Source organism: Colletotrichum higginsianum, chromosome 4, assembly GCF_001672515.1.
Source record: "Colletotrichum higginsianum IMI 349063 chromosome 4, whole genome shotgun sequence".
NCBI classification, from domain to species: Eukaryota; Fungi; Ascomycota; class Sordariomycetes; order Glomerellales; family Glomerellaceae; genus Colletotrichum; species Colletotrichum higginsianum.
This window is the reverse complement of record NC_030957.1, coordinates 3,461,661-3,523,522: the sequence shown is the minus strand read 5'-3', so window position 1 is coordinate 3,523,522 and position 61,862 is coordinate 3,461,661. Positions and strand designations below refer to the sequence as shown.

General features: G+C 37.3%; 9 protein-coding genes across 9 annotated transcripts; 4 read left to right on the top strand and 5 right to left on the bottom strand.

Annotated features, from left to right (window-relative positions):
* Positions 1–33,867: 33,867 nt before the first annotated feature.
* On the bottom strand, positions 33,868–37,690 carry CH63R_06370 (MutS domain V; the record flags this gene model as incomplete). Its single annotated transcript, XM_018301345.1, has 4 exons — positions 33,868–34,542; positions 34,594–37,227; positions 37,290–37,331; positions 37,391–37,690. 4 exons carry the CDS (start codon positions 37,688–37,690, stop codon positions 33,868–33,870), a joined length of 3,651 nt encoding a protein of 1,216 aa, XP_018159195.1.
* A 2,380-nt stretch (positions 37,691–40,070) lies between these two features.
* Positions 40,071–40,263, top strand: CH63R_06369 (uncharacterized protein; the record flags this gene model as incomplete). Its single annotated transcript, XM_018301344.1, is given in 2 exon segments — positions 40,071–40,179; positions 40,184–40,263. Coding segments are annotated over 2 exon segments (189 nt in total).
* Positions 40,264–45,583: 5,320 nt separating this feature from the next.
* On the top strand, positions 45,584–47,382 carry CH63R_06368 (Major facilitator superfamily transporter; the record flags this gene model as incomplete). Its single annotated transcript, XM_018301343.1, has 6 exons — positions 45,584–46,059; positions 46,123–46,307; positions 46,384–46,559; positions 46,626–46,834; positions 46,893–47,062; positions 47,123–47,382. The coding sequence occupies 6 exons, from the start codon at positions 45,584–45,586 to the stop codon at positions 47,380–47,382; spliced, it is 1,476 nt and encodes a 491-aa protein (XP_018159193.1).
* Positions 47,383–49,291: 1,909 nt separating this feature from the next.
* CH63R_06367 (Beta-xylosidase) lies at positions 49,292–52,246 on the bottom strand (the record flags this gene model as incomplete). Its single annotated transcript, XM_018301342.1, has 7 exons — positions 49,292–49,579; positions 49,627–49,940; positions 49,992–50,634; positions 50,685–50,789; positions 50,854–51,332; positions 51,707–51,989; positions 52,079–52,246. 7 exons carry the CDS (start codon positions 52,244–52,246, stop codon positions 49,292–49,294), a joined length of 2,280 nt encoding a protein of 759 aa, XP_018159192.1.
* A 522-nt stretch (positions 52,247–52,768) lies between these two features.
* CH63R_06366 (uncharacterized protein) lies at positions 52,769–53,041 on the bottom strand (the record flags this gene model as incomplete). Its single annotated transcript, XM_018301341.1, has 1 exon — positions 52,769–53,041. One exon carries the CDS (start codon positions 53,039–53,041, stop codon positions 52,769–52,771), a length of 273 nt encoding a protein of 90 aa, XP_018159191.1.
* Positions 53,042–53,243: 202 nt separating this feature from the next.
* CH63R_06365 (uncharacterized protein) lies at positions 53,244–54,886 on the top strand (the record flags this gene model as incomplete). The annotated part of the gene is made up of 5 exons (XM_018301340.1): positions 53,244–53,295; positions 53,345–53,536; positions 53,592–53,896; positions 53,942–54,060; positions 54,121–54,886. The coding sequence occupies 5 exons, from the start codon at positions 53,244–53,246 to the stop codon at positions 54,884–54,886; spliced, it is 1,434 nt and encodes a 477-aa protein (XP_018159190.1).
* Positions 54,887–56,632: 1,746 nt separating this feature from the next.
* On the top strand, positions 56,633–57,760 carry CH63R_06364 (Short-chain dehydrogenase; the record flags this gene model as incomplete). The annotated part of the gene is made up of 3 exons (XM_018301339.1): positions 56,633–56,927; positions 57,021–57,402; positions 57,463–57,760. The coding sequence occupies 3 exons, from the start codon at positions 56,633–56,635 to the stop codon at positions 57,758–57,760; spliced, it is 975 nt and encodes a 324-aa protein (XP_018159189.1).
* A 160-nt stretch (positions 57,761–57,920) lies between these two features.
* CH63R_06363 (uncharacterized protein) lies at positions 57,921–58,654 on the bottom strand (the record flags this gene model as incomplete). Its single annotated transcript, XM_018301338.1, has 2 exons — positions 57,921–58,336; positions 58,402–58,654. The coding sequence occupies 2 exons, from the start codon at positions 58,652–58,654 to the stop codon at positions 57,921–57,923; spliced, it is 669 nt and encodes a 222-aa protein (XP_018159188.1).
* A 509-nt stretch (positions 58,655–59,163) lies between these two features.
* CH63R_06362 (Fungal cellulose binding domain-containing protein) lies at positions 59,164–60,847 on the bottom strand (the record flags this gene model as incomplete). The annotated part of the gene is made up of 7 exons (XM_018301337.1): positions 59,164–59,366; positions 59,441–59,530; positions 59,585–59,619; positions 59,696–60,055; positions 60,117–60,246; positions 60,295–60,615; positions 60,670–60,847. 7 exons carry the CDS (start codon positions 60,845–60,847, stop codon positions 59,164–59,166), a joined length of 1,317 nt encoding a protein of 438 aa, XP_018159187.1.
* Between the last annotated feature and the right edge of the window lie 1,015 nt (positions 60,848–61,862).

The following is a 61,862-nucleotide window of genomic DNA, read 5'->3' as shown; positions in this document are numbered from 1 at the left end:
AACTTTAGTTGTTTTATTAATAAATACACTATTATTGTATTCGAATATATTAAAGTTTAATACAGCTAGTTTTTTAGCTAAATATTTATACTATAATTTAAGACTTTACTTAAGCTTATATAGAGCCTTATTTAACTTAAGTACTCTAGAAGGGTAATTATTATTAATATAACCTTATAGTAATTTAATATAGATTTCTTTATCTATATTAGTATATATAAAGGCATTTTTGACGTTAAATTGCTTAATACTATAGTCTAAATTTAGAGCTATAATAAATAATAACCTATAGGTTTCTAGCCTACAAGTAGTACTAAAGGTATTTAAATAATTTATTCTTATTATTTAATTAAATCCCTATACTACTAACCTATCTTATTGTAGGAGGTCCTATTTAGCCCCTATAGCTAGTGCAATAGTAGCTAGTAGCTGCAGTATACTTACTAAAGCTATTAGTAAGTACTCTCTACTGCACTTATTTGCAGTGCAGCTACTATAGTAACTCTTAGCTTTAGTTAAGTACTTCTTAATATAAGAGTCTAATTCTAATACTCCTAGTCTGCAATAGTTATAAGCCTAGCTCTATATAAGACCCCTTCTTAAATATAGGAGTAAATAAGTATTTTTACTATTTACCTTTATATAATATAACTAGTTACTAATAATATTTATATTTACCTAAAATAATACACTAAATAATAGGTAGTACCTTACTATTAGAGTAAATTAGCCTATATAGTATATTAGCCTCTAAGTCTGCGCAAAGATAGCCTATATTTAGGAACTTATAAATTTAAATAGGAAAAATATCTCTAAAAATAATATATACTTACTAAAAGGACTAAACTCCTCTAAACTTATTACTAAATGTATAATTAAACTTAAAGCTAATTACTATAAGTATTTTATAAAGTAGTAGAAGGAGAATTTAAATACTACTAACTAATTTAAGCCTATAATAGCTAAGTAATAAATTAAACTAATTAGAGGTAATAAAGTTTAAGAAGCTTAATTATATAAAATTTAATAATATTAAAAATAATTATAAATACTTAATTAGAGACTATACTAGTTAAAGCTAAATAAGAATAATAGTTCTAGTAAGTTACTAATTTATTAAGATATTTATTTTCTATATAGTTAACTCTTAAGAGCTTATAAATGTACAAATATAGTAGCTTTAGGAAAATAAGACTATAGTTTAAATACTTATATATATACTATAGTAAAATCTAGTACTCTTAGTATTTATAATAGCCTCTATAGTCTATAAAGAGTATAATAATATTCTTTTAAGAGTAGCTTAAAGTAATATAGCTCTAATAGCTTAGTATGCAGACTAATACTAAATTTATAAATATACTTATACTTATAATATATTTAAAGTTTAAAGAGTCTTAGTAGTAAAGAGCTTCCTAAGGGCTATTAGAACTTATTTTACTCTAATATAGGCTACTTAGAATTTTAATAAACTTATTATAAATAAGAGTTTTAACTACTCTATTTTCTCCCTAAATAAATATAAAAGGATTTTTAGTATACTCTATTAGGAGGATGCACTCTTTAAGAGTAATAGTAGGGGCCCTAGCCTCTTTATAACTCTTAGAGAATACTTAAATACTCTAAATAATAGGAATACAATTATAAAAGAGTATTTATATAGGGCTAAGTACTATTAGACTCTATAGAAATATAGGAAAGTCTAGAAGGCCCTTATAGGGGAGTTAAAATTTATTAAGGAGCTTACTAATAAGGAGGCTGTATATATTAAGAATTAAATTATATTTTTAACTTTTAATTACTTCTATAGGAAATATAGGGAGCTTAATTAGCTTACTAGTAATACTAACTATAGCTAATTAAATAAATAAGACTATAGAGAATATAAATAAGGAAACTCCTTATAAATAAAGGACTCTACTAAGGAGTATTCTAGCTAAATTATTACTATAATAATTCTTAATTAGGCTATTAAGAGTATAAGCTTACTTAAATTCCTAATTATATTCTCTATACTTTTTAAATAACTCTATATATTATTAAATAGTATAGTATATAATAGCTATAGTAATTACTACCTTATTAATAATAAGGAACTCCTTATTAAAGGGTCTTTCAAGCTCTATACAAAAGGGGAATTTATAAAAGTAAATACTACTTATATTTATATTCTAAGTATAAGTATAAGAATTATTAGGAATACTCTTTATAGAGAGAAAGAATACAATATAGAGAATTTTGAACTAAAAGATATTATAATTATTAAAGATTTCTATATTAATATTATTTTAGAAACTTATTTTACTAAAAGTAGTATTTAGTATTACAATTTAAATACTACTCTATACTATAGTAAGTTCTTAAATAGTGTTATACTTACTTAACTACTTAGGAAGGAAAATCTTACCTTCCTTAAATATAAGCTTATTTCTTTTTACTCTCCTATTTACTTACTATTATAAGTAAACTCTATAAGCCTTATAATAATAATTTAATTTAATACTCTACTATATAGAAAGTTTAACTACTAAATAGCTTTAGTAATATAAGATAATAATATAAGTCTCTAGTACTTTTAAGCTAGCTACTTTAGTCTTAAAGCTCTTTAGTACTTAGTATATAGTACTTAGGGGGTAAAAATTAAAGACTCTTTAAGAGTCTAATATAAGTACTATATTATAATATATGTATAGAAAGTTATTTTAAAGACTCTCTTAAAGAATTAAGTAATAAGACTATACTATTAAATTTTCTAAAACTTATTTAACTTTTTAGCCTTATTTAAAGACTATTCTTAATTTCTTATTATTAAGAATAAGTACTCTAGTAGACTCTTTAGCTTTCCCCTAAAGAATAAGTCTATAGAGGAGGTCTTTAAAGTTATTTATACTTTTAAAATTTAAATATAATATTAATAGAGCTTAATAATTTATAAAATAAGAATAAATAATAAAAGAGTAATTATTAGTATTATAAGTAAGGCTACTTTTAAATAGTAAATTATAAATACTAGTATTAATTTTAAATTCCTACTAGTATATACTAAAGAGCCTATAGGAGATAGAGAGTATATAAAACTTAAAATTATACTATATAGTATAAAAATAAGGAATATAGTAGAGCTACTAGAAGGCTTATAGAATAAGTATATACTTACTAGTATTTTTATTTATAATATTAGTTTATATTAGAATATAATTTAGAAATTTCCTTACTAAATTAAAAAAGAACAATATTAGTAGTACTTTAAATAATAAGTACTTAAGTATACTTATAGAATAACTTATAATTTATACTTATACTAGGGAGGTATTTATACTTATAGCTATAGAGCTTACTTACTCTTAAAGAATAAAGAGAGAGAAGTAGAATAAAAATACTTTAAAGTATTCTTATATAAGTATATTACATACTTAGTTAAGTATATAGTTAATACTTACAATTTATATAGAATTTAAATTCCTATACTTAAATAAATTGTAATTATATATAATATTACTTTTAATAAAATAAAGTTCTACTTAAAGGAGGATAAAGTAGAGGCCCTACTTATTACTATAGTTAGCTCTATTATAGAGGATATTTAAGAGTCTATAAGTACAATAAGTACTATTCTAGAGCTACTTAGAGCTCTAATTACTAAGGAGAATAACCTCCTTAAGTGTACTAAATAGCTTAAATAACTTATAAAGACTTAATCCTTAATTTCTGTATTAAAAGATATTAAAGTACTTAGGATAACTCTTATAGAGAGTATAGGACTAGTAATCCCTAAGTTAACTCCTAATTCTAAAAGTATACTAGAGGCTATAAGAGGGGATACTATTACTATAGAGATTAAGAGTGAAGAAACTGCCCTATAGAATACAAATGTAGAAATTGTTAATTTAGAGACTATTTTAAATAGTAAAATTAGAATTAAGTACTTAAACTCTATTCTAATAGGGCTAAGTAGACTAGAGGTAATATTAGAAAGCCTAGTACTACTAGATTAAAAGTAGAGAGGGAAAGTAAAAGACTATATTTAGTCTATAAAGTAAAGTAAGTATAATTCAATACTAAAATAGTTTTTTACTACTCTATATAATTCTATTAAACTTATTTAGAGTAATAAAAGTAACTTTAAATAGTATTTTAATATAGACTTTATTTAGACTTACCTCCCTAATTAAGAAATAAACTAGAGGGATAATTTTGTATATTATATACTCTATAAAGTACTATATGCAGTAGTATAATATAATTAAGTTAGCTAGAAAGTAACTATAAAGGTAGTAGTATAAATAGTTAATAATCTCCTAAAAGCCCTAAGGAGCTAGAAAGATCTCCTTAAGCTCCCTACTGCCCTATAGGACCTCTTTATAGAGGTAGTACAGTAGGAAATTAAGAAACTAATAGAGAAGGATACTTAGAAGATTATTAATAAACTCCTAGTATATTTAAAGCTACTTTCTTTAAAGTAGATATTTACATACAGATTAGACTTTAAACAATTAATATACTTGTATAGTAAGTAGGCTAATATAGTAAGTAGGCTACTTTTCCTCCTTTCTACCTCTTTAACCTTTATACTAACTTTCCTCTATATATAACTATGCAAACTACCTTAATTGAAAGTTGCATTATTCTTACCCTCTAGACTATTAAAAAAAAACTTAAAAATATTTATATAAAAAGCAGCTTGAATCTTTAAGGTCCCTTAAACTACAGTCTAATACTAATATACTAGACGTATTATACAACTTAAAAGATAATTAAATTTAATAAAAATAACTATAACTAAAGAGGAGGTAATTCTTAAATAAGTTATTAATTTAATTAATTAAGGGTTCCCTCTATAATAAGAAAATATATAAGAAATAGCTAACTAACTCCTAAATGCGCACAATAGAATGCATATAGGACTCTAATAAGTAGAGAACTTTATATAATATATTTCTAAATTAAAAATGCAATTTTAATATTAAATTAACTATTAGAGGGCCTTAGTTAAGAATTCTATAATTATATAAAGTTAGTTTGTACTTATATAAAATATAATTATAAAGTATAAAATACTTAATAATAAAATTTATAATTTTAATAAGACTAAATTCCTACTAGGAATACTATTATACGTAAAGGTTATTATAATATTTAACTATAAGGGAAGGCCTTATATAAAGTAGCTTAGTAATTAGGAATAAGTTTCTATTATTTAGAGTATATATACAAATAGCTAAGTAATACTTCTATATATTATTATAAAGGGCAAATATTACCTCCTCTCTTAGTATACTAATAGCTAATTCCTAATTATATAGTATATTTATTTAAGTAAAAATAAATAAATAATAAATAATATTAGCTTAAATTAGCTAAAGTACTTTAATTAGTATATAAAGTCCTATATAAAGAGTTCTTATTACTTCTTAATTCTTAATAATTATAATAGTTATAAATTAACTAATTTTAATAAATACTATAAGGAATAAAGTATTATTACTCTTTATATACCTCCTTACTTATTATACAAACTCTAGCCTCTTAATATTATATACTTTAGCCTATTAAAGTACTTATATAATAAGGAAATTAGGAAGATAATATAAATATAAATTTTGCATATTACTAAGGATAACTTTTTTCCTACTTTTAAAATAGTATTCTTTACTTTAATAGGTAAAAATAATATATAAGTTAGTTTTAAATAAGTAGGCTTTATACTTTTTAATTCTAAAGTAATTCTTTCTTACTTAAATTTTAAGCTAAAAATACTAATACTATTAAACTTATAGCTAAGTAGCTAAGGCTCCTAGGATGTAAAGATACTAACTATAGTACTAGAGAGTATATAAAATACTTCCTCCCTTAAAAAGAAGATTTAAGTATATTAAAGTAGTTTATTAATACTAATATATAAAGTAATTAACTTCTAAATTAGAAGTATTAGTAAGTTAGCCTATAAACTTACTATTATTAAAGTTAAGAATTATAAGCTTTATATAGGAATAAAAGTACTAAGTAAGTACTAGAGAGTAAAAAAGATTTAATTACATTTTAGAGAGTTACTTAATACTACTAAAGTAGAGGTAATATAAGTAGAAAAGAGTAGTATTAGTACTAGAGGAGAAATTAACCCTTAGAAGGAGGGTTATATAGAAAGTACTAAATTATGCATAAGGTAATATAGTAATTATAGGAAGCCTAAATATAATATACAAACTTATAAAGTAGTTTAGAATAGTAATAAAGAAGAGGGTAATATATAGTTTTAATTAATTTTATATATTGTAGTTTAATTAATTTGTATAGAAAGTAGAAGAGTAGAGGAAAGTAGCCTACTTACTATACAAGTATATTAACTAGACTACTATAAAGTATAAATCTATATTTATAGTAACTTTTAAATTACTATAATATATAATATGTATATAGTTATACTTATAGTAAAAGTATTCTAACTTACTATTACTTTAGTAGTATAGTTTAACTTTAAGATATAGTAATATAATATTATAAATATATTCTTAAATACCTATATTAATTTATATAATAAATTAATTACTTATAAGCTCCTAAATAAGTTTAAGATTAATAGGAATTATATTAGACTATATAGAGCTCTCTATAGACTTTAGAATGCACTTTATCTCTAGTATAAGGAGTTTTCTAGTATACTAAGATGCCTAGGACTTACTCTAATTGCAGAAGATCCCTACTTATATTAGAATCTAAAATACTAAATTATTATTATTTTCTATATAAATAATATTCTAGTAATATTTTACAAAAATTATATAGCTTATATAGCTACTACAATTAATAGTATTAAGTTAGCTTATAAGTTAAAGAATTAAGAACCTATAGAGTACTATTTAGTTATCTATATAATATAAGATTAGGTAAGAAGGAAGATCTTCCTTACTTACAATAAGTATATTAAAATAATAGTAAAGAAATTCGACCTTATAGATAATATCTACTTAGCTATACTACTGCCTACTAGAATACTAATAGTATATAAAAGTAAAACTATAGCCTCTATAGTTAAGACTTTTTAGGAAAAAGTTAGCTCTATTCTATATATAAGTATTCTTATATATTTAGACTTAGTATTTACAGTTGTACTCCTCTTAAAATCCCTTATAAACTTAAATTCTAAATACTTTTAATTAATTAATTAAATAATTTAGTATCTCTATAGAACTTACTACTTTGCACTAAGCTTTAAAAACTAGAGAAGTAATAGAATACTATAGCTACTAGTAATAATTATAATTAGTAATGTATTCTATATAAATAATAAAGTAATATATAAATTATTATAAGGCTTTATTATAACTCTCTTTAGAGGACTAATTTAATAGAAAGCTTTAAAATAGCTAATAGTAATAACTTTAATAACTAAAGCTAAATTACTCTACTTATAGGAAATAGTAAAGGAAGTAATAGTACTATAAAGACTCTTTTAAGAGTTTACTTTTAACTCTAAGTAGCCCTATAAAGTCTTCTATAATAATAAATAAATAATTAGGCTAGTAGTAGTAACTAATAAGAGAATTACAACCTACTTTTATTATATAAATATTTAAAATATATAACTCTATTAAGAATATACTACTAGCTGCCTTAAAATTAAGTATATACTTATAAATAATATACTTATAAATAGTTTAATTAAGAACCTCTTATAAGAAAAGTTCCTAAACTTTAGAGTATATTTTAACTTAGTAGATATATAGGTAATAATTATAAAGAAACTTTAAAATAGTAAAGGAAGAAGACTTAATTTAGGACTATAGCTTAAAGTTGCAGTTTAGCCTACTTAAGTATACACTAAAACTATTCCTACTCTAAAGGGCCTATAAAAATAAAGACTCTTACTTTAAAGAGTATTATAAAAGATAATCCTAATTTAAAAGCCCCTCCTAAAAAGTATTTCTACTCTAGAGGGCTATATAAAGAAAAAACTAACTACTCTAAAGGAGTATATACTAGAATTAATTACTAGTACTAATATAGAATTATAATCTCCTTCTTAATAGAATTAAAAATTGTATAGCCCTCTATAATTAGAGAGGTAAAGTATACTAAAGTATTACTATTACCTCTTAATTATAAGGGACTAGAATTTAGAATTAGAGGAGGCAAAAGACTCTTAGGGATAATATTTAAAAAGTCCTTTTTCTCCTTATCCTCCTTACTCTCTATACTAGCCTTATTAAAGGCCTTATAAATATTACTATAAATGTAGTTTAGCTCCTAAAAGTAATTATTAATAATAATCTAATATATAAATATAATAGGAATTAATTTATAGAAATTAGAGTCTTATTCTAACTAGCTCTATTCTTACTTTATATAAGGAGAGCTAAGAGCTTTAGAGTAAACTCTATAGTCTTCTTAAGTACCTCTTAGTAAATATAACTACTAGTAGTATACTTAAAATACTTACTCTTAATATAAATAGCCTCCTCTATAGTAGTAGAATATATATAGTATACTTTAGTACTCTTACTTAAGACTGTAGAGTAGAAGTAAGTAGTATATAGGGAGGAATTTAGAACTCTAAGTTCCTCCTCCTTATTCTTATTTACTATAGTAGCCTTACTCTTACTTTTACCTTTAAGTATAAATATAAATAAAACTATACTAGTTTTCTTAAACTTAACTAGAGTCTTAGCCCCCTTCTTAAGTATAATTTATAAGTCTACTATTTTCTTTACTTTAATTATAATAAGTAAATTAGTAAGGGAAATTTAAAAGTACTATAGTATGTAGAATAATTTACTAAGAGTAGTATTAATAGTAGTCTTAATAGTAGTAGTAATTTTAGCCTTACGCATAATTTTAGCCTTAGTAGCTACTTTTGCAGCTATTTTAGCTTTAGCCTTATACTTAGCTTTATACTTATATACTTCTTTTACCTCCTTAGTAAGGTACTCCTCCTTATTAGAGGCAGTTACTAAGGAGGAAGAGTAAGAAAAAGCCCCCTTAGAGGTCTTCTTAGTCTTATTCTCCCTAGTAAGCTTATTCTCCTCTTACTTAGTATAGAGAGTAGTAGTAGTAGCTTTAGTAGTAGTATAAGTAGTAGTAGCCTTAATAGTAGTAGTCTTTCTCTTTAAGAGTACTATTATATATATATATATATACTTATATATATATATATATACTTATATATATATATATATACTTATATATATATATATATATTTATATACTATTATATTAAATTATTAGTATTAAAAACTAATTGCATATAGTTTTATTTATTTAAATAACTTATAAAATAACTCTTATAATAGCTAAAGAAGGAAGGAAAAATAAAAATAAGTTAGGTAGCTTAGAGGAGTATTTTAACCTATATAGGTGCCTCTAAGCTAATAGCCTACTGCCTCTTAACTTTTAAATAAAAACTACCTACCTTAATATAATATACTAAATAATAATAATAATGCAAATAATACTATTATATATATAGAATTAATTAAACTAAGAGTGCAACTACTAAAGGTAATTAAATAGTAATATTTATAATTTATTTCCTTTATATATAAGTATAAAGCCCCTTTATTAGGGCCTTTTATTTATTAACTATTTATATAAGGTAATTATATGCAGTCTAATTGTAAATACTTTTGCAATTAGGGGGGTATATTATAGGAGGTCCTATTTAGCCCCTATAGCTAGTACAATAGTAGCTAGTAGCTGCAGTGCACTTACTAAAGCTATTAGTAAGTACTCTCTACTGTACTTATCTATAGTGCAGCTACTGTAGTAACTCTTAGCTTTAGTTAAGTACTTCTTAATATAAGAGTCTAATTCTAATACTTCTAGCCTGCAATATATCTTTATACTTAGTTATAGTATTATTTTTATCCCTTTTTATTTTATGTACCTAATAGGTGCCTAAAGAGGTCCTATTATTAGGTAAATTAATTAGATTCTAAGTATTCTAGTTTTCTAGTTTAGCTATTTCTAAATCTATAGCTTTTTTCTATTCTATAGTATTATTACTATTAATAGCTTATTTATAAGTAGTAGAGTCTTTATAACTACTATTAACTACTAATACATTAGTAGTTAATTTATCTATTTTATTATTATAATAAGTTAAGTATTTAGTTACCCTAGAATTAGAGTTATTAATATTACTATTAGTAGTAATATTATTACTAGTATTATTACTAGTTAATTCTAAGTCTATATAATCTTCTTTATTATCTTCTATAGTAGTCTTAACTATAGATAGATAATTTAAAAGTAAGAAGTTATATTCTAGAATTATAATATCTCTAGTCTATTAAAGAATCTATATTATATTATTTCTACTTATTTAGTTAACTTTTGTACTTAATAGGCCTACTCATTCCTAAATCTAAATATATAGTATAAATACCTATTATGCCTACATTTTAGAGTATACTCTTATTAGCCTTATTAAGTTTAGTACTACTTAGTAAGTTGTCTCTAATTAGTTGTACTTAGTATTATGCGCCTGCTTAGGCTAGTGTGCCTACTACTCTAGTAGTCTGTAATAGAAGCCCTATGTAGCCTATATTAAGTTATATAGTAGGCTAATTACTGCCCTATATGCAGGAGAGTAGGGATACAGTCCTATTAGTCTGCCCTTAGGGTTGCTCTACTGTGCATGTAGGGCACTTAGGGCTACTTTTCTAGTATTAGGCGCTAATTTAGGCCTGAAAAATAGGTTCCTGCAGTTAGAATCAAACTAACCCCCTTTACTTCCTAAAAAGTAGAGGGGCTACTAGATACATACTACTGTATTATATAGGGATATCTCTAGTCTATATAGGCCTTCTTTTAATAATATTCTATACTTTATAGTAAGATTTATTAGTACTAAAGCTTATTAATATAGCTTTTAGAACTCTAGAGTCTAATTTAGCTATATTAGGTCCTTTAATTTTATAATAAATAATAGAACTAAAAACCCTTATACTACTTAAATTAGGTTTTTTATTATTATTTAATTTATATAAAGTTTTATATTTAATTGCTTTATTAGGCATTCTATTATATAAATAGACTACTGTAATTAAAGCTTTACCCTATAGGTTTTTAAGTAAATTAGCAGTATATAATAAGGCCCTTAGTTTATTTAATAAAGTCCTTTTAATTCTTTCTACTGTACTATTTTGCAAAGGGGTATAAGGAGTAGATTTTTAAGGTATAATACTAGATTTATCTAATATACCCTTAAATTGCTTATTTACGTATTCAGTACTATGATTAGTACTAAACATCTTTATTTTATTATTATTAAAGCTATTATTTTCTACTATAGTTTTAAAGCCTTTAAAAGTAATATAGGCTTCTTCTTTTATTTTTAATAGCCTAATTTCTAGATATTTAGTATAATTATCTAGAAAGGTAATAAAATACCTGTAGTTATTATAAGTTATAGGTGTAATAGGTCTACATAAGTTACTATTAACCTTTTCTAAATACTTAGTAGTTTTATTACTAATAGAGGTTTTATTATTATTATTAGTTAATTTAGATTTAATACAGACTTTACAGTTATTAAAATCTGCTAATACTAAATTATTATTTAGACTAGTAGTATTATCTTCTAGTTTACTAAGATAATATTTATTAATATAGCCTAGTCTTTTATATAGTAATATATTATTTTCTATATTATTATTACTAGTATTATTATTACTCGTATTATTATTACTAGTATTATTATTACTAGTAGTATTAAGTATATTAATAATAACTTCAATAGGTAGGTAATATAAATTACCTATTTTAAGTCCTTTAGTTATTATATTATTATTTTAAATAATATAAGTATACTTATTATTAAATATAGAGGATATATTATTATTAAGACGGCCTTAACTAATTAGGTTAATACCTAACTCTAGCATATAGAGACAGTTTTTTAGTAATAAAGTAATATTACTATCTAAGAATTAAATATAGCAATTACCTATACCTTTAATTATAATAGCTTTTGCAGAGCCCCAGCTAACCTTTTATTACAGTGTTTAAAGTCCTTAAAATAGGATTTATTTGTAATAATATGTAATTCGGCTGCAGTATCTATTATAAAATTAGCTTAATAATAATTATTATTCTTAGTATTATTTACCTTAATATAACTAATAGACTCCTTATTATTAAGTAACCTTTCTAGGGTCCTTAAATCTATTTTAGTTAGCTTAAGTATCTCTTTACTATTAATAGGGTTTTTTACCTCTATAGGAGTATTTCCTATATTAATATCTTCAAATTCAATATCCTTATAATTAATATTAAAATTAGGTAATTTTATATCTATAGAATTACTATTATTAATACTATTATTATTACTATTATTAATAATATACTTGCATAGTAAGCAATGCATTATAGTAAGTAGTGCATTCCTTATTACTAGAAAAAGGACCTTTTCTAACTATTTATGAAAAAGTAGATTCTTAATTAAAAAGACTTAGTCTTTTGCATTATATAATAATAAGAGTTAAATTCTAAGAAATAATAGTATAGAAATTATTATCTCTCTATTCTTAGTACTCCTCTTGTTTATAAGAGTATAACTAAAGGCACTTAACTAAGTAGGGTCCTTCTAGAAAAGGTAAGTATAACTCTATTATATAACTTTTACTTGAAAATTCTAATTATACAGTAAATCTTCCTTAGAGGTATAGAAGGATAGTTGTAGCTTATATACTCTAGCTAAAGTATCTCTAATTAGTTACCTAGTTAAACTCTTATAATTACCTCCCTCTCCTACACCTTAGTCCCTAAAACTATATAGCTTAAATTAAAATTCCTCTAGCTCTATATTACTATACTAATATTATTAAAGTATTTTAATATTATAATACATTTATTAGTAGTAGTTTTTATTACTTATATATTACTAATAATTCTATTAAAGTACTTATATTATTTAGTCTCTTTATAATTATAATATATTTATTATAATTCTTCTTATTATTATTTTTATATTACTTTATACTTCTTATAAATAAGTACTTTTATTATTATAATAGTTACCTCCCCCCTCTATATATAATAGTCCTTTAAGTAGTTATTATATATAAGTAATTAGAATAAATATACTCTCTTTATATATTTACCTTAATAGTCCCCCCTATTCTATTAAGTTTTAAAAATTTTCTCTTTTCCTTATACTCTTTCTACATACTTTTATTAATTATTTACTAAATTGTAATTCTTTTCTAGTTTTCCTACTCCCTTTCCCTATTAATTGTATATTCCTTCTTATTACTCTACTTTTAATAAACTTTTACTTATTATAAGTATTATTCTTACTCTTCTAGACTATATATTATATAAATATATTTTTACTTTTCTAGAATTTAGTAAAGTATATTAAGTATAATAATTATATTAAGTTTTCTACTAATAATCTTCTAAGAATATCTCTACTTCTATCTATTAATTGTACTATACCTACTGAATAGTGCAAATTACAGCCTGCAGCTAGCCTAAGTATTACTTAATTATTGCAATTCTTAAAATATCCTCCTACTATTAAGCTATCCTACTAATAAAGAAGTAGAGCCTCTACTATAGGACCTACTTTATTCTAATAATTAAGCCTAAATTAGCTACTAGACTATTAAGAAGAAGGAGTACTAATTTAATAATGTACATGCATAGTGAGCGGATCAACATAGTGAGCGGATCACTTTCCCCTTCTTTCTTACCTTTCCTCCTTACAACAACTTTCCTCTACGCACGACTATGGAATCCTCCTCAAATGAAAGCCGCATTATTCTTGCACTTAAAGCTATCCAAAAAGACCCAAAACTATCCGTACGAAAAGCAGCCTCTATCTACAAGATCCCATTCTCAACCCTTAACTACCGACGCATCGGACGACTACCACGACAAGAAACGCGATCGAAATCAATGAAGATGACTGAGCTAGAAGAAACAGTGATTCTTGAACGAGTTATTGACCTAATCGATCGAGGATTTCCACCGCGACTTGACGACGTACGAGATATGGCTGATTGCCTCCTTGACGAACGCGACGCGACGCGTGTTGGACCCCGATGGGCAGAGAACTTCGTACGACGTCAACCACAACTAAAGACGCGTTTTCGACGTAGAATCGACTATCAGAGGGCATTAGCTGAGGATCCTGCAATTGTGCAGGCCTGGTTTGCCCTCGTACGAAACACAATCGCAAAGTACGGAATCCACGATGACGATATCTACAATTTTGATGAGACAGGCTTCTTGATGGGAATGCTGTCGCACGCAAAGGTTGTTACAACTTCCGACCGTAAGGGAAGGCCTCGTACGAAGCAGCCTGGCAATCGCGAATGGGTTTCTGTCATTCAGGGCGTATGTGCAGATGGCTGGGCGCTGCCTCCGTACGTCATCGTCAAGGGCAAATATCACCTCCTCTCGTGGTATACCAATGGCCAATTCCCACCCCAATGGCGCGTCCACCCTAGCGAAAATGGATGGACTACAAATGAGATTGGCCTAGATTGGCTACAGCATTTTGAAAAGTGCACAAAGTCTCGTACGAAGGGTGCTTTCCGGCTCCTAATCCTTGATGGCCACAACAGCCACAAGTCCACCAAGTTTGACGATTACTGCAAGGAACACAGCATTATTGCTCTTTGCATGCCTCCCCATTCATCGCACGAGCTCCAGCCTCTTGATGTTGGCTGTTTTAGTCCACTAAAGGCGTCGTACGGCAAGGAAATTGAGAAAATGATGCGGATGCAGATTACGCACATTACTAAGGACGATTTCTTTCCTGCCTTTAAGGCAGCCTTTTTTACTTCAATGGGTGAAGAAAACGTACGAGCTGGCTTTAGACAGGCTGGCCTTGTCCCTTTTAACCCAGAAGTAGTTATTTCCCGGCTGGATTTCAAGCCAAAGACGCCAACACCATCCAACTCACGCCCAAGCAGCCAGGGCTCCTGGGACCCAAAGACACCAACTACAGCACATGACGCCGTACGAAGCTCTGCATCACTTAAGAAAAGGATTACTAGTCATCAACATAGCTCACCAACCCATTTGTACGAAGTAGTTGACTTGCAGGCTAAAGGTATTAGCAAGTTAGCACACAAACTAGCTCTTGTTGAAGCTGAGTGCCGTGGGCTTCGTACGGCAAATGAGATACTAAGCAAGCGTCGGAGGGCTAAAAAAACCCAACTACGTCTTGGAGGGTCCCTTAATGCAGCTGAAGCAGAGGCAATCCGGGTAGAGAAGGGTATTGTTGATGCTGGAGGCGAAAATGTGCGTCAGGAGGGAGCTCGTACAGAGGGGGGTGAATTGCGCGGTCGGCGATGTGGCAATTGCGGAAAGACTGGACATAACGTACGAACATGTCAGGTAGTTTGGGAGACCTCTGAAGAAGAGGATGATAAGTAGTTTTAATTGATTTCGTACGATGCTGCTGAATTAACTTACAATAATAGTAGGAAGGTAGAGAAAGGTGATCCGCTCACTATGTTGATCCGCTCACTATGCATGTACGTTACTTACAATATTAATTATAGTATAATTATCTATTCTAGTATTAATAGTAATAATACTATATAATAATTTCCCTCTATATTATTTAATAATAGTACTTATTTAAGCTACTATTAATTACTATATAACTTCTAAAGAATTATAATTAAGAGGGTAGAGTAAATTAAAGAAGGTATTTATATTAAGTATAAATATAATTAAGTAGAATATAGCTTAATTAGATTAGAAAGAAGAATTTAATTTAGTTACTTTAAAGTAAGTTTTGTATAATTAAGGGATGATTTATTTAAATTGTAAGTTTTACAAATTGTAAGTATAGTTAATAGGAGAATTCTAGGAAATTCTATTCTTACTAACTATATATATCTAAAAAGTCTGCATTTTAAGATTTAATACCTCTATAGTTAAGAGTTCTTACTATAGACCTTAATAGTATAGACTTTAATAGTAGTAAAGCTATCTCTAATAGACTATACTAATTCTATAGTACTATATATTCTTAAATAAGCTACTTTACTAAGTTAATAGTATAAGAATAGAGTATAGTACTTATATTAGGCTTTTTACTACTATTTCTTTTTTGCATTGTATAACTAGTTTTAACTACTAGATTTAATTAATTATACACTAGTTAAATTAGTATTCTTAAATAAGTATTATTCTTTATATTATAAATATAGTTAAGACTAAGTATAAACTTAAGGAGAATTTTACTAAGCTTAATAGTAATAGTCTACTTTGCATTAATTATCTTAATTAGCTCTATTATAATATTATAGGGCTTCTCTACTATATAAGTAATTATACAATTTACTATATTACTTATATTATTAATTATAAGAAATATTCTATAGTAGGTCCCTTCTCCTTACTTTTAGTAATTATTTATTAATATTAATTTCTTTTAAATTCCTTAGGAGCTCTAGAGTACTACTTAGAAGACTTAGAATACCTTTATTAATTTTTGTATTTATAAGGAGAATAGTAAGTTATTACTCTATAAGTAATAGTATATTTATACTACTCTAGAGTATATTTCTACTACTTAAATTAAAGTAGCTTAGTATATTATTAATTTAATATAGAGTAGTCTCTATAGTATTAATATTAATTAAATAATTATTTAAGAGCTTACTTTTAATTATAAATATTTTAGCCTCTTAGCCTTAATTAATATAAATTATTCTCTAATAACTTATTAATTACTTACTACTAATAACTATTTTTAAATTAGAATTCTAACTAATAAGAATAATATTTAGAAGTATTTTAATTAACTCTAGCCTACTTATAACGTACACGCATAGCGAGTCGGCCAACATAGCGAGCCGGCCACTCCTTATCGCTAGAAAAAGCCCCTTTTCTAACTATTTATTAAAAAGTAGATTCTTAACTAATAAAGACCTAGTTTTTAGTATTAGATAACGATAAGAGTTAGATTTTAAGAAATAATATTGTAGAAATTATTGTCTCTTCCTAACCCTAGGTTCTTAGTAATCCTCTTATCTAGAGGCCTAGATAAGAGGTAAGCTTAGTAATATAGGCTAGAAAGAGATAATAATTTTAATACTATTATTTCTTAAAATCTAACTCTTATCGTTATCTAATGCTAAAAACTAGGTCTTTATTAGTTAAGAATCTACTTTTTAATAAATAGTTAGAAAAGGGGCTTTTTCTAGCGATAAGGAGTGGCCGGCTCGCTATGTTCGCCGACTCGCTATGCGTGTACGTTATATATAATAATAGTAGAGTAATTACTCTCTAATTAACTCTTAAATTCCTCCTTTATAACTACTATTTTATTTACTATTCTAGTAATATTAAGTATAATTTTATAAAATTTATAAAGTAGTATGCATCCTATAATAAAATTTCTAATTTCTAAAATAATTTTATTCCTACTTATACTTTTACTATTACTAATTTAGTATTTATAGTTTATAGTATTAATACTACTACTCTCTAGAAGTATACTAATTAAGGAAAGTCTACCTCTAAGAAGGCTTCTATATTATAGAAGTATTATTAATTCCTCTCTAAGTCTCCCTCTATTTAGGCTTCTATTTACTAGTATAACTATTATATAGTAATTACTAATTAGTTATTTAGTCCTAATAAAGATTAGAATTCTAAATTTAAGGAGTCTCTTAAAAGCTTTAAGTTTAAGGACTCTACTTTAAGCCTTAAGTTAGTATTACTTCTACAACTCTCTACTAATAATACCCCTCCTCCTATTATTCTACTTCCTTAGCCTTCTCTTAAGCCTACTCCCCCCCTTTAGAGCTCTATTATCTCTATTAGTTTAGTAAGTAGTTACTCTAAGTCCCCTAATCTCCTTTAGGACCTTTACTCCCTTTTATTTACCTTCTTTAATACTTATAGTAATAAGAATATAGTAGAAATTTATAAAATTTACTAATATATTACTAATATTACTATAGTATATATAGTTCTTAGAGGTAATAGTATTAATTCTACTAATTAGGTCCCTAGTATTCTTTATACTAAGTATTACTATTTTAGAGAGTATAATAATTATAAAGTAGAAGCTAAAATAGACACTATTACTTTAAGTATAGTTTAGTATAACTCTAAGAATAAGAATAAGAGTAAGAATAGAGGTACTTAATTATTAGTAATTATTCTCTAATAAGCTTAGAGTCTTTTTTATATTAAACTTATTTCTAGTAATTCTAGCTAATTATATAATAATAAGTATTTAATAAAAGTTTATTAATAAAATTATAATTAATTTTACTTATATTATACTAGTAATTTACTAGTTTCTATAGTAGTTAGAATTAGTCTTACTTATAATTTAGTAATAGTTTTCTATATATAATTAAGTATTATTCTATTTTCTATAGGCCCTTTATATATATTTATTATAATTTTAAATTTTCTTTTAAGTATTTTCTAAGTAGTAGAGTAATTCCTAAGTATTATATTCTACTAGTTATTCTACTTACTTAATTAAGTACTTCTAGTTATTACTATATTCTTAAAAACTATAATCTCTTTAACTTCCTATTTATTAGAGTCCTCCTCTAACTCTAGGAGATTTATTAGACTCTTATTATTCCTTTAGTAAGCTATTTATAGTTTAATAAGGCTTACTAAAAAAATATTATATATTCTGTAGTACTACTCTAGTAAATATACTTAATAAGTTTAAGTACTAATTCTTTCTACAATTGTAATTTAAATAAATTTAAGTACTAATTTCTTATTCTTAAATTAGAAGTTTTTTATTAATAGTATTATAATTTCTCTATAATAGAACTCTTTAGGCTAATACTTCTTATTATAGTACTTAATTTAGAATTCTATAGTAATTTACTATTACTATACTACTCTATTCCTTACTACTTTAGTATTTTTAATTCTTTCTTCTATACTAGTAATAATAATATAATTACTTATTAGAATATACTCTACATACTAGAAATAATACTTATAGAATACTATTATTAGTAAAGTTCTAATAGTAGTATAATAATTATTATTATAAGTAAGTTCTACTTTATTTAGCTATACTACTTATTTCTCTAATAAGCTATTAGTATAAATATAGAAATACTTCTCTAAAGTCTAATAGACTTACTTAAATTATTTATTTATTTGCAGGTAATATACTATTAATAGTTAGTATTTAATTACTTATTCTTAAGTAAATTCTTTCTAGATTTTACTTATAAATAGTTTATCCCTATTACTTATAATACTCTCTAGTATACTAAAATAGTATTCTATTTTTTTATAAATAAATTATACTAATTATACTATATTAAGTATTTTTACTTTAAGTATAAATATTATAAATTTTATTATTCTATATATAATAATTAAAATGTAGTTATATTTAAAACTATCTCTATAAAGGCTTAGTAGTAGTTTAATAATAAAATTTATAAAATTCTCCTAAAATAAATATACTAGTATTAAGAGTAATTATAGTTAGCTATATAATTTATACTATAGGGTCCTAATACTCTAGTATACTTAGTAATTCTATATATAGTCCTATACTAACTTCCTAATATTTTCCTAGTAGAACTTCCTTATTATTAACTTTAATATTTTAATAGTACTTATATATTCTAATTTAGAATTATTATAGTATTACTAAAGAATTTCTATTTATAGAATTAATACTTTTAAAATAATTAGTCTTCTTTTAAAGAAGAGTATATTCCTTCTATTAAGAGTATAACTTTTTCTACTTCTAATTATACTTTAAATTCTTACTACTTATATTTAGTAGAATTTATTTTTAGCTTATAATTTATAAATTATATTTTCTAAAGTACTAAGTTATTAATTACTAAATACTATTTTACTTATTATAATTTATTTTATAATTAAGTATAGAATATATTACTCTAGAATAATAATTCTAATTCTATTTAACTCTCTAGTATTCTTAAACTACTATTAGTAAGTACTTATTATACTTTCTCTTACTCTTTAGTCTTAAATTATAATAGTTATAATTATTATATATTTATTAGTATACTTTATAGTCTACTACTAATATAAGAGTAAAGAACCCTTATTTATTAATTTAGCCTTCCTATTACTATTAGGAATTTAAAGAAATACTTATATAGTATTAATATTTACTTATACAATTTTATTAGTACTCTCTCTTTATATAATTTATTACTATATTTCCTCTAAAAATTTAGTAATAAAATTTAACTTTTAAGCTAATATTAGGAGAATATTTATATAGAGTATATTCCCCTCTATATAGTCTAACCTCCTAAATAGACTATTTACTAAATTAGTCTTTCTTAAATAATACTCTAAGTTAAAATTAAATACTAAGAGCTTATATACTTATTAAGTAAGTCTCCTTTAGAGATCCCTTACTAGAGTACTAATAACTCCTTATAGTACTTAGTAATTTATAAGAATAAGGAACTTATTTAATAGTCCTTATAAATAGTAAATTTAGTACTTAAGTCTTTTAATAATAGTAAATAATTCCTATTACTCTATATACTATTACTATTCTATATTTAATAATTTCTACAATTAATAAATATTAAATTACTATTATCCCTCTATTATTTAGAATAATATAGTACTAATTACTCTAATTAATATATTTATTTTAACTTTTATTAGTTAGAGGGAGTTTTAGTATATTAATATAATTATACAGTAGAAAGTTTACTTTAAATAGTTAAAAGTTTTCCCTACTACTTTAAATTAAGTAAAAATAAACTTCTTATTAGTACTCTTTAGTAGCTCTATTATTAGAGTTATAATTACTAATTACTTAATAATAAACTTCTAATAGAAATTATAGAACTTAAGGAAGACTTAAAAGTCCTTGATAAATATAAGTATTAATTACTTAGTAATAGTTTATATATAGAATTACTTTATTTTTACTCTCTCCTAAGTAATTATATACTCTAGGAATTTAATTTCTTTCTTATAAAATTTGCACTTTAAAAGCTTTATATATAGTTTAAATTACTTTAGTCTTTTAAGAACTTTATAAAAATTCTCTATATACTACTTATATATTTATAAGTAAATTATAATATTATTTAAATAAGTAATATAGTATAAATTAAGTAATTTAGTAAGTATTTAGTAAATATATATTTAGAAAGTAATTAGTATATTAGTAAGTTTAAATAGTATTATAGTATACTTAAAGTAATTGTATTTTATTTAAAAGACTATTTTCTATTTATCTTCTTTTTTAATTTTAATTTAGTAGTATACTTCTTTAAAGTCTATTTTTAATATAAATTTAGCTTTACTAAGTCTATTTAATAGTTTACTAATTAGTAGGAGAGAGTAATAATTCTTAATAGTTACTTTATTAAAACTATAGTAATTTATATAGAGGTATAGTAATTTATTCTTCTTAAGTATAAATAGAACTAGAGCTCCTACTTTACTTACTAATAATTATATTTACTCTTAAGACTTTATTTCCTTTAAGTATATATAGAGCTCTTCTAGCTACTTTCCCTCTAGTAAGTATAAAGAGCTAAAAGGGAGTTTTATTCCTAATAATAAATTAATAGTATACTCTATACTATTAAGCTTATTAAGAGTCTTTACTATTCCTTTATTAAATATATTAGCTATATTTAAGAATTCTAGTAGTAGAGCTACTATATTAACTTTAAGTAATAGTACAATATTAATTATTACTTTCTTATTCTCTATAATATAGAGTATATAGGCCCTCTAGCTATTTTTAATTACTTCCTATATAAATACTATAAATTTAGTAATAGAAATGCATTTATAATTCTATATATTAAATACTATATTAATAAAAATACCCTCCTAATTTATTAAATATTATACTAGTAGTAAGTCTACTACTTCTTTTAGCCTTAAGGCTTTAGTAAATAATTACTAAAGCTTCTAAGAGTATTCTTATAAATTAAGGAAAAAAAGTTAGCTAATATATTCTTTCTAATTTAGATATTTTACTATAGAAAGACTCTAGAACTAGAGTTTTAACTTTTATAGCCTTTAGTCTTAAGTACTATACTAACTGCAAACTAATAAAATTAATTTAAGAGTATTTATATTTATAAGGGAAGTTTTATTAATAGGAGACTATATAATAAAGACTTCTTACACTATAGTACTAACTACCCTATACAGATTTTAACCTATACATATATAAGAGGTAAACCCCCCTTTAAAGGGTTAAAGGTAAAACCCTCTTATATTCCTAGACTTATTAAGGAATCTTATTTTTGTCCAACCCTTTCCTGTATACACTATGCTTTAACCTAATACGTACACTATTATTAGAGTTCTACTGTACATGTAGGGCTTAGGGCTCCATTTTTCCTGCAGAGTGGGGTACCTAGTGACTAATTAGGTCTCTGCAAGATGGCATTCCTGCAGTCGGAATTGAACTAACTGTCTGCGCGCAGAGTGTGCAGACGCTACTAGATACTTGCTATTGCGTTACGCAGGTTAATTTAAGAGTATATATTTATATTTACTTATATAAATTATCTATAGAGTCCTTAGAGGATAATTACTTTACCTATAGTAGTAATTCTAATAGGGACTTATTTAGTAAGTATAGTAGGAGTAAGTTTTCCTCTTATACTTACTTATTTTTTAATAAATTAACTTCCTCCTTAAAGTATATTTAAATTACTTAAACTTTAATTTAAGAGTAACTCTATTATAGACTTATTAGTATACTATTAGTATTTAACTTTTTTAAATTCTATAATTTAAAGTACTTAGCTTTAGTATAATTTATTTTTCTATAATAGAAGTACTTTATAAATTCTATAAGTATTAATACTTAATAGGAATAAAGTATTAATTCTTAATAAAACTATAGTAATTCTTTTAAATTCTTATAATTATTATATAATTAGGACTTTTAAAATAGGGGTAATTTATAAAATAATTCTATTATAATTACTCCTCTCTTTTAGTTATTCTTTTATAATACTTTAGTACTCCTCCTATTATAAATTAACTATAAGTATTCTACTTTTCAAACTATATACTAAATTTTCTTAATTAGAATTTTCTAATAAGTTATTTTTTTTTTTTTTGTAATTTAAGAGTCTAAAAAAGAAATTATAAGTTTTTAATTTAAATTTATACAAATTCTCTATACTTAAATTCTAGTAAATTACTAACTATTTAGAGAAGAATTAACGTAGTATTTACTCTTCCTATTAATACTTATATTATAGCTCTCTTTAGTAATTCCTTTCTTAAGTATTCTAATTAAAGTACTATTATTAAATAAATATTAAGAATAATTCCTATATAAGAGGTTCCTTAAGGCTTCTTTTATAGTTTCTCTACTATATTTATAGTAAGGGAGATAATTTAGAAAGAGCTCATTCTATATACTACTTAGCTATACTACTTATATAAAGGCAATTTCCTACTTTAATAATAATAATTTAGTTTACTACTTAAGTACTAGTAGCTTTCTCCCTAATTACTTTATAATTGTAAAATAGAAGTTTCTTATAATTTTATTAAAATAGCCTCTATACTAAGTAGTTAATAAGCTCTTAGAGTAGTAGCTCTTAAGTTTTATAATTAAATTACTACTATTTATACTCTATAGTACTTTATTCTATAATAAATTCTATAGTAATTTATATTAACTATATTATAAATACAATTATTCTATTTTTAAATTCTAATACTTTATTTATACTTTTAATTTAAAAGTAGAGTACTAGTAAGCTTTTATTAAGAAATATATAATTTATATTATTATACTATATACTTAGAATTACTATTCCCTTAGAGTAAATTTATCCTATAGGCTCCTCTACTAATTTAATTAAGTTTCTTCTTATTTAACTAGAAGTTAGTAATACTATATCTTACTTAATAGTAGGAATACTCTAATTCTATAAATATTAGGAGTTGCAGCTTATTAATACTAGTAGCCCTTTAGTAGTTAATTACTATAGGTCCTAATACTCTTATAGTAAAATTATTACTCTTTTCTATTTTAAACTTATACTAATTACTCTAAAGATATAGAAGTAAAAGAATTATAAGAGTATAATTAAAGATACTTAACTAAGTAGGGTCCTTTTAGAAAAAGTAAGTATAGCTCTATTATATAACTTTTACTTAAAGATTCTAACTATACAGTAAATCTTCCTTAGAGGTATAGAAGGATAGTTATAGTCTATATACTCTAGCTAAAGTATTTCTAACTAGTTGCCTAATTAAACCCTTATATTATTTAGAGGCTTAAATAAGAAGTAAGCTTAGTAATATAGAGTTAAAGAGAGATAATAATTACTATACTACAATTTCTTAGAATTTAACTCTTATTATTATATAATGCAAAAGACTAAGTCTTTTTTAATTAAGAATTCACTTTTTAATAAATAGTTAGAAAAAGTACTTTTTCTAGTAATAAGGAATGCACTACTCACTATAATGCATTACTTACTATGCAAGTACATTAGTAGTATTAATAGTATTAATTAAAGGGAATTTTCCTTTAATAGAGGCTTTAGTATTATAATCTCTTATAATTATAGCCTTAGTAAGGGCCCTTTTTATAGCTTTTGGATCCCTATTAGGGTTCTAATTACTAGGTACTAAAGCTTAATTTAGGTAAAAGTACTTATTAGTATTATAGTTACTATTTTTACAGTTATTATACTATAATTACTTAGTCTTCTTCCAGCTAATTTTAGCTTTATTAACTTTATAAGGCTTATTATTATTAATAGTCTTTTTACTATTAATATTTCTATAAGCCTTATATTTAGCTAATAATATTTTTTCTTTATTAACTTTAGAGATTAATCTCTTAGATTCATCTAATATACTACTTAATAGACTATTAAGAGTATAGGAATCTAAATTAGTCCTAAGACTTTAAGTAATATTAAATATAAAGCCTTTAAAAATACTATTATCTAGCCTATTTAATATCCAAGCTATTAATAGGTCTAAAAGTATATCTAAATTGCAAGCTTTTAACTTATTAGAGACCTCTTTTACCTTATTAAGGTATTCCTCTATACTATTAAAATTAGATAATCTATTATTAAGAAAATCCCTAAATAGTATATTATTAGAGGTAAATCCTTTAGGATTATAGGTCTCTTTTAGAGTATCCTAGGCCCTTTTAGTAGTCTTAGAGTACTGTATTTGTATAAGGGGCCTATCCTCTATATATAATAATAATAGACTAAAAGCCCTTTTACTTTCATATATAGTAGGGCTTTTTGTACTATTATTACTATTAGAGGGATTATTATTATTAATAGAGTTATTAATAATAATAGGGTCTTCTTCTTCTATATTATTATTACTATTATTATTATTATTATTATTATTATTAATAGGGTCTAATAATATAGTGTATTAAAGATTTTCAGTTATAAGGTAGGCATTAACCCTTATAGACTAAGTAGTATAATTACTACTACCTTTAAGCTTAGGAATAGTAATATTCTTACTATTAGAAGCTATTATAATGTACTTGCATAGCGAGCGAGCTAATATAGCGAGCGAGCTACTCCTTATTGCTAGAAAAAAGACTTTTTCTAACTATTTATTAAAAAACAGGTTCTCAACTAAAAAAGCTCTAGTTTCTAGTATTATATAATAATTAGAGTTAAACTTTAAGAAATAATAGTATAGAAAATATTATCCCTTTATAACTCTACATTCTTAGTAATTCTCTTATTAATAAGGGGTAGGTATATAATATGAGGGTTAAGGTAGAATAATATTTTCTATACTATTATTTCTTAAGGTTTAACTCTTATTACTATATAATACTAGAAACTAGAGCTTTTTTAGTTAAGAACCTGTTTTTTAATAAATAGTTAGAAAAAGCCTTTTTTCTAGCGATAAGGAGTAGCTCGCTCGCTATGCGAGTACATTAAGTATTCTTATAATATTAAAGAGTTAATACTTAATAGTATTAATTAATTAATAGTTATAAGTGTATTTTACTTATAATAAGGTAAAAATATCCTTTAGAAATTTAAGTATAAACTATACTTTATTTTTACTTTATAAGCTAGGTAAAGACCCTCTTATAAAGTAAAATCCGTCTAGTATAGTATATATTACCTTTAATAAAGTATACTAGTTATACTAGGGGACTTTTATTTAACTAACACCTTAAAAAGGGTAATTAAATACGTATTATACATATAGTATATATAACAAGAAAGTAAAAGAATTAGTCTAGTTAAGGCTACCTAGGCTCATAACCTATAAGACTAATAGAAAGAGGGTAAAAGAGTAAAATATAGTAAATAGGTTAAAAGGTAGCTTTATTATTGTATGTAGTAAAAGTAATAATTTTCCCTTTTCTAATAGAGGGAAGATTAAAAGTTATATATACTTTTAGATACCTAATAGTATGTATTAAGGTATTTCTACTTTATTAAGCCCTTTTTAGCTTAATTAGATAATACTTAAATAATTATATTTAAACTTTATAGTAGTTAACTAATACTTTATTAATGCTTAATTAATACTTAAATATTACTAAGATAATTATATCTAAGCTTTGCAGTAGTTAACTAATGCTTTATTAACTCTTAGTTAATACTTAGATATTACTAGGATAATTATATTTAAGCTTTGCAGTAGTTAACTAATACTTTATTAATACTTAGTTAATACTTAGATATTGCTAGGATAATTATATTTAAGCTTTGCAGTAGTTAACTAACTTTATTAACCTTTCTATTAATAATAGTATTATTACTACTTTTAGTAATAAAGTTAATTAGATTCTAGTATTTAGTACTCTAGAATACTAAAAATAAGTACCCTAGAGTATATTAAGGCTTATATACGTACTATAGGGTACTTATAAATAGTATTACACAGTACTTATTTCTATAATAGTACTCTAGAGTACTTAATACTTAAATTTAATTAACTTAGTAGAAATTCGCTACTATTACCTAATAAGGTAATAACAGCAATAAGTTAATAAGGTTAGAGTACTAGTAATTAAGGTTAATAGGCTAAAATAAGCCTTTAGTCTAAGTATTAATATTAAAATAACCTCCTTAGTCTATTGAGGTTAAGATAAAACTAAATCTAAGGAATCCGTTAACTTTAATATAAGATAAAACTAAATCTAAGGAATCCCTTAATATTAAATATAGATTAGAATTAAATCTAAGGAATCCCTTAATATTAATATAGAATAAAACTGGATCTAAGGGATCCCTTTAATATTAATCTTAATTATAACTCTTAAAAGGCTAGGTAACTAGAAATCTGTAAAGTATAATATTAAATATACTACAGATCTAATAAATACTAGTTTAAGGGTAATTTCTAGTTAAAGTATAATAATAATCCTAAATAGGGTCTTATTGCAACTTAGAGGGACTTTATGTAAGACTAATAAAGAGAGGGTAAAAAGAGGGTAAAAGAGGTAATAAGTTAAAAGGTAGCTTTATTATTTTATATAATAATAGTAATAATCTTCTCTTTTCTAATAGAGGGAAGATTAAAGGTTATATATACTTTTAGATGCCTAATAGTACGTATTAAGGTATTTCTACTTTATTAAGCCTTTCTTAGCTTAGTTAGATAACGCTTAGATAATTATATTTAAGCTTTGCAGTAGTTAACTAATACTTTATCTATTATATAAAAATTACTATATTTAATAATTATAGTAAGATAACTTATTAATTACTATAACTAGTACTAACTTCGCCTATTTCAACCTTCTAATATTTATAATTAACTTTAATGCAAAATATTACTAATTGCGTCTCTTACAGCTAAAATCTACTCTTTATACTTATTGTAATCCTTTATTAACTTCTTTAAGGCCCCTTTTTCTAGTATTCTATACTTCTCCTTTAAGATTCTACTTTACCTTCTTATTAATTCATTAATAATACCCCCTAGCTTATTTCTATTACTATATTGTAAGTGCAGTATTTTAGTACTAATAATTATAATAGTAAACTACTGTAATTTTATCTAAGTTGTAGTTTTCCTTAAGTCTATATTTTTAGTACTATATTATTTAATTTTATTCTTCTATAGCTGAGAATATAGTATTATTATTCTAATAAAATTATATACTTTATTATAGTTAGTAATAAAACTCTACAAATTAAGAGCCTTTAATTTAGTGCATTTAGGTATATTAACTAAGTTTATAGTATATTAGAATACTAGAATACTACTAGTAGGGATTATATTAGAGTAGTAGTATAGTTTAGTTTTAAGCTTAATAATAGTATTATAAGACAATAGGTGTATTCTTAGTTTTTAAGTATATTTTAAGTATTGCAGAGGATTTAATAAGAAGGAAAGAAGCTACTAGTGCAGCCCTATATTTAATATTAGTAATAAAGCTATCTCTATTAAGATTGCAAAGCTAAATAACTACCTTTACAACTTTTTTAAAGCTATCTCTACAACTCTTATAAGCCCTTTACAGTAACTTATAAGTATACTAAAAGGGTATTCTACTACTAGAAAAGGCTTATAAGTAGTTGTAGCTATTATTAACTGTAGTTATTAGGAAGTTAAAAAGTTAATATTTACTATAGCTGTATTAATAGTGTATTTTAAAAGGGAAATAATAGTTTATAAGATTAAGTATAGAATGTATACTAATACTATATATTTATACTATATACCTTTTTAAGTATTATACTTTACCCTTACTACTTAGAAGGATAAGGAGCTTACTTTATTTAAACTAATATTTTATTAATACTTTATTAACGCTTAGTTAATACTTAGTTAATACTTAGATATTGCTAGGATAATTATATTTAAGCTTTGCAGTAGTTAACTAACTTTATTAACCTTTCTATTAATAATAGTATTATTACTACTTTTAGTAATAAAGTTAATTAGATTCTAGTATTAAGTACTCTAGAATACTAAAAATAAGTACCCTAGAGTATATTAGAGCTTATACTTTAATTATATATAGAGACATTTTCTCTCTACTTAAGGGACTTAGAATTATTATCCTTATTACTATTACTATATAATAATAATACAGTTACCTTTTAAGCTATTTACCTCCTTTTACCTCCTTTCTATTAGTCTTATAAATCTATTTATAATTATTAGGCTACTTTATATAAGGCTTTCTATAGTAATTAGAGATTATAATAATTTTTGTATATAATAGTATTCCTATTAAGAAGTCTATTTTATTAAAATTGTAAATATTATTATTATAAATTCTATACTTTATAATTATATTTTATAAAAGGGTAAATAAGGCTTATATAATTGTAGAATCCTTAGCTACTACTCTCTAATAGTTAATTCTATATTAAAAATGTATTTTTATTTATAGTTAGTATTCTATACAATTCTCTACTTATTAGAGTCTAATATATATTATATTATATTTATTAAGGAGGCTATTAAATATATTTTATATATTATTAAATTGCAGTAGAAGTTCTTAAATAATTAAGTTAAAAATTATAAGACTAATAGAAAGGAGGTAAAAAGAGGTAAATAAGGTAAGTAGGTTAAAAGGTAGCTTTATTATTATTGTATAGTAATAGTAATAAGGATAATAATTCTAAGTCCTTTAAGTAGGGAGAAAAAGTCTCTATATATATTTAAAGTTACTCTAAGTTGCAATAATACCCTATTTAGAATTATTATTATACTTTAACTAGAAACTACCCTTAAACTAGTATTTATTAAATCTATAGTATATTTAATATTATACTTTATAGATTTCTAGTTATGTAGCCTTTTAAGAGTTAAAATTAGAGTTAAAAATAAGGTTAATATTGAAAGGATTCTTTAAATCTAGTTTTATCTTATATTAACATTAAGGGATTCCTTAGATCCAGTTTTATCTTAACCTTAATAGACTAAGGAGGTTATTTTATATTAAAACTTAGACTAAATACTTATTTTAGCCTATTAACCTTAGTTAATAGTACTTTAACCTTCTTAACCTATTGCTATTATTACCTTATTAGGTAATAGTAGCAAAATTCTACTAAGTTAATTAGATTTTAGTATTAAGTACTCTAGAGTTCTATTATAGAAATAAGTACCCTACAATACTATTTATAAGTACTCTATAGTACTTATAATAAAATAAGTACTCTAGAGTAGTTTCATTCTTTTTAAGGCTTATATATAGACTATTCTTTAAACTCCTCTAGATTACCCTTATAATTACTAAAATAATAAATAAAGTAATAATTGTAAATAAGAAACTTTAGGGTTAATTAGAGAGTAATTACTCTTTCATTATTGCAAAAATATATAGACTAAAACTAATTAACATATTTCATAATATTATCCTTATTAAATAGAATTCTAACTTAAAATTATTTATAAGTAATAAATAATTAATAAGCTATTATAGAAGAATTTGTATTAATTATAACTAGAAGATTTAAATACTTTTAATTAGAGGTAAATTCCTAAACTATTATTTCTTTAATATTAATACTATAGAGACTACTCTATAATAAATTAGTAGTATATTAGACTACTTTAATTTAAATAGTAAAAAAATACTTAAGAGTAGTATAAATATACTATTACTTATAGAGTAATAATTTACTATTTATTGTATAAGTATAATAGTCTATAAAAGTATTCTTAGTCTTTTAAGTAGTACTCTTAAACTTATAAGGAATTTAAAAGAGAATTATTATTAATAAATAATTACTAAAAATAAGAAGAAGAAGCCTACTATAGAGTACTTCTTACCCTTTAGGGTTTTCTATTGTATAAAAATTACTGTATTTAAAACTAGTATTTATTACTCCCTTCTATCTAGCTTACTTCTATATACTACTACCTCTCTATTATTAACTAAGTTTATCCCCTAAACTTCTTCTTCCTATAGGCGCTAACTGTAATATATATACTATATAGTGCAAAGGACACCTTAGTACTAGCCTAAATACTAATTAATTATTTTAATAGCTTCTTTTACCTATAAATTTATAAGGGTTATACTATTAATTAGACTATTCTTATAGCCTTTAAATTAATTAATCTTAAAGTTAATTTACTACTTATCTCTTAGAGTAACTAAATTAGCCTATAGAATAATTAGAGTAAATATAACTTTATTAAGTATTTACTAGTAGCTGTACTTTATATTAACTACTTAGCTAGTATACTAAATACTATATTTCTTTATAAGTTATTTCTATTACTTAATTAGCTAGTATAAGTATATAATAATCTTAATAGAGTTAAAAGTAGTATTCTATAGAAGGCTAAATAAGTTAATTATATTAAGTATTAAAATTATTTACCTAAAGTATACAATTACTATATACTTAGAGAATTACTATTCTATATATTAAGTAGTTAGTAATAGTATAATAGGGAGAATATATACTAACTTTATAGTAAAATATATAGTCTTTTCTAGCTATATATTTATTAAAATTTGCATTATTAATAGCTATAAAGTTTAAGACTTCTATAGTTTAGAATCTCTATAATTAAGGCCTCTTTAACTTTAATTACTAATACTATTAAGTATAAGTTTAATTTAATATTGTATTTATAATTAAAATAGCTTTATAGAGTTATTAGTGCAAGCTTAGAGTATAGTACTAATTACATATAAGTTTTATTATATTAACTGCAATACATTATTTCTCTATAAGGTTAAGTCCTTAGTATAGAGAGAAAATAATACTATTAAATAAAAAATAGAGTACTTCTTATAATTTATAATATAAGTAATAATATACCTATATAGTAAGTAGGCTACTTTTCCTCCTTTCTACTTCTTTAATCTTTATACTAACTTTCCTCTATATACAATTATATAAATTACCTTAATTAAAAGTTGTATTATTCTTACTCTCTAAACTATTAAAAAAGACTTAAAAAAAATTTATATAAAAAGTAGCTTAAACTTTTAAAGTCCCTTAAATTATACTCTAATACTAATATACTAAATGTATTATATAATTTAAAAAATAATTAAATTTAATAAAAATAATTATAACTAAAGAGGAAGTAATTCTTAAATAAATTATTAATTTAATTAATTAAGAGTTCCCTCTATAATAAAAAAATATATAAGAAATAGCTAATTAACTCCTAAATGTATATAATAGAATATATATAGGACTCTAATAAGTAGAGAATTTTATATAATATATTTCTAAATTAGAAATATAATTCTAATATTAAATTAACTATAGAGTACTTTAGTTAAGAATTCTATAATTATATAAAGTTAATTTATACTTCTATAAAATATAATTATAAAGTATAGAATATTTAATAATAATATTTATAATTTTAATAAGACTAAATTCCTAATAGGAATACTATTATATATAAAAATTATTATAATATTTAACTATAAGAGAAGGCTTTATATAAAGTAGTTTAGTAATTAAGAATAAATTTCTATTATTTAGAGTATATATATAAATAGCTAAATAATACTTCTATATATTATTATAAAGAGTAAATATTACTTTTTCTCTTAGTATATTAATAGTTAATTCTTAATTATATAGTATATTTATTTAAGTAAAAATAAATAAATAATAAATAACATTAGCTTAAATTAATTAAAGTACTTTAATTAGTATATAAAATTCTATATAAAGAGTTCTTATTACTTTTTAATTCTTAATAATTATAATAATTATAAATTAACTAATTTTAATAAATACTATAAGAAATAAAGTATTATTACTTTTTATATACTTTCTTACTTATTATATAAACTTTAGTCTCTTAATATTAAGTACTTTAGCTTATTAAAATACTTATATAGTAAGGAAATTAAGAAAATAATATAAATATAAATTTTATATATTATTAAGAATAATTTCTTTCCTACTTTAAAGTAGTATTCTTTACTTTAATAAGTAAAAATAATATATAAATTAATTTTAAATAAGTAAACTTTCTACTTTTTAATTCTAAAGTAGTTCTTTCTTATTTAAATTTTAAATTAAAAATACTAATACTATTGAATTTATAATTAAATAGCTAAAACTTCTAGAATGCAAAAATACTAATTATAGTACTAGAGAGTATATAAAGTACTTCCTCTCTTAAAAAGAAAATTTAAGTATATTAAAGTAACTTACTAATAGTAATATATAAAGTAATTAATTTTTAAATTAGAAGTATTAGTAAATTAGCTTATAAATTTACTATTATTAAAATTAAGAATTATAAGTTTTATATAGGGATAAAAATACTAAATAAGTATTAGAAAGTAAAAAAGACTTAATTATATTTTAGAGAATTACTTAATACTACTAAAATAGAAGTAATATAAGTAGAAAAGAGTAGTATTAGTACTAGAGGAGAAATTAACTTTTAAAAGGAGAATTATATAGAAAGTACTAAATTATATATAAAGTAATATAGTAATTATAAGAAGCTTAAATATAATATATAAATTTATAGAATAATTTAGAATAGTAATAAAGAAGAGAGTAATATATAGTTTTAATTAATTTTATATATTATAATTTAATTAATTTATATAAAAAGTAGAAAAGTAGAGGAGAGTATACTACTTACTATAATATACTACTTACTATATAAGTATATTAACTTTAATTATATTTTAATTATAATAATTATTTAATATATTAATTTTAAAGTATTATTCTTAGAATATTATAAATAGAAGTAGTCTTTTATATATATAATTTTAAGTCTTTTTTAATAACTTAAAGTATAAGGAGAATGCAGCTTTTATTTAAAGTAAAACTTATTATTATATATAGAGTAAAGCTAAGAGGAAGAGGGAAGGTATAGAAGGAAGAAGAAGTAGGTAACTTACTATAAAATACATTCGTAGTTTTTAGTATTTATAAGAACTCTTAGTAGTAAGAATTAATATATTTAATAGAGACTAAGAAACTAAAGCGTCTCTACAGCCTGAAGTAACACTTTAACGCCCTCTTTCCCTACTATATCACTACCTTGAAGTAGAGACGACACGTCGCTTAGAATGCCAAGCGGGATATAACAGCCCGATTTAGCCTTCTCTAAGCTCTCCTTGAGCCTGCTCGTGTGTTCCCATTCCCTTGCTGCTACCTCGGCACGCTCAATAACACGGCTGGAGATGCCGCACATAGCTGCGCAGTGCATTCCGAAGCTGCCCTCGGCAACACCATCCTCCAGTCTGTAAAGGAATGTGACACGCCGTTGCTCCTCGTCGACGTGGATTTGCATGCGGCGCGGTTGAACCTCCGGGTGGTTCTCGAATTCTGTTGCGAGCGAGTGATAGTGGGTGGCAAAGAAACCTACACAACCCACGTGTGTCGCAATGTGATGCAAAACAGCTTGCGCCACGGCTACGCCATCATAAGAGCTGGTTCCACGCCCCAACTCATCCAGGATGACCAATGATCGAGGCGTGGCCTCTGATAAGATCTTCTTTGTTTCCGATAACTCCACAAAAAAGGTTGATTGAGACGCGAAAATGTTGTCATTTGCTCCTAATCGTGACATGATTCGGTCGACGGGGGTGAGGCGGGCGGATGTTGCTGGAATATAGCACCCAATCTGTGCCATAATGACGGCAATGCAAGACTGCTACAGTCAGCAGTGATCTGAGGGAGGAACGTGCATGGTTATACTGACCATTCGTAATACGGTTGACTTGCCCGCGGCATTGGCACCCGTCAGCAGATTGATCTTCGCAGAGCCGCCACCGAGCTGGACATTGTTGGGGATGAAATCAGCGACTGCGTTCAGCATACAGGGATGGCGCAGCTCCTCGAACTCGACAACACTGCGTTCTTGATCGACGAAATGGGGGCGGCAGCTTGGTTCACCCAGTGACGATGACGCCTTGGCAAGACTAATGAGACAGTCAAGCTGTGATATGATCCTTATGGACTGCGACCACGTCTCGTAGTCGGCATCGAATCGCCGGAAGAATCGTGCGGCGACCTCCTTCACGATTTGTGAGTGAGTTTCTTCCGCTTCTTGCAGTTCGCGCACCAAGTCTGTGAGTTCTTCAAAGTAATACCGCTTGACACTCGAAGTTGCCGACATTTGCCGCCAGTTGCTCGGCACCTTGACGGACTTAGGGGCCTCGACCTGGTAGATCTCCTTGCCCACGTCGGTAAACTTGAGTGTCTTGCACTTCAACTCGGCTTTCTTCCTTCCAAGAACCGCCTGCAGCTCCTGCTTGATCTCTTCGATGCGGTCTTGGCTGTTGTCGAAATCTTCCTCTATGCCCCGTTGAGGGATAAGTATCTTCTCATCCTTGGCCTTCTTGCGATCGAAAGCAGTCTTCCAGTAAGACAAGGGATCGTTAAGATTAGGCATGGAAGACAGAAGTCGGTCAACAAGACCATTGCCGCCACCAAACGAACCCAGAAGACCCATGGTGTACTCAATCTGTTCGAACCCTTCCAGAACGCGCACGAAGTCTTCTGGCTTGCACGAGGCAGCGTGTATCCTAGAGATGAGGCGTTCCAGATCCGGCATCTTGGTCATCTGGGACGTAAACTGCTCTCGTACGCCTCTGTCGGTGTTGAGCATATCAACCGCATCCAGACGCTCATTGATTCTCATGATGTCGCATAGAGGATGGCACACCCACTGGCGGAACAGCCGTTTGCCGAAGGGAGTAACGCATCGATTGAGAAGAGCGAACAGCGTGCCTTCGGGCCCGCCATTCACAGTGTTGGAGAAAACCTCCAAGTTGATGAGAGTCTGGCCGTCCAGGACAAGTGTACCGTTGCGCCGGATGGGAGTGTACCATTCGAAGTTACCTTGAGATAAGAGATCGGTCTCCAATTTCAACATTCTGAGGTACTGAACCAGAGCCCCAAGAGCAGCCATGAGCAAATTCTTGTCTCTGGCTTGAGCCAGTGCATGGGGCCAGGCTTCCGCGCCGCCATCGTCTTTGACAAAATAACCGCTGGTGTCTAGCTCCCGGCGACTCATGTCTGCGTCCCAAAACTCGCTGCCCGACTTGAGGTAGTTCCAGATGGTCATGGGCGACGTGTTGTTCTTGAGGATCCGAAGTGCCTTTATCGAGATACGGGACTTTTCCAAGATCAACTCTCTCGGACTGGTCTGGGCGACAAAAGTCTCAAATTTCGTCAAATCAACATCATCCTCGAACTCCGAGATAAAAAATTGGCCAGTTGCGCAGTCCACAAATGTGATACCGAATGCGGGCTTGCCGTCGATGGTCGATTCCTTGATGGAGGCACAGTACGTAGCCAAGTCGTCCTGCAGCATGCTCCCGTCGACAAGAGTGCCACCGGTCAGGATGCAGGCCAACTCACGGCGAATGATTTTGTCTGCCTTCTTGCTTTTGGCCGCTGTGTCATCCCTCTCTCTCATTTCTTTGCCAAGCGCGGACTCCATCTGGTCAACCCGGGCGACTTTGTAACCCTTGGCGACGAACTGGTTCACCCACATGTCGAGAGAGCTCTCCGGAACACCAACCATACGCATGTTGACACGATCAGTGAGCTTCAAGTCGAAGAGTTGATGTCCAATGGTGGCATCATTCTCGTAAAGCTCATAGAACTTGCCCTTCTTGAAGAACACGACGGTGTCCCAAAGCTTTTGCTTGATCTCCCAGTACTGCTTCTCGAAAGGAGAGAATTTGTTCCACGCCATGGGCGGGATGTAGACAGTGGATGGATCGTGGTCTGGGTCGCCCGGGGGTTTCTTGTTGATGTCAACGATGTTAGCAAGCCAAGGATATCGATCCTCTGGCTCCCTCACGTGCGCTTTCTCCTTGGCCTTGGGCTCGGTAAGTCGACGGATAGTCGGGGCAATGGCGGTTCGAGATGCGGCTGGAGCAGTGTTGTCCGGGTCGTAGCGCCACTGTTGGGCTGTCGAGGTGTTTGGAATGTCTTGCATGGCCTCATCAAGTTCGTCGTCGTCATACTGCTCTTCCTTGATTGGAGACGAGACGTTCGATTTCTTTCGGGACTGCGCTGCCTTTGCCGGTTCACGACGTTTGCGCTTCTTCGGCTGCGAAGGTGCATCCGACTCGTCGCTGATGATGAAATCGAGCATGTCTGCATGGAGTATTAGACTTCGTCTCGAGAGGCTTGAAGAAGGGTACCAACCGTCGTCCTCATCGGCAGCACCATTGCTCCCTACGTCTTCATAGTCGTCGCCGTCGTCGACAATGGCAGCCGGTGCCTTGGTACGTCGTCGGGTGCTTGATGCTCGGAGACGGACGAAAGGATCATCGTCCTCATCGTCGGAAGGCTCGGCGTAGTTGACTCGCTTCTTCGACTATAGGATACACAAGTTACTATGAGGACCACGGCCGCAAAAAGGGAGGGGTGACACCGTACCTTTCGAGTCGGACTGGAGGGCAGAGGCGGTCCACTGAGAGTCTGTGGGTGACAATATCAGCTGGAGTGGATAGGGACGGCAGGATAGCATCTGTAATCACCTTTCCGGCCATGTTCTCCTGAGAGCTCGCGGGCTCAATGGCATCGCTGCTCAACACGGAGGTCGTGCTCGAAGGTTGGCAGGCTCTAGGAAGGGTGTTTATCCGGGTCGACTCCCTTAAGCACGGGGACGAATCGGGGGCCGAAGCCACGGGCTTGGGGGTAGAGCGCGAGGCATTTGCAGACTTGGAAAAGAACTGGACTATGGTCTTTTGGGTTCCGGCAGACGAAGATGGTTGGCGCTTGAGCGTCGAGGGGGTTTTCGCAGGTGTGCGGGCAGCCGGTGAGGACCTTTCCCCCATAATGGCGTGTGGTAGAAATGATTGTTGCGATATACAGAGGGGGCGTCTGAAAGACGAAGGAGAAGAGAAAGTAGAAGAAGAGAGCGGCGGCGGTGACTGTCGTGCTTTGTCGACGGTCTGTGATCGATTCGCAGACGAAGAGGAGGGAAGAGGAGTGTATGGGGCAGAAAGAGCTCCCACGGTCGTTCTGCTGTATGGATTTGGGCTGAGCCGGAGACTCTGCTTTACTTTCACGCTGTAGGAGAGTACTGCCGCGGTGACGCGCAGGAGTAGACAGAGGCCCCGTAAAAAGTCGCGTTAGGAACGCGTTGAGAGTGGCGGGTCCGCGTTCCGCCTTTAATTGAATCAAGAGTTGGAGCTCCAGGGGGATCGGCTCTAACATTTTCTTGAGCGCGAGCCACACTGTGCATCCCGCAAGCACTGTCCGGACTACCTAAGGCGCGCTTTGGCCTCACCGTGGCGCTAGGTCTTGGGGTTTATAAATCATTCTCGGCCTCTGTGTCCAATACCACCAACCAGCCTGCTCTAAAGTCTGCTTGCGGTTAATTCAGTAGTCTATTATCTTCGAAATGATGCTCAAAATACGGCCAACATCTCTCTATCTTCCCAACCTGCCGGAGGCATGTGCAACTGACTTTGGGGCAACTGCTTCTTCAGCCTATGGGCCTCGAAGATGTAAGGATAACGCATTTTCGGTATTTTCCCATCTGAATATAACTAAAAATCGTAGGATGAAGTACTTGAAAATCGACGCAACACTGAGAAACAAGTTACTACAAATAATGAAGAGCAGCGCAGTCTCGCATTCGACCGTGGAGGGCCAACATTACACGAGCCTAGTAAGCAAGACGAAGCTGCCTAATTCTAAGATACCAAGTGTCTCGGGTATCGCAGAGAGGCGCCAGGATTGACGTAAGTCATGGCTGTTGGGAACCTTCGACAGCATCAATAGTGTTGCCTGCAGTAGGTGCGATGTCGACTTTCGCCAGATAACACTGGCAGGATATGCACACAAGAAGCTGAGACTCTCGAGCGGCTGTATGTTTTGGCGGCCGCACCGAGAAGAAACCCTTCGCACTTAATTTTATACTATTGAATAGGAGCAGCCAGCTGAACGTTCATGCATTCTTTGCAAAAGGAAAGTTTTCCACACCGAGGATGGCGAAGTTTCATGGAAGAAAGTCGTTGACTTGTAGTCTGTAGATCATGCAGAGAGCTCTGAACCAACTTTGCGATGGGATCTTTCCAAACATTGTTGACTGGTTTCTTCGCAAATCGCGCCCTTGCGCGAGGAGGGCAAAGAGCAAAGAGCTTAATGGAATGCCAATGCTTATGCGAGCCAGAGTGACTGACACCCAGGTTTAGGATCGAAAAATACAGCTCGAGAGTCCACAGTGCCCATGATAGATTTTGACCCCTCCCCCTTGGTGCCATCTATCGTGACTTTGAAAAGGGAGCTCGGCGCCCAGGCAGCCTTTCGTCCGACAGATGGAGGTCGGGGCGAATTGTCACGCCGCAAAGCTGCACGATACGAAGTCTCGGCCAATGCTTGATACAGTGTTGATGGTCCATGATTCTATAGATTTGCATGCCAGAACGCAACCAGTCACCTACCAGGTTACTATGGTCGGCCGGGTGACAATGTCCATCATTTGCCTTGATGTCGGACTGAACTGGGATATTACACACGAGGCCAGTGGCACAATTTCAAGCCTACGTGAGGCGATCTCGGTACCCCGTTCACAGAGGTGGTATTTCTGCCAGATCAACGTGGAGGGTTGTACACAGATGGGGACGAAATTCGATCGGTGCTCATTTTGATAGTCCGGATAGTCCGAGCCGTTGGTCCGGTAGCGTTGAAGAGTCAGACTGCATTGTAACAGAAGGATGTGATCATCGTGACTTTCTTGGCTCAATGACGGCACCATGTGCTTCCATAGGGTTTGTCCCTTTCTGATTGAGTTTGGGTCAGCCCGATACAGGCTACACCCGGCACCCACGGAACACTCAACCATGCGTTTCGCGGGCTACGCTAGCCTTGCTAGCCTTGGAATATGGATGAGGGACATCTTTAGACAACAGAGAGTGTATAAGGGGCGAAGCAGTGACGGCGGTTGATTGGGATGCGTGCACTAGGATCAGAAGTTTGGGAAACGACAACAGTGTCGGAGTTTGGGGAAGTGACAAGGAACAAAGAAACGGTAAAAGGGAGTTCCATGCTGCCAAGAATCGCCAAGAACAATTTCATGTTGTTGAGTCTGGGCATTTGTAGATGCGGCACAGGTCTTGACCAATACACAGGTTGGTTAAGGAGGATCCGAGGAGCCCCCCGGTGCTGACACACGCTTGTGCCGTGGGATGAACCAGGGCATGGGCGTACATGTACATGGCAGTCGCCGGATATGCTTGGCTGATTCGCATGCAGGAGCAGACGGAAGTGTCCATGTCATCCGTCAGCGTCGCAGTCATCATTTGGCGATCTATCTGTCGTAGGTACAAGACTTGTCAGCGCCCATGACATGAACAGCGCCATACAGGAGGACGGCGAAGACCTCCAAACAGACGAGCTGTAGGTTTCTAATGGCAACGGGCCGCAGTACCTGGCATCAGGCGGAGGGTGTCGTCCACCAATAGCAATCGTTCTCTCTGTACAGCCAAGGCAAGGGATCTTTGCTAGGGCTGGCGCAGGTCCATGATATTACAGTTGGAGTTGTGTGTATCGAAAGTAGCAAAAACGAAGCGTTGGGAATTAGTGTAGTATTTTACAGGTTGGATACTGCACAGTCTGCAGGTGAGATGAAATGGATGCCCTATCAAAGTTGGGAAAGGAGAAGGATGCGGCTGCGGAAGCGGGGTGAAGGTGAACGGTGCTGAGCCAGCACAAATTTGTCAACAACTTCCCCATTGCGCCAGGTAGCAGAGACGGGAGAGGTTGGAAATGTTGGCATGTGGATTTGCTTCTAGAGTCGTTGCACGTCAAAGCGCTCTTCGGGGTTAGGTGGGTAGGTAGCTTTGGTAGCTTTGGCTCGACGATTCACTTCCTTTCGTCCTGGCCAATGAGCCTACGTACTCTGTTCAAGCAGGGCACAGGGCTCTTGGGCAAGCGGTGCCTTGAATAGTGTGCGCCGTCCGCCGTCCCCGTTCGTCGCCCAACTTTTCTGTGAGGTCGACTGTCGACGTTGATGGTCGGGGAGCCGGTAGGGTAGCCCGAAAGACTACAACCGACTGTATTTTGTGGGAAGAAAGGACGACAGCCGGGCCCCCGCGTCGGAAAAACATTGGTTGAACACGACTCCGCTGCTGCTAGTTATGACGCGACTAATTGCAAAAATTGGGCCAAGTGGATTCTTATCCTGTCTGCCTAAGTTAGTTGGTACCTAAGGTACACCTATCAGCCAGTGGTGCAGTCCAAGTCCAGACCGCCTCCAACATGGCAGCCAAATCCAAAGCCAGGACGGATGAGTGGAAACAGTGGGCATTTCTCGCCCAACATGCCTAAACTTAAACCTAATCTGGCGGGGCACGACACGCCGATGCTGATAAAGTGGAATCACGGGGTAGGAAGCACTGGGGAGTACCTTCTCCACCCGATGTTGGCGAGTTGCCTCTTCCTCACTGAGGTGAGTCATGTGAACACGAGTGCGTTTTTGAGGCATTGCTCGGTATGCTATCACTGGGACGATCTTGCGCCAACCCCTTTCAACCGGGGGGTCTGTCTTTCGTTTTTTCCTCTGAATCATTCAAACCTACCTACCCCAGATGCCAAGGTGCCTAATCCCAAGTACGCAGTTAGCAACCAAAGTCTGTGGTATGTGGCGGCCGCTAGGGCCGAGGGAACTTCTTCTCCCCTCGCTTTAGGCTTTTTAAACTTTACCTTTCGTTTGTGCCAGTGGAGTAATGCCACACGTGCGGTACCAGCACCGCAAGCTGGTTAAACTCTCCCTCCCGACTCTTATCCGCCCAGTCGCCTGCTCAACAACCAATGTGTCCAGTACGAATACCAGTCTTGACAACGAGAGGCATCATGTACATCGTACATCGTACGAATGTGCCCTACTGCTGATGCACACAACGCCCCGCCTGTCATTTATCGTCTATAGTGGTTTGCGCGTGTGTCGATCACGTCCCATCTCTTCCTTTTTCGTCCCGTCTCCAACTTGACGGAACTCGTTCCAATGTCCAGCGCCCAGAGCCCAGACAGGGTGCGCAGATGACAAATTCTTCCCATTCGCCGCCCCCGCCCCCGCCCCCAACTCCCCGTCTTTCCCCAGTCTCCAGCCCATAACCCCCTAAAACGCCAACCGACAGCCCGCTACGGCTCAAATCCCGGAAAGGGCAGATTGTTATGGGAAGCATCTCGGGGAAAGGGTCCTTCCGTCAACTACCCCGTCTTCTCGTTAGTTAAAAAAAAAAGTCCATCCAAGTGCTTTGCTCGTCGCATTTAAGAATCAAAAGGGGGGGACACTACGTTGATACGTATGCCATTTGATTGGCTCTTTCGCCAGGACCCAGTTGAGTGGCGGAGCTGCTAGCGCGTGCCAAGCTGTCGAATACTCAATCGTCGTTCGGCTCTCCTGCCTCATCCAGCTTGTATGGCTGGGGGGCCCCTGCAAGTCTAAACTTTGGACCTCTGTCATCTTTTCCCGGCTCCGTTCCCCGCATCCTGGTCGAAAGTTCCCAGAAGTCAGAAAGACGAAACGAACCCAGGCCCAATATTGAGGTTGGCGATTGCGTGTAGAGTAAGTACCCTCCTATTCGTATATTCGTCTTCGACTCTCGGACCAAGATTTAGCTCCTCTCTCTAGGCTCGCTGGGCGCCCCTTAAGCTTCTCAAGCCTCCTGCGCCTCTTGCTTCTTTACCCCCTCACCCGGCCAATCTCTCCTCCCTCTCCTCCCTCCCTCTCCCTCTTCGCATCGCATCGCATCCCGTCCTGGCTGCATTCCCTTCCCCCTCACACCGCAAACCTCTCCCCATCTCCCATTGACCTCCCTGCCATCTTGCGCCTCCAAAACTCTGGTCGCCGCTCCTACGCCCGCTCGAGGAACACACAACCCGTCTTGGGAAACGTTCCGTTCGGCCGGCACTAATTACGATTTAGCACTCCCGTACACGTGGCCGCCAGTTGAGCCAAGAGCGCCCTTCGTCGAGCATCGAGCATCGCCAGTCGCCTGACCGCCCATGTCACTTTTGGGTTGTCTTGGTCGCCTGAAGGATGAGGGAGCACCCATCTTTCGTCACGCTGGGAAACGCACATGGCAACAAGGCACTCGTTGTCTTGGCTGCCATACGCCACGCCACGGCGCGTATCGGTAGAGCTGCGAGGGCAAGAGAAGAGCCGCCTTCTTCAATATGAAAGCACGACTTTTCGCTCCGCGTTCTAGAAACATGGTGGTATTGACATTGTTGCTTTGACGTTACGCTGGGGAGCACGCCAGCTGACGGGATAGCTCGGACTCTTGTCTGGAGTGTGAAGAGACATTGTCTGGTAGGACTGAATTTCAGTTGCTTGCACATTCACCCAGTACGACTGTGGCCTCTAGAATCCTAGCATCTCTCTTGTCTCATCCTCGACATTGGGAAGTCTATTCCAATTGTCTCAACCAGGGCTTCGGTTCAGTGCGAGGCAGCTCACGGACATGATACGCGGGAAGTGCTACAATTTGACTAGCCATCCTTCCAACTCGCCCATAAAGTCTGCCGATTCGAAGGGCCTCTGATTAGACCGAGTGCGCAGATGAACACCAGGTCCATCTTACCTGCCAGCCCAGGACATTGGATGCAATCATCAAATTGCATAGGTAGTCTGGCTGCTGCTCTGCCTACCAGCCAGGGTAGCCAGAGTTGCAAATGCCAAACCGGCGGCTATGGCCCCTGACATACATGGACAGGACAGTTTGCGTATGTGCTACGTACGCACCCACGGAGTTTGGCACGAATCCAGATGGCGGGGGTGATCTGCTCTGGATCCGTTAGTAATGGCGGCATGGCATATGGATAGTCAGTGTGCGAATCCCTTGGTTGCAACGGTGTCTGTAAAGTACGTACACTGTGGCTGCTGTGTATCGAGGTTCATAGTGTACATGTACCTCAAGGTGGCAAGCAAGTTGGGACCTTTCTTTGAGTATTGTTTTTTGATGATGCATTCGAGTCTGAGGTACATCGTACAGACAGGCCCGATGCCCACTCACCCGGAGACCAACTAGCATGGTTGAGGTTGGGGTCCCCCCAGCTTGATCCTTCTTGGCAACAGCCCCAAGCAAGGGGGTGGGAGGTAGGGATGCGAGGCAAGGGAACTTGGAAGTTGGGGCCGGACGCGAACAAATGAAATGATGGTGAGATTGGGATGCGGGGGAGAGATTGGATGCGGAGGCACAAAGTTGGTTCGACGGGGAAATGGAAGACGGAGCATCTTGGGACACATGATGCAGTCGTAGGCTTGGAGTAGCTTGATTTTTCTTGCGCATTTCGGGAAGAAAATGGGGGTGGTCTCGTCCCGCGATGATTCACCAGACGGTCTGGCTCGTCCACTCGCAACCACCCTATATCTGTTCCCTTACCATGCGCGAGTGAACCTCCCTATGGACTTCACTGGTTTTCTATGGCTGCTTTTTACCAACAGAATAAGACAGGGAGGGATATCTGGCTCCAGCGGACCATTTGTCGCTCAGCTGCGCGATGGCGGGATGGAAATAGAAGGGCGGGTGAAGTGTGCGGTGGCCGGCAGCCGATGGCTGAAGCGGAGGCGGCATGTATCGATCCAGAACGGTAAAAGCTGGCAGGGTCCGGATCCCGAGGGGCGGCAGAGTTGCAGTTGCGACACGACAACACCGACGCCTCAATGCAGTGAGAGTGGATGTGAGGTGGGCAGAGGTACAAACCAGTGCGCTGCTGCAGGTAGATAGGTAATCAAGGTAGCTTTCGACCATTGAAGCGATGCCGACCAAGGCAAGGTAGGTGGAGGGGAGTATGTATGTAAGTGTGCACACGTACTCCCTCAAATTTTACCTATGGTAGCCCCCGGTCACACTTTAACACGGCGATGCATGGATTTTGGACTTTGGGTTTTCTTCTTTCGTTGGCCACCCTCCTTGACTCCGCCCTCGCAACCCCATGGATGTTCCACTGATTGCCAAGAGACTAGGGATCCGGGGTTGAGTTGTGCAGTTGTGTGTACAGCAGACCAGATGCTGAGGTACCATAGTTCCCCGGCTCTCGACGGTCGGATCCGTGAGGGTCTTTATCTTTGCCCATCACTTACTTGTGATCGTTTAAAAGGAGCAGCTTCTTCCCTAGGGGGTTCCTTTAGTATCAGCAATTGTACTCTCTTTCTTCATTCCGTACCCTTTGCTTCGTACCTTCCACATATGCTCGTCTCTTGCCTCTCTCGCTCTTGCACTTGCTCACGCACCTGCATCTGCACCTGACTAGGCACTTTCATCTTTCTTCGCTCTCTGCAATCTCACCCAATTCGAAGTGAGAAACGAGGGGAGGAACAAACATCTTGAGCCCCAGTCTCTGATTTCAGTTCAATAAAACTATCTAACGCCACGTGCGACACATCTCATTGGAAACGCAACACCGGTTACTCGCAGTAACGCCAGTCAGCTCCATTTTCGTTCCTCCGGCCCTACTTGCCTTTATCGGCTTCCTCGTCTCACACTATCGCTCTCTTCCGAGACACCCACCCGCTCAACAACGGTCTTTGGTGCCGACTGTGTCTCAAAAGCCTCGCTCACCATTATTCAACCATCCCTCTTAAGAGACTAAGCGCCAAGTCCGGGTCACTACTTATTATCCCATTGGACATCCGTGTTCCTCTACGTTGGTTCTCTCGCGACGCACATCCATACGACTGCCTTCTGAACGAGCCAGGAAATCGCACATATCCCAACATGTCAACCTCTGAGAAAGATGTCAAGGCGGACGCCGCTGCCGATCCCTCCATCGAGGTTGAATACGCGAGTGACCCCGACAGAAGCGGGTTTGACCAAGCAGCCACCAAGAGACTGATCCGCAAGATCGACTGGACCCTGATTCCCTTTCTTGCTCTTCTGTACCTGCTGTCCTTCTTGGACCGCACCAACATTGGCAACGCTCGTCTCGCTGGTCTTGAGGCTGATCTTGGCATGAAGGGTCTTGACTACAACGTTGCTCTGTCCGTCTTCTTCCCCTGGTATGTCGCCGCCGAGATCCCCTCCAACTTGGCCATGAAGCGCTTCCGCCCTTCGATCTGGATCCCTTCCATCATGATCGCCTGGGGCATCTGCTGCACCCTCATGGGTCTCGTTCACAACTACCCGGGACTGCTGGCCTCTCGCATGGCTCTCGGCCTTGCCGAGGGTGGTTTATTCCCTGGTATCACGTACTAGTGAGTATTCTTCACACAGAACCATCTCATCACCCCCCGTCATCTGACCCTCCTGTTTTCCAGCATCACCATGTGGTACCGACGTCACGAGTGTGGTCTCCGAATGGCCATCTTCTTCTCCGCTGCCACCGCGGCCGGTGCTTTCGGAGGCCTCCTTGCTCGAGGCATTGTTGAGATGGACGGAGTTGGCGGAAGACCTGGCTGGGCCTGGATCTTCATTCTCGAAGGAATCCTTACTCTAGCTGTCGGTAAGTTAGGAATTCTAATCCAGGTGGTCAACTTGACGGCTCCGAGAGCTAACAACTAATCCTTCCTCACCTCAAGCCATCGCCGCCTTCTTCGTCATGAACGACTACCCTGCTACTGCCAAGTTTCTTACCGTTGCCGAGAAGGAGGAGGTCACCCGACGCCTCGAGCAGGACCGCTCTGCCCTTGCCGACGAATTCAGCATGGTCTACTTCAAGGACGCCATGAAAGACTGGAAGATCTGGGTCCACATGGTAAGTTGAAAACGCGCCAGAGCCAAATACTGCGTATTGAGCGTCATTGTCCTGACCAAATCGCAGTTCATCACCATCGGAATCTACACCCCGCTGTATTCGTACTCGCTCTTCCTTCCCACCATCGTGAGCGGACTGGGATACACCAACGAAACGGCTCAGCTAATGACTGTCCCCCCCTACTTTGTGGCTTGCTTTTTCTGTATTGGCGGTGGCTGGTTGGCTGATCGCCACCGCCAGCGTGGTATCTACATGATCTTCTTCTGCTTGGTTGGGTACGTCCCCCCTCAGCCTACATGTGATGCGAGAACAGCGACTGACTTATTTTCTCAGAATTGCTGGCTTCATCATGCTTCTCTCTTCCCAGAGCAATGGCGTCAAGTATGCCGGTTGCTTCTTTGCCGCTTCTGGTATCTACCCCAACGTCCCTCAGGGAGTCGCGTGGAATGGCAACAACATTGGAGGCTCCGTTAAGCGAGGTGTTGGTATTGCGATGCACGTCGGTACGTAAAACCCCAATGCCCAAATGCATTCTGTGAACTTGGGTCACTAACATGGTGCAGGTTTCGGCAACCTCGGTGGTGCCATCGCCGGTTTCCTGTACCAGGCTAAGGACAAGCCTCGCTACTACCCCGGTCATGGTACGCTACTGTCGACATTGACGATGTCCATGTGCCTTTCAACCTTCATGACCATATATCTTCGCCGTGAGAACGCCCGACGAGACCGCGAGTACAAGGACCCTGCCTTGTACACAGCCGAGGAGAAGGCTGCCGAGCGTCACAAGGGTGACAACGCAACCTTCTTCCGATACACTGTTTGATTGATTTAGGGTGCCAGGTTTGCGTCTACTTGAGTTTTTTTGGCTTGACTATGTTCTCGTTCATGCGAAATATACAGCTTTGAAAGGGTTATTTGGCGCAGAGATAGAACTGCACACTATAATAGAGATGTTCCATGCCAAATGCTATCGTAGGGAGTATGTGCTTTTTTCTTTTCCGCATGTGACCGTGTGAGATCTAACATGTATTTTCGGTCTGAACAGATAGTGTTGGAGACAATTACTATCCCTAGGTCACCTGAACACTTCGTCGCATGCGTCTAGCGGGCCATGTATCAAGACCTCTCAGCATGGAAGAAAGTCTGGAGTGAGTTGCAAAGTATACCCATCGACAGCCAGTCAATCGCCCGGTGGGTGTGCCAAGCCCAACAGTAATAGTCGAGTTTCCCTGCCTTTGATCATGGCGTTGACCGACGAGTGAAGGCTCCCTGGCCGTTGGCACCGTCGTCAAGTTGGGCTATCTGAGAGACGGGCGTTCATCCAAGTCTTGGCTTTCACATCCCTTCCCCCGAAACATGGGGAAACGTGGGGTAGGTATACAAAGCAAACCCAGCACAAAGGGATGGGATCAAAAGGAAAGAAACAGGGAATACCTAGGCTGTACACTAGTGTTCTCCCGTGCAGTCTAATCCAAGGGGCTGGGATTTCCGGACCTGGGACCTGGGCCAGTTGATGTCACTGTGGATGGATGCTCATCCGTCTCCGGTGGAACGTGCCGAGGGCAGTGCACCATGTAAATGTTTGTTTGACAGCCTTTTCCTTGCGGGAGATGGACATGGAGTTTCCTTGTCTCTTGTCTCCGGCCCAAAGGGGAACGAATGGCTCGGGGGGTGCTGCACGCGGGGTGCCTACTTGCATATGGGTTCCGGCATGCCCTAACGAGATTGATGTCACTTTGGTCATGCAACCGCAACCGGTGACAACCCTAGGGGCTGGGAAAGATGTTCCACTTCACGTCCATCGCCTAACATACTTCTGCTGTCTTGCTGTATTGCACACTTTCCAAGCTTGGTGAATGCCATTTTGCCACCGCCCGTTGTGCCACCGCCCGTTGTGCCACCGCCCGTTGTAGGGCGGCTCCGTGGCTCTCTTCTTCTAACTTCCGTAGTCCATGGGTCGAAGACCTGGATCATGTCGGGCAAATGCCGAGTTTTGGTCTCCCGGGCCAGTTCGCTACTGCATTGCTAGGCCTCCTTGATGCTGATCTGCAAGAGATCATCCTCAACTGTCACACCTCCCCATGAGGACAAGTCTTTCAGATCTCAATTCACCCAAGAAACTCGATTGTTCAGAAACGAAGCCGGTGAGCTAAATGGTCTTGCCGGAGAACTCATTGCTGGTTAGTGATGGGAAACCCTCTGGGGAGACCTTGAAATGTTATGACCCGATGAACGAAGCCATGACGAGGGACCCGTAGGTCAGGGTTCTGCGTTTAAGCCTTCTAGATCTCGTAATTTGTGACGGGGGGCTGTTCGAGAGGAACCCGATGATGCCAGCAAAACCGTGCATGCGTATTGGGAGAAGCGCATGTTTACGATACACATAAACCGCAGGAGGTTATGATTGACACCGTTGACAAGGCGAAACATACCAATGTCCTTCGTTCATCTAGGCGGCAGACGCAGGATATTTCTCTGATTTGTCACACTGGCCATGAGGTCAGTGCAAGCACGCCCAGGAGCATGGCGATACTTGGAGCGAACAATCTGTCAGTGATTTGCGAAAGATTCCTGTAAACGAGGTGGCCAGTTTCGAAGTCGAGCGACCAGGGAAGATGAGCTGATACTGACGCCAAACCGCCCCCCTTTTTTTTAAACAAAATTTACATTAAAGCAACCCAGATCGTTCGTATCAAGAAAATTTCTTCCTCTAAAGGTTTCTCCAGGTAAGTCTATGGTCTTGTCTCCAGTATCTCGATGTCGGTGAAGTCAGAGGGATCAAGCACCGGCTCGTTTCGGCCAAATGAATAGATGCCGTACATGACGCCGCAAAAGGCCCCCCCGACGGGAGGCAATACGGTCAAATCCTCGGACGTGAAAGAAATGTTCGTGTTGATCTCACCAACAGAGAGGCGTATCTCATACTTGGTTGGGCTGGTTATGATGGTGAACTGGACTGGCTGGTCCAAATCCAAAGCGGATGCTGGGGAACTCCGGGACTCCAGAAGCGGACGCGTGAGCTGTCCTGATCAGTGATGCGTCCAGATCAAGAGGTGGCTAACATTACCTTGAGCTCGTTGATCTTGCCTGTTGGCTGCCTACTGACGATGGTTGGGACAGCCGGCCCGCCGTCTTGTGGCTGAACTGCACCAATGCCAACGGTGGCATAGGAATACTGGCTCCACCAAACAGTGATACCCGACTCATAATCTGCTCTGCTGGGCTTGAAGAACATTTTCACCCGAAAGATCTCATTGAAGGATGACTGCTTCCTCAACAGCATCGCCGGCGACTCGGGGCTGCTTAGGTCGAAGCAGTTACCATAAAGTCTCAGATGGCCCGGACGCTCCGTGAGGCTGTGACAGGATTTGGTCGGTGTGTCTTGGAACAGTTAATCGCGATCTTCGAGGCCAAACTGGGAAGGGAACTAACTCTTGTGATACCAGCCAAGCTCAAGGGACGGCTTGGAAAGATCCGCCTTCCACTTGACTCCGTTCTCATCCGCAACGGCAACTTCACGGATTGGCCCCCTGCCAATGGTTTGAAGTGTAATATTTCGGCCCTGGTTGAAGATGGGCCAATCGTCCTCCCAGTCAACTCGAACCAAGAATGTCTCTCGACCCATCTGAGGCTCGAGAAACTTGCCTTCAGACTTGACAGGACGGACACCAAGCATCACGGCCCACCACTGTCCACAACCATCCTCAAACACGTCGCAGTGGCCGGTCCGTTGGACCTCCTCGTCGGGCCCGTTGTACCACAAAGGCCCGCCCTGCCCCTCCCACGGACCGTATGGCCCTGTCTCGCTTCTCAAAGCCCATTCCTGATGACCGGCTTCCGTGCCGCCTTCAGCGGTGAAGAGATAGTAGTACTTCCCTTTGCGAATGATGTGCGAGCCTTCAGCGATGCCATGGGGGGATTCTCGGATCACTTGTGGCGGGGTCAAGGTCCTCCCTGTGATGATATCTATCTCTGAAATATGAATAGCAAAGTCCTTCAATTTGAGTCCCGGCGTGCGCTTCCCCATGCGTACTGTGGTAGAAAGGTAGACCTTTCCGTCGTCGTCCCAGAAGAGCTAAGTGCCTCATTTGTTAGCGGGATCAATGACGCGAAGTGCGCACGTACGTCTTGGTCGAATCCAGGATTGTCAAAGTAAACAGGGTCTGACCAGGCGTTATCATCCCAGATGTTGTCAGTCCAGACGTAGAAGCCTCGAGGGAAGATGCGTTCCTAATAGCCCACGTCATGAGCAACCGCTTACGGTGCTATTCCCGAAGCACGAAGAATCACTCACGTCGTTTGCTGGACGATATCTCTGGAACAGGCCGTTGGCAAGATACCAACGCTTTTCCTGCGGCCGGTATCGAAGTGTGCTTGCCCAGCTTCCAGCTCCCGGCTCCACGGTTCTTAACTCAATCTGACTCTTGCGTGTAAGTGCATGGCCAATGAGCTTCCAGTTGATGAGGTCCGTTGACGTGTAGATGGCGCAACCCGGGAAATACTCAAAAGTGGAAGTCGACAGAAAGTACGTCGTAGGGCTCGATTCCGTTGCCGGAACGACGCAGACGGTCGGGTCTGGGTTGAAGCCCGGAATGACGGGATTGAGGAAGATTGCCCTCCCCTCGTTGGCACCCATTGTGGCAACAGCGATCAAGGGAATGCTTTGTGTTTGTGGGTGTCGCTGGACGGTCGTTGTCTTGTATTTGTGTTGTAGCGTAGGGAATATTGAGCTGAGAAGCTCACGGATGTTGCGAGCTCTCATCCGATAGCTCGCTGGGTGTTGTTAGCCGGCGCTTGACTTCGGCTCAAGTTTCTCCAGCAATCAGAGGCCGTCCCCGACCGGAGGATGCGCCCCCACTTGCTGGAAGATGGAGCCACCGCCCGAGTAGGCCGATGATGCCGAAAAACAGGGCCCGCCGGAGATTTAAGCCGGAAGCCTAGGTGACATGCGTGCTAGTAAGTACACCAGAAAGGTAGGTTTGACGTAGAGACACGCGCGCACTCCTAGGTACCCAGAATAACTTCATCCTGGGCGTTACCAGGGAAGGACGGATACAATGCGGATGGAATGGCCAACAACAAGAATCATCTGATTTCCTACAGCACTTTGCTAACCATCCAAGTGACATGATTGCAGAATCACATACTGTCTCTCTCAACAGTACCTTCGGTTGTTAGCCATGTTGCCTTTCTCTTACAGAAAAATTCCAGCTTCGGCCTCCACATTTTGTCGTCGTCGGCATCATGGCCGCCCTGCACGTTATCCATGGACCCCGACGTAACGGCGACTTGGTTTGGAAAGGCGTCGTTGGCCACGAAGAGTGAAGATCCGCAAGCACTGCAGAAGGAACGGGCCAGCGAGGTACCGGACTCGGCGGTTGGGGCCGCGTACACCGAGATCTTGGACTCAAGGTCGTGCACGGTAAGGTTCTGGTTGGAAATAAGGTCAGTCAGGCCAGCCCGCATTGAGTCGCGGTTGGCAGGTTGTTTCCGCTCAAGTCATCAAAAAATGAACGCACCGCTCTATCGACCAAGCTGTTGGCGCCAAATGAGGAACCAGTGAACTTCCGGCAGCTGTTGCAGTGGCATAGTACCGTGAGGGCGTAACCTCCCGCTACGGTGTATTTGACTGCACCGCAGAGGCAGCTTCCATTGATGAGAGACTGGGAAGCGAGGATGTCAGACATGGCGATGTTGTTCCGAGCACTTGATGACGAGGGAACGAGCCGCTGCGGTGCGGGGCTTAATCGCCCTAGATAAAGTCCTCGAGTCAATTGAAGAAAGGACGCTGAATGTCCGAGTCACCTGCCTGCCTGGATGTCTGCCTGCCTGCCTGCCTGCCTGCCTGCCTGCCTGCCTGCCTGCCTACCTACCTAGGTACCTAAGGTGAGCCAGTACTTTGCAGACGTGTGCCATTCGAGGTTTTGTATCTCACCTACATTAGGCTTGGGGCAACAGCCATGGCGCAGGAACGAAACATAAGGATGGCGAATGCATCAATCAGAGACAGGAACGCCCAAGGCCCACTACTCGACCGCGCACGCTTACTTGAATATCACCGTCTCCTTTACTGCAGCGCCATTATAGGCATCTATCCCTCAATCGAGTTAATGCGTTCTTTCAAAGTCTCAGCCGTGGCGGAAGCGCTAGCGTGTCAGTAGTCAAAGGACCGACCTAGACAACCTTGTCTTTCAGCCCTTTTCCTGCTATTAAAGAGGCGGCCACCATGCAAACGTTGAAACCCGCATCTTTCCACGTCGGGGAGCATCTTTGGACATCATGGCCGCCGAGTCGTCGAAGCCAACGTCGAAGCGGCGGATGAGAGTCCAAAAGTCGTGCACCGAATGCCAGAGACGGAAGCAGAAGGTGAGTGATGAAGACGCAGGCATGCCCCACATATCAAGATCGGCCCGATCCCGGCCCTCGCGGCGGACGCAGACTGACGAGGTCGTAGTGTATAATCCGGCAGACAGATGCACCATGTGTGAACTGCTCGAGGCGCTTCCCGCCCGTGGAGTGTACCATCACCCAGGTCGCGTCGTGTAACCCTAGGCAGGCGTACGAGGACCAGGTCTTGACCTTTGAATTGCCCTCACTTTCTGGGGGACAGGGGAAGCAACCGGAGGATCCCTTGCATGGCTGCCACTCGAAAGCGCTACCGGGGATTGCATTCCTGGACCTACCATGGACCCTGACTATGCGAAATCGCCGCAGGAAGGAAGCCAGATCGAAAGACGTGCATGGCCATGATCGTAAAAACCCAAGAATAACACACTGTTTCGAAGACCTCAAATACCAAGATAAGACACTGGCGGAGACGAAAGCGCGTGCCAACCTCTTCCTCGATGGAGATGGCGATCCGATGGCGTTTTATCACAGCAGTCCCGCTGCTATCGGTGGTATACTTACAGAGGTTACGACCCTCCACGGAATGCCGCTTCCTGAAGGGCCCAGGACAGCAGAGCTTCTGCGTTTTTGTAAGTGGCATGTAGCCTTCGTGGAATAGCATCCAAGTCTGACTGTCGCTCGTAGATATTGAGGTCGTCGCACCCAACATGGTGTCAATTGACGGCCAGAGCCAGCCGCCTGTGTTCCTTGCCGAGGTACTGCCATGGATGCTGCAGTCCCCATTGTTTCCCAACATTGGCATCCTGATGTCGTCGACGACTCAGGCGCTCGAGCGAGGATCGGAGATCTCTAAAAACCCAGAGTCGCTCGCTCTTAAGGCCCGGGTGCTGTCCATCATTGCAGAATACATGCAGCGGCCATTCGACGCCATTGCCATAGAGATGGTCCGCTCCATCGTAAACCTCGTCGTTATGGAGGCAAGTGAACAGGTTGCACTGGCTTTCTGCGTCATATGACACTGACGTTCTTTCCAGTGGTTTTGGGGCGCCGACGAAAGCATGTTTGCCCACATGAGAGGCATAAAACACATGATCAAACTCAAAAAAGGCATGCGTGGTCTGGGAGATATTGTGGGCGAGTCCATCATGATTCTGTAAGTGCGTGCCGGCACGCGCAAACGAAATGAACAGCATGCTTACCGTGTGATGGTCAGCACCGACTACGAGATTGCGTGTGCGTTCGAGACGGACCTCTACTGGTTGGAGAATGACCCGGCCCGGGACGAGGAACTCCCTGTGCCAACGACGTGGCCGGACTGCTACGACAGCCCGTTGATGGCGTCCTCGTCTCGGTTCGAGAGCATTGCAGGGAAGCTTGGGCTATGCGCAACGGCGGCCAAAATCCTGGACGACGTGCGCTTTCTCACAGTTTCCATCACGTCACAATCGGCCTCGTCGGGATGGACGTGCAAGATTCGTAGCACAGCAACGTGGCTGTATAACAGACTGAGAGACAGAGACACAGTCGGGCCTGCCATCATCACATCAGAAGAGGAATGGATCCTCGAGACTGTCCGGATCGCCGCTCTGATCTACAGCTGGTCCATCAAGTCGATGCGCCAGATATCTCGATTCGACGACAACGAGACGCTCGAGGCCGCGTACCAAGCGCTGACGAGCGTAAGTATGACAACATGGAAGCGGATACCGGGGGTGTTTCTCTGGATCATGTTGGTGGCGGCCCCGAATGCGGCGCCGGACGCTAAGGGGAGGTTTGTGAGGAGGAAGATGGCCGTCACGGGGCTGTCGATCGGATTCGAGGACTTTGGGCTCGGGATATCGTACCTAAAGGCCTTCTGGAGTTTCCAGCAGTGGATCGCCAAGGAGGGCAATACGGGGGTGCAGAGGCTGGATGACAAGTGGTCTTCGACTCTTGGCCGGGAGGCTCGGTCGAGTCACAAGAGTCACGAGAGCGTCTGACCCTCGTAGGCTTGCGCGTTGCGTGCTTCAGGGGGTGAGAGGAACGACGTAGGTAGGGAGGCAAGAAGGAAGGTCGGGACAAGAAGGAGAAGCCCCTTGCGGCGTCACGACTGCATTACCTCTAGTGACTGGGCGGGCTGGACTCGACTGGAGTCACTGGACCAGTGGACCGACCATTTCTGTGCGTTTCTTTTTCTGTTGGGGCAGCTATGCAGCTACTGTGATGTTGTTGGCCGAAGCCTCGTGCGGGCGGAGAAAGGAGGGATGATAAGCATCTCGGATTACCATAAAGGGAATTCCGGTGGACCCCGTGTTCGCATGCACCTCTGCACTCCGCATTGTCTTTTTTTGCCTCTTAACCTCTGCCCCAGACGCAGCTTTTCTCCACCTCTCACTGTTGGCTCTGTTGGTCTGGGCTTTCGGACAAGGATGATAATGGGGAGGGAGTGTATCCTCAGTTCTGGACCTCAGGCGCCCTATGTAGCAATTTGATGACTGCTTGGGTGCAATGGATGTTGGTCTTGCAGGTCCTAGACCAAACCCTCGGCTTGTCCCAATCATGCGTCTGACCCGACAGAGAGCCTAGTCTGTATTGCCATGAGTTATCCATTTCAGATGTGCTGCCCGACGAATCATGTTTCCGTTTCGGAGTACTCCCATTCATTTTTGTCCTGTGCGGATGCATGCAGAAGTACTATCGACTGTTCGGTAAACCAACCGATTTTCCGCACCGCGGCACCGGTCAGGTTTCCGCCGCCCGCCGTCCGCCCCCACCGCTCCCCATCCTATCCCAACCCAAGCCTCTTGCGCGTCTCCAACCCTGCTCGTCCGGAGCTTTTGAACGCGGCTTTGGGGCATGGGAGCACGGGGTCGAGGTGGGGCTTCCATCTCTGATCTAGAATCTGACAACCCGCATGACCTGTCTTGGACAGTCCTCGACCCACGCCCTGAATGTTCTAGCCTCCTCCCCGTCTGAACGACTAGGAGTGTTGCATCGGAAAAGGTCCCACTGGGAACAAGTGGCTTCTAAGAAAAGATGAGGCGATGGTCAGAAGAGCTTTGTCGTGGACCTGGACCACCGGCCAGATGTGTGCCCGGCATCTTGTCACCGGCCCACGCCCGGGGCCCGGCAGTGATACATGGGCGCCCGACAATCGAGTACAATCCAGGCTGAGCCGAGCGAGCCCTTGCCTGAAACGACACGACACCGGCCGATCAGTCCAATCATTCGTTGCCGTCCTAGCGCTAGCAACTTGTGCAGTTGATACGTGACTGGCAGTGCCGTTGAGCCCGGGATGCTGATCTTTCAATTGGCATATGGCATGAGAGGGGGAGAAGAACGGGGGGCGAGAGGCGGGAGGCGGAAGAAGGATGCGGGGAAGCTCAGACTAAACGAAGTCAGGACCGACGAGATATAAGAAGCAGTTGACGATGTCCTCTGCCTCTGAGAAACCCTTCATTATCACTCACTCTTCCTCACTCAACTCTCACTCATAGCAGCTCACCACCAGCATTCCATTGAGTCTCAGCCACACACGCCTTTAGTCAATATCGCACCTGCAGTCTCTTTCAGTGTGTCTTGAACATCTAGGATCAACCACCTCCGTCATCGATCTCTGCGACCGAAGCCACATACATACCTTTGGACTTGGAGAACATTTCCCGCCAGCCAGCTTCCCTCCCACCCAACTGCACCAACAATACTCTCTCCCTCTCTCATCCGGACCCCTTTTTGAAGCCGCAAGGATGTCACGGTACCTTACCCGCCTCCGGCCACTTCGTCTAGGACCTCAATTGACCCCTGGGAAACCATCCAGACTCGCAGTGCAGCCCATTACCGCCCCCGTGGCCCCCATCGTCGGACACCAGCCCAAAGCCTTCCACGCGAGCCCTAAGCCCCTCGGACCCCATATTACCTCGCCGACTCTCACCCGGGTTCTCCCCGAGTTCAACCTCCAGGGGAAGGTCATTGTCGTCTCCGGTGGCGCACGAGGACTCGGTCTCACACAAGCAGAAGCTCTTCTGGAGGCTGGCGCGATAGGTACTAACTGACACCTTTTCTCCCCGCACGGGGTTTTCAAACCTGCTACGTCCCCCCATCACAAAGGAATGAAGCTGACATGCATTCAACCAGTCCACGCAATCGACCGCCTCCCTAAGCCGGACCCGGACTTTGAGAAGGTGGCCCTCCGCGCCAACACGGAGCTTGCGACCTCGTTGACATACCACCAAGTCGACGTGCGCGATGTCCCAGCCCTCAACGAGATCGTTGAAGGTATCGCCAACAGACACGGCCGCCTGGACGGCCTCATTGCCGCCGCTGGCATTCAGCAGGAGACACCCGCACTCGAGTACAAGGCCGAGGATGTCGACAAGATGATGGGGGTCAACGTCACGGGCGCTTTCATGACGGCGCAGGCGGTCGCCCGGCAGATGGTGAGGCTCAACACCAGCGGCAGCATCGTCTTGATTGCGAGCATGAGTGGCACCGTCGCCAACAGGGGATTGATTTGCCCGTAAGTGCTTGGTCCCTCGGTGTACAAATCGAAGAGAAGGCTAATTCCACATCTGCGCAGTGCATACAACGCCTCCAAGGCGGCAGTCTTGCAACTCGCCCGCAACTTAGCTGCCGAATGGGGAGTGCACGGCATCCGTGTCAACACTATCTCGCCGGGCTATATCGTCACTGCTATGGTCGAGGCTCTCTTCGAGACGTATCCAGAGCGCAAGGTGGAGTGGCCGAAGCACAACATGCTCGGAAGACTAAGCCAGCCCAACGAGTACCGCGGTGCCGCCGTCTTCCTGTTGAGCGATGCCAGCAGCTTCATGACAGGCAGTGACTTGCGCATCGACGGTGGGCACTGCGCGTGGTGAGAATGGTGAGGGGAAAAGGGGGAACATCGGCGTTATTTGATTATTCTTAATACACCCAGACTTCTTCCGGGGGTCTGGCGGTTTCGCTTTTGTAGAGAGCTGGATACCTATAATACATTCCTACAGTTAAAACAATTCGACCGTCGAGAGGAATGATCAATCAGGCTGGCGAAGTGATACCAGGCCTTCCCAGCCTGGCCACGACGCCCTTCTTCAAGTTCAGCCTGGCCTCAATCTCCGCCGACGAATGTCCATTGTCTCGCATCAGGTGCATCTGCACGATTGTCTTAAGATCCAAGAACTCTCTTCCCTCACTGCTGATTCGGCCCAGGGCGTCAAATTCAGCGTCGGCCTGCTTTTGGAAGCGACCCCTCGCTTCCAACGTGCCCAGCGTTATATTCCGAGATGTCGACGGGAACAGAGGGCCCGGGTTCTGGATCAAATCGGCGTGAGGGCTTGGGCCGGCCGTTGAAGTAGGGGAAAAGGTAGGGTTCGGTTGGACAACGCCCATTTGCCGAAGACGGGAGGAGAACTCAGCAGTTACGTTGTCCAGGTTGATGGAGTCGGCAGTGATGTCTGGGTCACAATCAACGGTTAGAGATGGGTGAGCTGGAGATCAAGACACTTGGGATTTGACCAACCGTCCGTCTTGGATGTCGCGGCCTTTGCCTGCAGCCGGGCTTGTGCCGGCTGTGATGGAGGAGGGGCCGGAGCTGCCCTCGCGGCGGAGGCGGGCGGCACGGCGCCTGGCGCACGGGTTGGGAACTTTCGCGCTGCGCCTTGTGCGGCTTTTGACGACGAGGAGCCCATGGTGTGATTTGGGGTCGATCTCGTTGTGGTGTTGTGTTGGGTTAAAAAGCAGTTGAGAGCTGGAGATGATTTGAAGGCAGGCATTGCCTTATCGATAAGACAACTTCATGAAGGTCCGGCCCCGAGTCCGCCATGACGCATCCATGATTACTGCACCTTCCCTCAGCAGCAACGCGCCGTCAGATTACTCCACCGTCATATAGTTGGTTGGTTATCGTTTCTTTCTCTTCACACACAAGTACTCTCTTACTTGGTGCTTTTCGCACCTCGCAACTTCCCCTGCTTAACTAATCATCACTCGCTCACGGTGTCAATGGAAAACGACCTCGACCAGCCGCGATTTCCCTTACTCGCCTGTTGCGTTACAAATCTCATTGACTTATCTATATACGCCGCCAACAGCAACTGCAGCAGCATAGTAGGTCACGCTATTCTTCAGCCGAAGAGGGCCTAGCTCTTGGCGTTTTCTCATTGAATATGTACAATGAAGAGAATGCTATCTACGGTTCCCATCGTCCGGCAGCGCTTCTTCCACGTGCCGGACAACCCATGTTTCGCGCCCCCCCCCACAGGATTGAGCCTAGGAATACTGTCTAGCCGATGGCGTTAACGTGGTTGGTCACCAAGCACGTCCACTCGTCAGTGCCATAGTAGATGGTGTTGCCGTCGTTATGCGTCTGCCCAGTACTGATGGTGTCACCCAGCTGCCAAAAGGCATCGCCAGCCATGCCAGGGGTCGCCACCGAGGTAATCTGCCATGGTCTCTCCAGCTCGCAGTGGTTGGTAGGCGTACCATCTAGGACGTCATATTCATTCAGCGCCGTACTCCTTCACGTCGTGGCTTCAAGATGATGCTGGGGAACAACTTACATTCCTCGAAGAAACAAGGCTTGTTCGCTGCAACGCATGCCTTAGCATGGTCAGTCACCCACTTGTTGCCGGCAGCATAGCCAACCGACCCTATTTCTTTCGTTAGCGACAATACCATCCCGTCCCAGTGGAATTTCCCCTTACATGAGTTGGGGTAGAAGTGGAAGGTCCCAAAGTCCCTTGAGGCGCGCGCAGGAGAACGTTAGCAACACGACCTCGATCGGAAGTCGCAGGGTTACAGAAGCAGGGCCTCACAAAGTTGAAATGTTTAGCAGAGCCACCCAGTCAGTGCCTTCTCCGTACTGATAGGGATACGTGGTATCGCCCGGGAGCCCCATGCCCTCATCCCCGAGCGTCACCAGGTGATTGGGGTCTAGGGACTTGACGTATTCCGACGTCGACTTGGCCCAGTTGTAGATGACAGAGGTAGCGCACCCCTGGCAGCGCGGCTCGTTGGCCAGCTCCCAAGCAAAGATGGCGTTAGAGTTCTTGTACCGGCTGACGACAGCGTCGATATACTTGCGGTACTGTGTCTGGGCCGCCGTGTTGGTGTACCAGCCGTTGTGGGTACCGCCAAAAGCGTTTGTGTACGCCTTGATCCCGCCGTAGTCGTCCCTGGAAAGAGTTAGGTTGATTTTGCTGGTTAAAGATTCAATTCAGCTAAGGTGGGGACTACCAGTTGTTGACAAAGTTAATGATGAGCTTGATGCCATTCTTCTCGGCCGATGCGACGACGGTATCGAGGCGGCCTAGGCCGTTGGCGCCTGTGTTGATGGTCGAGCCCGAGGCAGTCAGGTGTTGAAACCCTGAGAATGTTAGACCAACGCCATTAGCACGGATATGATCAAGCTTACAGTTATCATACTGAGGAACGGTGTTGACGTCGCTGAAGCCCCAGATGCGGAGGATTTTCAGGCCCGAGGTCCTGAGGTGGCCGAGAACAAGGTCAACGTCGGAGGCGTTGGTCAGGAAGCTGCACCAGTAGCAGTTGGTCCCTGGGTAGTACTTCGTCACACCATCGATGGTGAACTTGGTGCCGCTGACTGAGGGGAAGCCGGTGCCGGGCGGAAGCACGGCCGACGAGGTCCGGGAAGACGTGGTCCGGGCGGAGGAGGTCGTCGCGGGGCGTGTGGAGGTCGTGAGGGTGCTCGAGCGGGTAGTCGTCACGGCGGTTCCTACCATTGATGAGTTGAACGAAAGTCATTACAGAGTGCCAACGGTGAACGTACCGGGAACACATTGTGAGTACCAATAGTTGCTGAAAGTGCAAACCGAGCCAGCAACGCAGGTCGTTGGTCCGCTCCAACCCTCACCGCCACACTGTCCATAAAGCGGCGCCTGCGCAGAGACAGCGGCCGCGAAGGCGAGGGCACCAGCAATCATAGACTTCATCGTGAGATATGCCATGTTGTCTCAAGAGAATGAGTCTCAATCACATAATGCCGGTGGGAGGGCGGCCATTTTGTACTCGAACCCAGACTCCACTTTCTGAACCCGATATGGCCGGAACCGCCTCGCCGGATCGTCGTCTTCCTTTCCCCTCAAAAGCCTCCTTCGAGGGCGCTCTCAAATTCCATCAATGACATCGTCCATGGAAGTAGTCGTACATGCCCACGCCATGGCTGACGGGCTGGACCCTCGGACTGACTGGGTCTGCTCCGCAGTTGAGGGGAAGATATCCGACAAAGGATGTGCGGAGGGAGGGCCACGAGCGTGAGAGAGGCAAGACGTTCGGCTCTGGCGACGAGTGGGCCAGCAGGCCGACAGACCGGCTCAGCCAGGTTCTCCGTCGAGTTTGTGTCGCATTGCATTTCTTGGATGGATCTTGTCCGTTCCCGACAGAGCTTCCGGGAACCATAGAAACACGATCTACGGTTGCGAACCCCGCCAACCCACCACCCTTTCGCGGTTATCTCGTGTGAGCCGTCGACCGAATCGAGCCTCTCATAGTAGCCGCCACTCCAACACCTCACAGCTGTGACAAGCAATGAGCAGTGGGAACGAGCTCAGTGGCGACTTTTTTCAGCTTGAGCGGTATCAAAAGCCGGTTGCCTTTCTTGGTGTAAGTTCCGCCTCGACGTATGGGGCTGTAACGGCGGAGCATGGCCCGCCGCATCCCGCATTCGAACATGGTCACCGCCAGCCCCGCCTCTCTGCGACTTCCTCAAACTCTAAAAGGTCCCGATATAACGTGGAGTTTGATGTCGCCCAAGATAGAAGCCGGGTAGGTAGCTGAAGGTGGAATTCTAGGGTCCAACCAACTTCGTGCCTACCACTCGAATATGACGAGCATGCCACAACGAAAGGAATATCATAGCAATGGCAGTAGATGAGGAGTGAAGCGTGAATCAAAAAGGCACGGAATGTTACAACCTTACCAGACATAGGAAAACAGTAGGAGAAGAAGAGGAAGAAAGACAAA